The following is a 72,089-nucleotide window of genomic DNA, read 5'->3' as shown; positions in this document are numbered from 1 at the left end:
TACGTTCTAAGCAAACCTTCACGAGACTTCAACTCGTCCACTAGGGACACTTAGTGGTTTAAAAGGCTTAGTGCATACGCTAAATGCATTCGAGAGACCAGCGACAGTGGTATAGGTAGGATTTCCTTAGTTTTGTTTTACTTGAGGACAAGTAAAATTCAGGTTTGGGGGTATTTGATGAGTGCTAAAAAGTGCATATTTTTATATATTTTTCTTGGCATTTAACTCATCTTTTGTGCATTAATTCTACATTTTATCCCATATTCTGTATTTTCATTGTTTTCAAGAATAAATATTTTTCTTACTTAATCTTGCATTTTTAGGTAATAAATGAAGTTCGGATGAGTCGCGGAGCGAAAAGAGCAGAAAAGTAGTGAAAAGCCGGGAAGAATTACGCAAGGAAGCCGCAAAGAATGGAGCACACGTCCAAAAAGCTAGGAATGGGCTCAAGAAGGAAGAATTGTTCTTAAAGAAGATATGGGCTTGGCATACCCAAGGCCCAAAACCCTTACCCAAACTCATTTTCTATATCCATAACCGCCTCCATTCTCAGCCGTTAGATGAGACTACATCGAAATCCTACGGTCGCTCCTTCGTAGAGCATCAAAATCTGAAGTCTCTGCAAAACACCACAGCGCTTAAATTCCAAGCCTTCAGATTAGATTGTAGTTGAATCCAACGATCGCTTCTATGCATGTGCATCAAAATTAGATACTCCCGATCTACACTACAGTACCTAACTCCACCAAGTGCAGTCCGTTTCGTTGTATCCCTTCATCCGACGGTCGCTCATCGCTTGCCTCCGAATCGCCGTCAGATCTACCTACCATCTTCTCATCCTACGACGCAGATCGCATAACATCTTCCCTCGCTGAAACCGCTCAACACCATAACATCCGAGCCATATACCCCTAGACAAACGCCCCCTAACCCTAACTCTATCGACTTCTTCTTTCTTCTCCATCTCTTCTTCCTTCCCCCGTCTGCAGAACCCGTACCACCACCTTCTCCCTCATCACCACTACCCACTCCACTGCCACCGCCACCAACTCCTCTACCACCACCACACCTCCACCATCATCACCCCTACCTTCCTACATCTATTACCCATCTTTATAACCCCCTAATTCGTCAATTTCTCCCCTGCCGAAACCCTAGGTGAGTGGTTGACGAATTAGTGAAGCTAGAAAAGCAATTGAAGGCATGGGAATGGAGCTGGTGAACGAGGAGAGGAATGGGTTGAAGAGGGAAGCGTCAAATCGCAGGTTTGGTAAGAAAAATCCCTAACCCTAATTTTTCTGTCCATTTAGGGTTTGTTTGAGAAAACCCTAATTACTGCTAGGGAGAGCATGAGGAAGAACAGTGGCAACATGGGTATGATTAAATTAGTCGAATTAGGTGAGAAACCCTAATTTTGTCACTGTTCAATTTGGGGATTTGGGGGAATTTTTCTGTAAACCCTAATTTGGGTGTCTGGGTATAAAAAGGGGACTGTGGTGTGATGTAAAGGCTTATGCCTGGATTAGCCAGTGTGTCACCCAAGAGCACTGGAATAGCCAGTGTCTCAAGGGTTAGTGTTTATTTTGCAACTATCTTTATGTTTATTCCATTACTCTTATTTAGTTTCAATTCAGTTCATGTTTTTGTTTTATGTCTTCTGTGTTTGTTTATGATCAGTTCAATGCTCTGTTTAGTAATTGTTGTTGTTTTTTGTTGTTGTTATGTGAGCTCACATGTGTATGTGTATAGCTAGGCTGAGATGATGCCTTAAGTCATTGTTAGTGGTGGAATGCTAGGTTATAATTCATGTAAATTGAGTTGATTGAGTAATGGAGGAATTTAGTGCTCAACTGTGCTTGTGATTGATTGTGCTGTCAAAAGACAGTCAATGCTAGGAGTAAACAGTTGAGCAAGCTTCTTCTCCTTCCATTCCATTTATGTATGCCCTGGAACATAGGCAGGCTTGAACCTTCCCCTAGCTCCATTAGGGACAGGGATTTAACATAGAATTACACCATCTGGCTAGGTCACAAGGTGGATTCATAACCTAGTTGTGTTGTTTCTCTGTTGTGTATATGTAATTTGCTCCCCTGCCATTGCCCTTGGCTTAGGCCTTGGTTTATTACACTGTCATTTTATTGTCTTTGCTTCACTGTTTATCTTCATTGCTGTTTTCTCAATTGTTCACTGTTAAACTTTCACTGTCACCTTCTCACTTTCACTTTGTTCCATTTTGTTTTGCTTTTGTTCTCTGTTTAGTTTCATTGTTCTGTCACCTTCTCATAATACTTTTGTTCATTGTTTTGCTTTTGATGTGTTCACTGTCACCTTCTCACACACTTTTGTTACTTCAGTTTCAAGTTCTGTCACTTAAAAGCCCATTTGTTCTCTTGCTTGGCTAAAGCCTAGTCCATAGCTCAGAAGCCTAGCTCAAGCTAAGGCCCAGATTCATTACAAATCCCAGTTCAGTCTTGGGTTAATCTAGAAGCCCATTGACACTCAAAGCCCAGTGCACTTCAAAGGCCAAGGCTAGTGCACTTCAAGACCAACTGAGCCCAAGCTCAGTTCACTTCATTGTCAAACAAGCCTATAATCCAAAGGTACCCAAAGCCCAAAAGGCTTCATAGTTAACCAACAACAATTTAGGAGCCCAAAATAGCTAGAAAACTCCAAAACACTCCCAGTCTCTGTGGATCGACCCGTACTTGCACGAGCTACAACTGACGACCGTGCACTTGCGGTATTACTGTAGGCCCGCGTTTTCATTGCCCTTCAATTTTATACGCTTTCCCGGGCCCACCAATCATCTCTCCCCAATTGGCTATGCTTCCTGGTGCAATGTTGTTGTACCAAGTATATGCTCGACCCATCAGGGATTTTGAAAACTCTTTCAGACAGACAACATGGTTGTGTTCATGCTCTCCTAATGCTTCCAAGAATCGAGAAACGTGTTCTCGAGCATTTCCTGTTCCATTGTAGAGTGTGAACGTTGGAGAGGTGTAACCCTTTGGGAGAGAGACTCTATGTGTGGAAGCAGGGTATGGAGGATGATGACGGTACACGGTCGGTGTATGGCATTTTCCCTGATTCTCCATGAAACGTTCCAGGTCTTCACGAGTGATAAAACCGGCAGGTTTAGGTTCTGCAGCTTTGCGGGCTTCATCATCATCAGGTACTGGAATAACTTCGGGATCTATAGTTGGAGAAGTTTCCTTGCCTTTTCCCTTATCCTGAGTTTTGTATGACATTTTATCAGTGAGAGTTTTGAGGTAATTACGTAGCTCCTTCTGAGTATCAGCCATATCAGTTTGATTCTTGGCGAGAACTTCCTGAACCTTCATGAGATCAGCAATAGTAGGTGGATTTTCTCTGATTTCTTCAGGATGCCGGCCGAAGAGAGGATGATTTTAGACATCGGCGTGAGGAGGAGTGTTTTCACCACTATTGTTGGAAGCAAGAATGGTTTCCGGAATACCATCATTGTTGTTGTTGTTAGTGCTAGCATCGTTTGCATTTGTAACTAACCCAGACCTAAGACCAGCCATTTTGTGAGAATGTGAGATTGCAGCCGAGAGATTAATCTCCCACTGTGGTCGCCAATCTGTGGATGGGAAAAAACGGTTTGCTGGTTTTTTAGGAAAATGAAAAGACGGACGTGTTGCCGAGACTCCTCAACCGAGCAAACTGCTCAACCTCACACAGATGCACTGCAAAGGGAGTGCTTAGATGTGAGAGATCAATCTATAGGACTCCGTCCTAAACCAAGTCAATGGTCGTTCCAGAGTTAATTCGGTCGCAAGGAGGGAGATAGGTTGATCTGTAGGAGGGAAGCTGAGAATTGTGTGGGATCAATGATGATCAAGGATTGTGGATGTGTTGAAGGTTTCTGCAATAATTGGTGAACTGGTAAGTTCGAATAAGTTCTGGTAGATTGACGAATTCTTAAGAGAAGTTACTCGAGAAATTCTGTATGAACGATTACTGATGATGTAATTTTGTCCTTCAATCATGGATTCAGAGACTTATTTATATTGTCAGAGTTGTGAACACATTGATCCCTGTAAGTGTGACGGTTTCTTGAGGGAAAGAGTGGGAAAATGGGAGATCGTGTAAAGTCAGTTCCATGTCGTGTGGAGACTTAACTGATCGTGATCCCACTACTTTGATAACTCCTTCAACTGTTTTCACGACTTACGTACATTTATCGTCGTGGATGAATCCACGTGCCGTAGACCGCCAGACAAAAACCCTAAGTGATATCCCCCCATTTGTGACGTGATTGATGTCTCACGAATCATGGAGTCTGTATGACAAAAGTGTCTTAGTTAGTCAGTTGTTGACTGATCAGACAATGAGTCTAGGTTTTGTTGAATCGAGCACTTTTGACAAATGCTCAGTGATTCATGAATATATGTTAATGTTGCTCGTCTGAGCAAATATTGTAAATTCGACGAGTTGTTGAATATTGATGAGTTACTGAATATATGTGGGTTATTCGAGCAATTGAGCAAGTATTGCTCGATTCGATGAATTGCTGATAAATTACTGAATATTGATAATGGGATCAATATTCAAGCAACAGAGCAAGTATTGCTCAATATGACGAATTACTGATATAAATTACTGAATATTGATAGTGGGATCAATATTCGAGCAACTAAGCAAGTATTGCTCAATTCGACGAATTATTTACTGGTACCGTGACCCAATAAAATATTAATTAAAATATTGGTAGATTACATGTAATTAATTCAGATGTTGATCGCTGGATCAATATAATTTAGTGTTTGAACTTGCTCAGAATGGTAATTCGTGTAGCGTTTGTTCGAAACCCTAATTTTTGATTTATCCTTCATCAATTGACGAATTGCTGAAAATTGGTCATGAGTAAGGGAGAGACCGACCACATGAGATTATGGACATCCATGTGATGCCCAAGTTCTCAAGTAAGCACGCACCATGGTCCTCAGTTGGACTGTTGGTGAAGGAATGATGACAAAATGTCGGTTTCATCATTTATTGAAAAATAGTTGCTCGATTGAGCGTTAGGTGATAAAACCTAATTCATGGAGAAGTGAGGGACCGGCCAAGAAGGCATGAAACCGGCCCTTAGGGGTGTGGGACCAGCTGGTGCTCGATTGAGGAAATCCCCAGGTTAGTTGGAGAGAATTTGGGCTCAGTATGAGCAATTGAGCAAATTAGGTCAGAATTATGAAATCTTGTGGGACCAGCTTTGTGCAATCCCTAGGGATGACTCTGGTCGGTCACTAAGGCATGCACGTGTTTCCATGGTGTCCATGTCTCGGAACTGAGAATTTCAGTATTTCCTGACGTGCATTCGAGCAACATTGTGAATTTTCAGAAGAGCTTCATCTTGGCTGAAATTCTTGATATTTATTGGAATGAGCATGTATGCTCAATTAATCAATATTTTTAAATATTAAAAATAAGAGTATTTTAACATTTAAAATTGCCGTGAGAGGCTAGCCAGTCATGTGACCATGTTGGCTTTTGGTTTTTCATGATTCAAGCAAAATTTGAGAAAATATGAAGGAATCATGAATTTTGCTCAAACCAAGGAGTTTCATGAATTGAGGAAAATAATAATTATAAAATACTAGGGATTTCAGGGTGTGGGACCGGCTACAGCTAGGGCGGCCGTCCGGCAATGTTTCCCGGTCCCGCACACCTTTCCCTAATTTTGTATTATTATTTTTCATGAAAACGTGATATTATGGAGAATCCATGAGTTTTCGTTGAAATGGAGAAGTTTTATGAGTTTAGGGAATAATAATTATAAAAATCTAGGGATCGTGAGGTATGGGACCGGCCACGGCTTGAGCATGGCCGGCCGGCTAGGTTGCCCGGTCCCGCACACCTTTCGCTATTTTATAATATTATTTCTCATGAACCCATGAAGTTATGGAGAACTCATGAGTTTTGCACAAACAAGGAAAGTTGCTAAATTGAAGGAGTTTTTCATGAGTTCATGAAAATAACAAAATAGTGCAAAATAATAGAAGAGGCATGGGACCGGCCACGGCTAGGGCATGGTCGGTCGGCCGGTAGGCCTGGCCCCTAGGCGCCTCTTATTTTTTTTAATATTATTTGTTGTTTTCTCCATTTTTGCGTAGGATTCCTCATCTGTCCACATTTTTGGATGCTCGTTTGTGCATCCGGGTGCTCAGTCGTGCATCATTGTCGAGTACACTTGCACCATTTCTGTGGGGCTTACTCAGTGATGGTCCAGATGCCCGGTTGTTGAGTATTTATTACTATTTCATAAAATTCAGTGGAGAATAATTCATGAAATGGAGTAATTTAATAAGTAGTTATTTATTATCAATTCATAGGATCATCTATGGATTTGACCATGAACTCGGCATAATAAAACGGGCATTATCATTCCATGGGATCGTGGATTCGACCATAGAGTCGGAGTAATAAAATTACCTATTACCATTCCATGAGATTCGTGGAATCGGTGTAATGATATAATACAATTGTTTATTGTCATTCTATGAGATCAAGTCGTGGATTCGATCACAGAATCAAAACAGTTGTTATTTCCATTCCATGGGATCAGGTCGTGGACTCGACCATGGAATCGGAGCAATGGTTATTGCCATTCCATGGGATCAGCCGTGGATTCGACCATGGAATAGGAGCAATAATAGATTATTCTGGGAATTCAGTGGTAAATGTCACGACAGAATTAATCTATCGTAGGAAAGATTTTAGCCAGTTAAGGCGTCATATCCATCAAAAGGGTGCATAGTCAGGGAGTCACAAGTGTTGCTTACGACCTGAAGGCGTTAGTGCTCTCAATCTACGGAGAACCGTTTGAATCTATACACGGTCTCTCCACATAGTTAGGGAACGGTGAGTGTCACCGACGTCCTGAAGGCGTTAAGCTCTCAATCTACGAAGAACCGCCCAATTATGTTATTCTGCATAGAGGTTACGATGAAATGTCAGGGATCGAACGCTCAGCTAGTGGAGGCTTCTCGAAAGACATACTCGTCGTGGCTTCGTCAAATATGAATGGTTGCATGCCTGAAAGCCGTGTCAGAAACATGTATCATAATTTCATGATTTTGCCCTTTGTTGAAAATCCACCATCAACAATGTGTAGTGCATCTGTTTCCAAAAGGTTTAAGCAATTTTCTCGTTCGAGGAATCGTTCGTCTCTCCACTTTTCCTCAAAAACCAGTGAACCGTTTTCACCCATCAACAACCACCTAAACAATCTATCAATCAATCATAAACATTCGTCATAGTATTAACAAGCAATGATCATGTGAAGAACTTCAAAATAGATTTCAATATAATAACTGAAATTATGTTTAGAACTCAGAATTCATCCTCAATCAATTGGGTTTTTAATTACTCATGGATGTAGTAGTATCCATGTTATACATATGATAAGTTAGAGAAGAAATCGTTATGATTGATGAGAACCGCTTTGAAACCCTAGCTTTTGCTCTGTTATGATGTTCCTCTCCATCAAGAATTGTGAAGCTGTGTAAAAGATCCCTTCTTAATGTTGTAGAAGTCTTCTTATATAGCACTCATGAGATCTAGGTCTTAGAGTCCTTTTGGAACCATGTTAACTTGATTTAGAAGTCAAAAATGTGTCATAGAGTTGGCCCCCGTCGAGCTATAATCGGTAGTCTCATTACTCCTCTTTCTACCGATTTTTGGGGTCCAAAAACATCAGTTTCCTGATGCCAAAAACATCCATAATCTGTAGGCACGACACCCTCCTTATCTCTCGATTATGAGAGCTCAAAGTATGACTTTTTGAAAAAGCGGGGGTCTAACAACCACACCCAATATTTCGATTAGCAATTTGTATGGACTAACTCCAATATACTTTTAAGAGAATCAACTAGACAGTCAGACTCAATCTTAATAAAAAGTATATCAAGGAGTTATATCTCAATTTCTCGATTCAATACTTACTCAATCAAATAGAAATCTGCGAGTCTAATAGAATACAAGAGAAATCACTTGAACGGTACCAAAGACCAATGTTCAAGTATCAATCAATTTCAATCAACAACCAAAGGTTGGATTTACCAATTGATCGATTCAACGCATAACCTGTGATATTTCAATTATATAACAAAATATAATGCGGAAAAGAAATAACACAGACACCAGAAGTTTTGTTAAGAGAAAAGCGCAAATGCAGAAAAACCCAGAGACCTAGTCTAGATTGAACACACATTGTATTAAGCCGCTACAGACACTAGCCTACTACAAGCTAACTTCGGTCTGGACTGTAGTTGAACCCCAATCAATCTCACACTGATCCAAGGTACAGTTGCGCTCCTTACTTCTCTGATCCCAGCAGGATACTACGCACTTGATTCCCTTAGCTGATATCACCCACAACTAAGAGTTGCTACGACCCAAAGTCGAAGACTTTAATAAACAAATCTGTATCACACAGAAAAGTCTACAGGAATAGATAAATCTGTCTCCTACAGAAATACCTACAAGTTTTGTTCCGTCTTTTGATAAATCAAGGTGAACAAGAACCAATTGATAACCCGGACTTATATTCCCGAAGAACAGCCTAGAATTATCAATCACCTCACAATAGTCTAAATCGTATGAAGGCGAAACTAGATATTGTGGAATCACAAACGATGAGACGAAGATGTTTGTGACTACTTTTATATCTTTCCTATCGGAGAAGTTAATCTCAAGCCAATTTTTCAATTGTACTCAAATACGATACAAACAACAAGATTAGATCACGCAACTACAGAGAAAATAGTTGGGTCTGGCTTCACAATCCCAATGAAGTCTTCAAGTCATTAACCTACATGGTCTCGACAGAAACCTAAGGTTAAAGGAGATTCGACTCTAGCTTATACAACTAGTATCATACAGGAGGTGTGGGGATTAGGTTTCCCAGTTGTTAGAGTTCTCCTTTATATAGTCTTCAAATCAGGGTCTGCAATCAATGCTACCTTGGTAACAAAGCATTCAATATTCACCGTTAGATGAAAACCTGATTAGATTCAAGCTAATATCTTTCAACCGTTAGATCGAATCTTAGCTTGTTATACACACATGAAATGTAACTTCATTTAGGTTTGAGTAACCGTACCTAAACGTGTACAAGTCGTTGGTTCAACGGTAGTTAACCATAGGTTAGCCATATGAGCACTTTCATATCAACCTTATTCTTCTTTACCACAACTAGTTCAAATGACTCAGATGAACTAGTTAGAGAGTTGTTCAATTGCTTATATCTCATAGAAGTATACAAGACACAATCGAAACAAAAACACTTTTGAGTCACTCGAATCGATTCATGAACATTATAGCCACGGTTTGCAAAGATTGCATTCCTTAAAATATAAATGTCTTAGTTCACGTATTAAACTGTTTTTAGAAAATAACCTACTTAAGTACGCATACTGGTACGCGGACTTAAGTACCCGGAATAAGTTTGTTTTCAGTTCACAAACTCCGGCAGAAATTCACGGGATGTGAACTTCCGATAGTACGCATACTGGTACGTATACTTTAGTTCCGGTTATCCTGAGCAGCAAAGTACGCATACTTTGGTTCAAGGATATTGACTTACACACATATGAGTTGTCTTACAATGTTTGTATCCAACCATGGTTATGTATTCTAAACTCTCATTTCAATCATTGAAACATTCTTAGAAAACGTTATATAGTTGTTGTTCACAAACTATTTTTCGTCAAAGCGATTTTCAAGTGATTGAAACTAATATGACTTTCGTCACTAGTAAAGATGAACTTGGCCAAAGCGAAAGCTTACCTACACATATTTCGAGAAATAAATAAGCGAGATAAACTCAACTCGAAATAGTACATGTGTATAATCATATTCTGTATAGCAATACGACTTTTGCCTCAAGGTAGGAGACAAAGTAGACTTTTGAGTGATAGATAAATTCAAGTCTCCACATAACTTTTTGTCGATGAAGTTCCACCAGTTCCTTGAGTAGTTCTTCGTCTTTACATGATGAACACTTTGGAGTATAGAGCTCAACTACACTTTTTATCCTAGTTCGAGACTTAGCTATTAGTAGACTAGAAATCAAGACTTATAGTTTTGGCAACTAAACTTGAAAAACAAGCTTGAGATAGCAACGGTTGCGAGTTCGACCGAGAAGTGCTCTAACAATCTCCCCCTTTGTCAATTTTAGTGACAAAACTATCAATACATATGGAATACAAAATAAATAAACTTTGCAGCTTCTCTTCCACATGCATGATCTCCTTGGTTCTTCAACATTACTCGAAATCTTCGTCACTTCCAAGTAGTTCAATGATTCCAAAGGTTGTAAGTTCAACATCATCGTTGTTGAAAATCCATAGCCATAACAATGAGAAAACAAAATCTCTCAATCATTGTTATAGAGTGCCATGGTATTATTACACAACATTAAAGTTCAATTGTATCACAACTTCAACAACAATACTATGGTGATATGTATCACTCTCCCTTAGTCAATACTCCATCTCACATGGAAACCACTCCCCCTTACATAATGATCCAAAAACCATATGTATTTTTAGTGTGAACTACACATTAATTCTCCCGCTTTTTGTCAATAAAATTGGAAAAGGTACGAAAACTAGTGGGATCCTAATGAAATTTCCATAAAGACACTTCATGACCAAAAGAAAGTACATATCAACTTTTTAGATGCAATCATATAGCCGAAGCTAAATGCATTCATCAAGGAGTTTATAAAGATACAAGATAACTCCTATAATATTCCACATCCGCATTCCCCACAAAGATTTGGCAATTAAGCACAAGTTCAATTAAGAACTCTCCCTCATAAAATGTCATTCCCGAAAGAACAACAAGAGCGACCTTACTTTCACAAGAAAATAAGGACTTCTTTGGACAACACAAATCACATAAAAATATGAATTTGTATCCAAAATACTCAATTAAATTAACCACAAGAGAACCCATGATTAGTTTAATCGGAAATGCTCAACATAAGAAAACTTACGGAGTCGCACAGTACATACATAAGAAATATGGATTAGGGAAGATCAATATTGTGGAATAGACAAAGATTCATTCTATTTTCCATCACTATTTGCACAATGACATACAATAGACATAATCCTTGTAAACAAAAGTTTTATCCTTTCTTCCATCAAATAATGACATAAAGGCTTTAACTTTTGTAAGTCAAAAGTTCATTCAATCTTTTATCAATACTTGCATATTGACATATGAATGACTTAACTTTTGACCACGTATGGGACAATCATAGTTCACGGACGCAAACACACATATCCCATAACAAATTGCAATATATAAAATTATAAAGATTAATACTGCAAAAATCATCTTCCAAACAAACTTTAGAATTTAAACAAATAAATCTAAAAACATTGAAGATGAAAATCGTTGGACATAGCTATGTGTAATTACAATAATGGATATTCCAAACTCTAGTTATTCTTCCTAAAAACACAAGAATAACATTTTCATAAGAAGATTTCCTAGACAAAATATAAGAATCAAGTTTCTTTCATAACGTCATACCTTTGAAAAGGTCCATCATAAAAGGCATCACTGATATCCTTGATTCTTTTGACTGTAGAGATCCCATGTTCGTGAGTGAGAACATTAACTTTTCGATCAACAATGCGGGTAAGATGCCTAGCTTTGACACAGTCCGTGATGAGCTTCTTCTGATTCCTGATCAAGATGTTTTGATTATCAAGGACTTTGGCCTGACCATCAATGAAATGCTTTATTTGCAGTTGAAGATTTCCAAACTCGACCTTTGAGTCATTCTGAAAAAGAATTAAATCCTTGACAGATTCTCCAACCCAGGAGTTGTACTCTTTCCTTTCAATCATCCTTTTCAAGACAAGTTCTTGAACAAAATCGCATCCTTTAGTGTCTTCTTCCATCTCAAGATTCACAACTTCTTGAGAAGTTTTCCATACCCCTATTTATTTTTTTATTTTTTTAGGGAAGACAAAACAATATAAGATATATATATATATATATGTTTTCAAGCAAGAGAGATATACCTTTGTTTTGGAAACCCTAAACTTTCAAGAGAGACGCGGACGTTCGTGGACTGGTTGAAAATAACAAAGGAGAAGAGATTCGAAAAGAATAAAATACCTCTGTTTTCATATATCCCTCATCATCATGACTCAATAATTAAAAAATTCAATCAGAGCATAAGAGTGAGGTACATAGCACTAAGGAGTCAAGTGACTCTACTTATGCATCAAGAGAAAACAGAATAGTCAAACATAATACAAATGGAAAACTACAATAGACTTGAGTATCTCCCAAAAGTCATTATTGCATCCCTCAAGTTAGATACAAGAATGAAAATGCCTAAGATTAGGAAGTCAAGTGAGATGTAATCCCACTACGAGTATTGAGAGATGAGTTGTAAATTCAATCTGAAGGTTTGAACCTGGTATTCCTTACCTTCTTTCAGTTATTTTTTATTCCATAAGGATTCAACATAACCTTGTCAGGTGATCCATCAGAAATATTTTTCCGAGGATTAAGTCTGGGACCTCTAGGGATTGGTTCCATAGGATTGGAAGAGACAAGTTTCCACCATCTAGACTTGGATTTACCAGACTCATTCTCATAAATATTGGGAATGTGTATTTTTTGTGGTGTAAGAATTTGCACCATTCGAATGAACACGATTCCTATGGGGATTTCGAGATGAGTACCGACCATTGAAATCTATTTTATGAGAATCCTGTTTTTCTGCAGGGAAGAAATCTATTGTAGTGGTCATTAGAGAGTTTACTTTGTTGACAGTGAAAAGAAGTAGATTTTGAAGATCAGAAATCTGTTTCTTTCTAGCAAAACAATGATGAACATAATGATTCTTTTTTCCACAGAAGGAACGGGTTCGTGGAGGAGAAACATTAACAGGAACTTGTTTTAAATTCATAGTCCTTTAAGAAGATTGCAAGTCATGTACACACTTCTTAGCAGAAACTTCCTTTGGAGAACATCTCTTCATGTACTGTAATTCTGTCTGAGGATTGATCATCGGTACAAAAGAATTTCTCATTAAAACGGAGTTTTCATTTTTCAAAGATTTGCACTGTTCTTGGGCTAGAATAAGGGATGTACCTAGTTTCTCTTTTTCAACACGAAGTCTGTTAAGATCAGATGAATGCGTCTCGATCAAACGTTTTTCTCTAATTGAGTCTTCTTTAACAATATTCTTGAGAACACTAATCTTTTCACGCTGAAGGGTAGTTTCTTGAATAAGTTTTTTGATATTGTTGGAGAAGGATTCAACGATACCATAGAGTTCCCGTTCTCGACCAAGAGACTTTTTAAATTCATCAATGAGCTGAGCATGATTATGAAAATAAATAGCCACAATAGATTTTTTTAAAATTCTGGTGAGATCCATTTCAGCTTTTGGCAGAGTGTCAAATGTCTCATTTGAGTAAATGTTATCAAAATTTGACAAAACATCCTTTCTACCTCGGGATTCGGAAGAATCATCTAAGGAGTTATCCTTTGAGGCAATCCCAAGACATTTGGCATAATTGAAAGCTTTGGAAGACATTTTGGTGTGCGCAACAGCAAGAGATAATCTTCCGTCCACAGAGTCAGATTGCTACAAACACGGACTTATGAGGTCTTTAAACGTGTTTGCCTGCTCTGATACCAATTGAAAAAACGGGGGTCTAACAACCACACCCAATATTACGCTTAGCAATCTGTATGGACTAACTCCAATATACTTTTAAGAGAATCAACTAGACAATCCAGATTGAATATATCAAGGAGTTATAGATTTTTTTGTTAATATCTTAATTTCTCTTAGCAATCACTGCGGTCAATCTTAATAAAAAGTATATCAAGGAGTTATATCTCAATTTCTCGATTCAATACTTACTCAAGCAAATTGAAATCTGCGAGTCTAATTGAATACAAGAGAAATCACTTGAACGGTACCAAAAACCAATGTTCAAGTATCAATCAATTTCAATCAACAACCAAAGGTTGGATTTACCAATTGATCGATTCAACGCACAACCTGTGATATTTCAATTATATAACAAAATATAATGCGGAAAAGAAATAACACATACACCAGAAGTTTTGTTAACGAGGAAACCGCAAATGCAGAAAAATCCCGGGACCTAGTACAGATTGAACACACACTGTATTAAGCCGCTACAGACACTAGCCTACTACAAACTAACTTCGGTCTGGACTGTAGTTGAAACCCAATCAATCTCACACTGATCCAAGGTACAGTTGCGCTCCTTACGTCTCTGATCCCAGCAGGATACTACGCACTTGATTCCCTTAGCTGATCTCACCCACAACTAAGAATTTCTACGACCCAAAGTCGAAGACTTTAATAAACAAATCTGTGTCACACAGAAAAGTCTACAGGAATAGATAATTGTCTCCCATAGAAATACCTACGAGTTTTGTTCCGTCTTTTGATAAATCAAGGTGAACAGGAACCAATTGATAACCCGGACTTATATTCCCGAAGAACAGCCTAGAGTTATCAATCACCTCACAATAATCTAAATCGTATGATGGCGAAACTAGATATTGTGGAATCACAAACGATGAGACGAAGATGTTTGTGACTACTTTTATATCTTTCCTATCGGAGAAATAAATCTCAAGCCAATATTTCGATTATACTCAAATACGATAGAAACAACAAGATCAGATTACGCAACTACAGAGTGGCTTCACAATCCCAATGAAGTCTTCAAGTCGTTAACCTACAGGGTCTCGATAGAAACCTAAGGTTAAAGGAGAATCGACTCTAGCTTATACAACTAGCATCATACAGGAGGTGTGGGGATTTGGTTTCCCATTTGCTAGTGTTCTCCTTTATATAGTCTTCAAATCAGGGTTTGCAATCAATGCTACCTTGGTAACAAAGCATTCAATATTCACCGTTGAGATGAAAACTTGATTAGATTCAAGCTAATATCTTTCAACCGTTAGATAGAATCTTATCTTGTTATACACAGATGAAATGTAAATTCATTTAGGTTTGAGTAGCCGTACCTAAACGTGTACAAGTCGTTGGTTCAACGGTAGTTAACCATTGGTTAGCCATATGAGCACTTTCATATTAACCTTATTCTTCTTTACCACAACTATAATTTCTATAGTTGTTCGATTGCTTAGATGTCATAGAATTATACAAGACAAAACCGAAACAAAAATAGTTTTGATTCACTCGAATCGATTCATGAACATTATAGCCACGGTTTGCAAAGATTGCATTCCTTAAAATATAAATGTCTTAGTTCACGAATAACCTACTTAAGTACGCATACTGGTACGCGGACTTAAGGATGTAACCATCTTGGATATAAGCATATATAGTGTGTTCGCACATTAGTGTATAAATTCGTAAACCGAAAACCAAGGGGGAGTGGTTTTCATCTTTGGATATAAGCATATATAGTGTGTTCGGTTTTCCTAATTCTAATATAAATGCTTGTCCAAAATTTCTGAAATCTCTCAATAAAAAATCTCCAATTTGTAAATGCACATTACTAATTTTTACTCTCTAGATATATGCATTTAATTGCTGGTAATTAAAGCATATAAACCCAATTTATTAAAAGATTCTCAATTTATTTCGGTACAAGATCTCCTTGAGTACTAAGGAATATCTTTGAACAATAAATGATAAGAGTTACTGTACGTGTTAAGAGTATGTTGACATCTCTTCACTGTAAATCCTTATTCATATTTACATGGATTTTTTTTTTGATAGGCTAAAGCCGGACCCAGACCCCTACTAATCCAGCCAGTTGGACTAGCCCCACCGCTAGACCCAACCCCGCCAAACCCCTCTATACAACTAATTTAAATACAAACCTCTACTGCTGTGGGGATCGAACCCCTGACTTCCTCCTTACTGGAGTTGATGGGATACCACTGAGCTACGCTCTTGGACCCCATATTTACATGGATTTACATTCTTGGAATCAATTATACCACACTTCCAAACAAGTTTAGAATTGGTTCACCTGTATTCCAAGATTAATATGTGTTTGATCAAATATCAAATCACATACATGGGTTCAGTCGGTTCTACCAATCAATAGGATTGGTTATACCTTAATATGGAAATACTTGTGATCGGTCAAACAAGTTACCAGGACCAGTTACATCAGTTACCAGGATTGTTTACATCAATTACCAGGACCGGTTACCATATTCTCATGGTATTGCTTGTGATCGGTTACACCAATTACCAGGACCGGTAACCAATTTCAAGGATCGATTACAAAACACTCTGTGATCGGTCACACCAATTACAAATATCGATCATACCGTCTCATGGTGATTACTTAGGATCAGTTATACTAATTAATAAAAACTAGTCATACCAAATCATAAGTCAGGTACTTGTGATTAGTTATACCAAGATACATAACAAAGTTACGATCGGTTCCACCATCTCACATATATTGGTAATCCAAATATTTGCAATGAATAGTCGTTCCAACAAGCCTATATGATTTCCCTTTCGATTCACAGACCAAGTTCATGAATGTACTTCCTTTAAACAAATGTAAAACATTGTTTCCTAGGATGAAATCTTCACAATAACCCATTCACATAATCATAATAGTATATACAAGATTATGTCGATGTCATATCTACGAAGTTCAAAAGATAAGCGTTATACTTCGTAGTCTATTTCCCTAATACTATGATCATACAAATATGACCATGTCTCATCACTAGAGTATTACAATATGTACAGTATATACAGCTTCGCAGTTATGTTTTCAATATAGCACGACTTGAAAGATACGTTAGGAATGAAACAGTTCAAGTCAATATTACTAACCTCAATAGGAAGGGTGATGTTGTCGTTGTAGTTGGCTTCTTCTTCACATTCTTCAGGTCTTCGAAGTAATACTTGTATATCTCAATAATCCTAGACTTTCTAGTCTAACCTAAACGAAGTTGACTCTAGTTCATAATCAAGCGACTTTATATGAGTTTTGACACACTAAAATATGACAACCAAACTTGACATACCAACGCTTGGTTAGTTCAACCGAGCTATTCTCTAACAATCTCCCCCTTTGTCAATTTTAGTGACAAAACTCTTATTACATATGGATAAACAAATTACATAAGAATTCATTTTACATATGCTTGATTCCAAGTTTCAACAACACAATAACCTGCATATATTCAATCAATAAATGTCGTTGTTGACATTTGAATAACAAAGCTTTTACTCCCCCTTAAGGTAAGCTAGGTAGATATTCAATCCAAACATCTTTGTTATTCCCTTTTTTGTAGTCAGCATACTACAACAACAATATGATGTGTTTCTTCCCCTTAGTTAATGCTTTACTCTTTCGTTACATATAACGTTTAAGCACAATTGTCCTTTCATTAGTGATTGCAAATCACTTGTTTACTTCATATATTTCTCCCCTTTTTTGTCACAAAATGACAAAGGTTCGAGCAAATAAAGGACAAAACCGAAAGGATATTACAAATCTAAAAGACTTGTAAACAACCTATAAGAGTTAAGCACGAAGGTTTCACATACCACTTTAGATAATCAATATTAAAACCGAAACTACAAGTAATTTAGTTTTAATATGTTATCAAGGAAACAATTGCCCGAAGCAATTTTCCCTAATAGTTTAACACATAGACTAAGAAACTTAATTCCCTTGTTAAACCGATTGCAAACATACAATCTCTTATTTTGATAAGACCAAAATAAATATCAGAATTAAATTTATTTCTCTCATCAGGCTCTAATTATTCAGACAATAATTTAGGCCTTTCTCTTTAGACAAGACAAACACTAGGTTAGTTAACTAGTTTTTCTTGTCAAGGCATTCAGTTAGACTTGAATAACTGAATCCTCCAATTTGATAAGTCTAACTAAGATCATAATTAACTTAGTTTCTCTTATCCGGAATCGATTTGGACTAAACAAATGATCTCGTATTTCGTTAAGCCATAAAAAATAGATACAAACCAAAATAAATTGACTTGCACAATTATTTTCTTAACCGGAAGCAATTGAAACAAACATAGACATTATAGCACCACAATTTCACCGAATTTCGTTAAGCAAAAACACTTGATAGAAGATACCAAACAATAAGTCAAATAAATTGACACAGTTTTTCTTAACCGGAAACAATTGAATCATACACACACTCATCCATACACAATAATGGAACATATCAATTGTACCGAAATTCTGTTTAGCAAAAGCAAAATATATGCAATATAAACAGGCTTTTCTTAAACAAGAAAACGATTAACTCTCCCCCGGTATGTTGTCATCCTCTCGCAAGAACAAAAGAACAACAACAAAAACAACCTTTACCATAGAAAGGTTGAATTGGTTTTAACTAATGCGTGCCAATAGCAAAAGTTAAAAACCCAAAACACATATGTTATGCTAAACACAACTCATGTAAACATAAATTGATTCAACATATTGTGACTTTTCACATATGAGTTTCAATCGGAACACCTTATGATCCTTTGATAAATCCTACCAACATGGGCTAGAACTTAATCCGCTAAATCAAAAATCCACACAAACCCTAGGGTTACATCATAAGAGATCAAATATTAAGGTTAATGAAAACCGAAATCAGACATCCCATAAACCGAATACACATAGCAAAAATGTAAACATTTATTCACAGGCTTTGTAATCGATAACTATCACAAGAAAAATTATAAAGAAATAATTTTATTCATAAATAATGATAATTTTATTCAAAATAGGCCTTGTACAAAGGTTAATGCATTGAGTAGCCTACTTTTAAATAAGAATTTAATCTTATTTTCCCTTTGTATGCCTTTTCAGAGAGTTCCTTCAGAAGGTTCTCAGCTTCTGTTAGATTCCTTTTACAGTAATCTAACCCTCTTTTATATTCTCCATAATCTTTAGGCCACCTGTGATTAGCTATACGATGTTCATATCCAGAGATTCCCATCTTTACAGCATCAATATCATCTTTGAGTAAATCTCTTCTTCCAATGAGTTCAATTGTTCCTTCAAACAGGCTTGGAGAAACGACTTTTGAGAGAGTTGTCTTGATGGGAAAAGAACAATATTTGGAACATAATCCATATTTCCTTTTCTCAAAGAATGTGGAACTTTGTGACGTCCCAACCTAATCACCTACTTAACTAATAGGATTACAACCTAACTAGATTTCTGATTATAAGAATCATAAAGTTTTAAAGTGCCAATAACAAAAACCCAAACTCTCTGGTATCATTCTCTGATATCATATAAATAAAAGGATTTCGAGTGTTAAGAATATATTAATGTGTTGTTTACAGAATAAAGAAATAATGCAAATTTATAATAAAAGATACACAACAACACTAAATTTCGATAAAACTCTAAGCTAGGAACGGATATCTTCGAGCGCTCCATTTCTCCTGGTAACTGAAAACTGAAGTGGGAACAAGTGAGCACATCATCCCAAAAGGGTGCTCAACAATAACATGTAACTCTCAAGTAATCACTAACATGCTTCATAGTTCTAAACGAATATAATTGAAAGAAACAAAAAGAAACTAATCATTCAGCAATTAATGCAACACGAAGCAAGTGGCAATCTAACCTCGCCAAACTCATTGGAGAAGAGGACGCGAGAGCAACCCTAATCACTAATAATAACATCGTCCATACAGAGTGACCATACAAACCATGATTCAGAATATTACCATCAAGATCATAAAGTTAGTCAAACAAGTATAATATGCACACGAGTGATTTCTCTCAAATAAAATAGTATATATAATATCATAACGGATGAATTACCGCCCTACTAAGATACTATTCAAACGGATGAGTTACCGCCCTACTATATTAATAAGCAGTAATATTATAACGGATGAATTACCGCCCTACTAATGAAATATGTATAATAATATTTAAACCGATGAATTACCGCCCTACTAAATAATATTGTCGACGGATGAATTACCACCTTACTTAACTTAGCTAAGAGCCGTGGGGAAACACAAACACTCCTCGCAGGGAAATCTCACAATGCATATCAAACACAACACATCATAGCAACACCGTACATACAGATACAACATATACGTCATACTCAAGATACAAGAAATAGAACATCACAGTATACGCTATCATGCACTCAAATAGTAAAGACTCATCATGCTCGCAGATAAAAGAAAACTTAATGATTACAAGAACGTTACATAGTTCCCACCTGATTTGATGATAAGCCACGCCTACCTTGTATTTCTCAATCCACTGGTTCATCCTTTGAATCGTTCGTTATAGATAAAGAGTAACTGTTAATCACACAAAAAATCCAAGAAATTAGCCAAAAGGCTCATACAAGGCTCATAACATAATCTTATACAATTCTCTAGTAATAAGCTAAGTGAACTATCTAATGGTTCTAAGCCCATTTATGGTTCTACACCTTTTCATTATTTATCTTTAACACATCAAAGGTTTTATAATCTATTAGATATGTCTTACGAAGATCTAAAACTTTGTAGAAGGAACCAAAGGTCAATTCAGACCATAAGGGTCCAATTCATGTTCAATGGAAAATTGGTTCTAAATCCAAGCCCAACAAACCGGCACGTTAATCTAAGGCCTGGTCCATCTGAGTCAAGTAATGGTCAATGATAACGGTCAAGGAGTCAACTAACGGTAACGTCAGTCAAAGGTCAACAACGCAACTGAGTTAAACATGAACCGGTCAAGGTCAACTCGGTCAAGATAGGGAACTCGGTGAGTTAACTCAGTCCACAAGACTGATTCAGGTTAATCAGATTTACATTTAAGTCAGTCAGTTTGACCGAGTCAGAACTAAATCGAACTAAGCTGAACACACACTGGCCACGACACCTAATGCACAAACATGATGCAATACGCAACAAGCCATGACCAAAAAGATGCATTTCTAATTCTATTTCAATCATAACAACCCCAACTTCATGTCATCTGTAATTGCATACTCAGAGCACAACCCCAATTGCATCTGTAGTACCCCCTACAATCTGAACTCCATAATCTTTACTTGAGCCATACTGCCATAGCACCAACAACATCATCAATTACTTCGATACATTTCAGCTCCACCCACAACTGAACAACATAAACATCACCTACATCTCCATCTCAGCCCAATCAGCTAACCAACATCACCACCACCACTTGTAACACTTCTAGTTACACCCATCCTGTGACAACAATACCAATAACTCTAAGTCTGCAACTCAAACAACATTTCAAGTACTGTAGAACTAGCTTATGTATTATTTCACAAATCAACTTGTATCTCCATTACAAACCCCTGCATCACTGTTTCAGTCTTAGCCTTCTCCATCTGCAAACTCCCACTCTAAATTAATAACCTCTGCATCACTGACTGAATTCCATGTCTTCTCACTGAAAGTCCACCAACACACTCAAACCCCAACTGCAGTTCTTGATCTTTCATTCATAATCACAAACTGTATCTGCACCACCAATGTCAGTTAAGCACACCTGCAACTTCAATTCTATAATCTACATCATTGCAACGACTCCAATGCTCCAACTCTAAACCCATCTACATTTCAACTACAACCTGATCAATCACATACCACCAGAACTTCAACTCATTCTTCAGCTGCACCTAAAAAAACATCTGCGCTGCAATCAATACCATCTCCACACCATTTACATCTCCCACTTCATTCTCCCTACAATATCCTAAACATTCAGCTAAACCTCAGCTTAACATCCACCAATGCAATATTCTGATATGTTCAAGGCTCCACTCCTGCCCTGCAACAATCAACACAACTTCAATCTCATCATCCGCATTGATAAACAACCCAAAACTATCATTCACAACTGTAGACTAAGATCATCAGTTGCCATCAGTCATGTATTGCTTCAACTACAACTCCCACTGTAAACTCAATCTTAGTTTGTCAAATCCATGACCTAACCTTCTTTTGGAACCAATTTCCTTCTTCAATTCTTGAATTCAAAACCCCTAATTTCAGAAGAATCCAATCATTACTTCTCTCTTTACTTAGCGGCTTCAACTCAGTCAAATATTCTCAAATGTTAGCTTATTTACTTGAGCTTCTAAAACCCATCGAACAATCAGGAAACTACGTAAGTAGATCATCTCCATCACCAGTACAATACACAGACCACACCAATTGATTTCCAATTAGAACTCAAAACCCTAAATTCTCAATTTCCTAAAGAAACCTAAATTAAAACCCCATACAACCTTTCCTACCCTAATTAATAACAACCCATGAAATAAAACACCAAATCATACCCAATTCATAAAGAAACACCAATCAAATTAAACCTCAAATTAGCTTACCCTTTCTTGTTTCTTCCTGTGACTAAACAACTTCAGCGTCATCACCTTCCTCCTCGATTCCACCAGTTACTACTCTTTCTAAGGATCACCCACACGAAAACAAACTCAAATTCTACGAACCAGGCTCGATGGAGAGAAAGAAAGAAGAACAGAAGAGAAAAGACGAGAAGAAGAAGGAAGAAGAGAAAAAGAAAATGATTATCTCTTCGATGGTCTGGGATAAGACCAAGGTTAATTACTGAGACACCCAGTAGAAATTGATAAGGGCAGCCGGATCGGTTTGGTAGCAAAAAAAGGACTATTTTTCCCTTCATACGAAACTGATGATATCCTCTTCGTCCATTATCTGAATGACACGTTCGAGCAGTCCATTTCGCATAATTTTTCGAGATCTATCTAGTGGTACTATATTCATGCCTAGATTAAAATTGGATTAATTTCTATTAACTAAGCTTTATATCTAGCTAATCGAGTCATTAGCGTTTAAGTCGTCTCTTGACTGGTCTAATCGCGTTGACGAGCTTGAGGGTCCTTACAAACTTGACTCGAGAATTCTCTCAATCTTTTCCGTACAAAAATCACAGATAACATCACTACATTCCTTTTTCTTTACTAAGAAAGAAATAATATGTGGTATTTTCGAACGAGGTTCAAAACTGCAAGAGTTAATTACATCCGAAATTTCTTCTATTAGATCTTACTCGATCTTTTCATAAGGAGAGAGCATTGTACAGTAATATTGTAAGAAGGATGAACAGAACCGAACATATACTATATACTTCGAAAGAGGTTTAATGAAACCTTCAAATATCGGAAGTATTATACAAATAAGGAAAGTCTCTTTTTGATAACCAAATCAAAAAACCCATCTTATATGCGACCATGATTTTTTTTTATTAATAAGATTTGTATAATTAAAGATTCCTGATTGACTTCCTTTTTCCTTTTCGACTTTACAGTAGATTGTCGAAAGATAATGTGAATCAACATCACTGGATGTTTTTAAATCCTCTTTGAGTCTAATTAGTAGACCTTAATAATCATCTTTATCTAAGATTACAACATGATTGTTTTTGTTAGCATTTTCTTTAGATGATCTCTTTTTACCTCTCACCTCAGACCCAGGCATCCACTTGTAGGTGGATTTGGGATGAAGATCTTTCATCTCTTGCAACATTGCATTTTTCCAGGCTGAAACCTCATATCTCATATTCATGTTGGCAATTTTTTTTTTTTATCATTGTTCTTTTTAGAATACTCCTTGTAGGATAGGAATGCGAATTATTAGAATAATTCTTTTGTCTCAAAATAGGACAATGGTGAGAGAATTTTTTTGAGGTAAATTTACTCAATTCTTTTGAAACAAAGGATAGAGCATCCTGCATCTTTCGGATTTTACAACTCCTTTGCATATGACCTTTATTTCCACAATAGTAACAATGCTTACTGAGAGGAGTGTAGTTTTGGGATTACCTTTGTGAGACGCTTTTCCTTTATGTCGATCTTTGATCTGAGACTTAGCATGATTGCAGCTAGAACTATTTTCTTTTAAAGTCTCACTTGATCTCTTTGGAGGATCAGGAATATCAGTTGGTTTAGGTAGATCCTCTGGTGTGGAAGGGCATACAACCTTTACAAATTTTATTTTTTTGTTGGTTGAAGCAGTATTGATTCCCTGATATCCCAAACCACGCATATCACCATGACTTTGTCCTCTTTCCAACAAGGAAGACAAGTTGGTTGTGCTGTCATTGAGCCTTTTTAGTTTTACAACTTCTTCTTCCAATAGCTTAACTTTGTCAAGAGCATTGACAAGGTCGACCTTAAGAAGGCTCTCTTTGGAAGAAACAGACTCCTCCTTTTCTCCACACATTACCTGTTGAGAATTAATTCTTGCTTCAGTTTCAATAAGTTTCTTATTCAACAGGTAATGTTTTCTGTAGAGATTCTCATAATCGAGAGTCTTTGAGTTTAGGCTTTCTCTGCAGTCTTTCATAAGATATCGATCATTTTGATATCCAAAGTAGAATCTAGAGAAGATCTTCCTCAGTTTCCTATTTTCCTAGCAGAGAGGAGCAAGGAGTCCAACAACATTTGAGGTGCATAGCCGTTTTGTAGAAACATCACCTAATAGTGAAGAAAATACAGAGATATCTTCTTCTACATCTTGATCAATTTCTGAATCACCGTCTTCGAAAATTTCATCAAGTTGTTTTTCAAGGCAAGTTTGCCGGTCATCAGAATCTTCATTATACTGATCACTTTGTTCAATAGATTCACAGAGGATGACTTTATTAGGTGTCAATTCTTCATCATGTTTTTCGTTAACTGAACCATTTACAGGTTCAACTGTAATCATTTTGATTCAAATCTTATAGGTTGGAACGTACCGAACACAAATTATTAGATCTTTCGTGTTTGTCTGCTATGATACCAATTGAGAGGACGAGGGTACCCAAATACACCACAATTTTTTATTTATCCACCTATCAGTGCTCTTACCGAAAGTGATCGTCTATGGACAAAGGTGAGACAATACAACAAGTCGGTATTCAAACTTTGTGCGATTGTCTATGAATACGAGATCGAGATAATGCGACTACCAAAGTGTGATACTTGATAATATGTTCGGACTTAACCAAACTCTATAAGATCACTATCAAGTATATCGGAGTTAACGTTTGTGTAATTTACTTTAAATTATATAAACAAATATAATTGCGGAAAATAAAAGTAAATCACACAACAAGATTTTGTTAACGAGGAAAACTGCAAATGCAGAAAAACCCCGAGACCTAGTCTAGAATTGAATACTCTCAGAATTAAGCCGCTATACAATATCTACACCAACTTCGTATAGTTGAGACCAAACAACTACCCCTAGTTCACTTAGTTTCCTCAGTATCCCTGCACTTCCGACTTCGATGAGTGCACGCACTGGAACAATTCCTTTGGATCGTATTCCAAACAGTAAAAGAACAACAAATCTGTTTGGTAACAACTCTTTCGATTCTTTCAAGATAAAGATATCTCAAGTCATACGCAAAGGCTATTCCCTTTAATATAGTAAACTCCTTTGCCTGGTTAGATCAATATATCCAATAACTACCAAAGTAGTTAAGTTTAGATTCGCACTCAATCAAGATAAATTTCAAAGAAATATATTGAGAATGCCGATCTCACGCAACTAATTAATCAAATAAATATTCTCAAGATATGCAATAAATAACAAAATTCGGTTTTCCTAATTCCAATAAATGCTTGTCCAAAATTTCCGAAATCTATTAATAGAAAATCTCCAATTAGTAAATGCACATTACTAATTTTTATTCTCTAGAGATATGCATTTAATTGCTGGTAATAATGATAAGAATAAAATTTCGGGTTTATAAGATAGTAATAATGAAAATCTCCGAAATCTATCAATAGATCTCTTCATTTCATGACAAAACTTCGGGTTTATAAGATAAAGTTTTTATTCTTCTTTCTGATGATTCCATCAATTTGTATTTCTCGTAATAAACCCGAAATTTTGTCCATTCCTTAGAACTTTTCTTTACAAATAATGATAAGCTTTCGGGAGCTAAACATTTTTTTTGAAAATAATAAACGCGAGAGTATCTTTCATTCTTAGTGAAATAAATTCATAAAACTCTTAAAAATCAAAATCAAATCAAAATCAATGTATATTCTTAAATTTTCTCATATAATTTCTGAATTTGGAAAGGGAAAGTTGGGTTTTAAAATTGTCGACCTAAAAGTTAGAAGCTCCATTTTTATAACCATAATTTTTTGAATTTTGAATTTTCTGATGTCTACGGGGAGAGAAGTGTTGGAAATATTGTACTTCAATATCAGCCGAGAAGCCAATTCTAAATTTCTAATACATAGATGTAACTACATACTAACATGGAACTGCACCAAATGCCGCTCTAGCCGACTGGCCGAGGCGTGTTCCCCGCGTGAGACCAAATCCCTCAGCCGGGCGACTACTCGTATGACATACATCTCCCGCCAAATCGGGTTCACTTGACTCCCTCCCTCCCTTTCTTTCTTTATTTTTTTTTTTGTTTTTTTCAAGTTACATGGAGAAGATTAGGTACATCATCAAGTGAAAGAAACAACATACTAGAATTAGTACAAATCCTAGTGTTCCAACAAGAGAAAGAGTTGGTATATCGGACCAATTACAACCATGAAAAGAACCGATAAATCGGAGAAGAATGGTTTCGAGGATCGAAGTCCAACCATTTGTTATTACCAGTTGTTACCAGTTGACTCCCTCCTCAACTCATTGTTTATTACCAGTTGTTAAAGGTTGAAAAACCTATAACAGTTATAGAGGATAGAACGACGCTGAAATCGTCATGAAATGAAGAGATCTCATAGATTTAAACGATCAATTAAACCCAAAAAATCACTTGATATAAAACTCACAAACAGTAATAATGAACAAGATATCACAGCAACAACTTCAATGACTTTATCATCTTCAATCAAACCCTCTTCTTCACTAATTAGGGCAAATAGTAATTTAAAACCCCAAATTCCCATATCATCATCATCACTCATCTCTTTTGAAAAATCTTCAATCTTAAGTCAAGATTTCTTTCAGATTGATGCTCTTGATCTTGCCCCACGTTTATTAGGTAAGTTCCTCCGCCGAGATGATGTTGTTCTTCAGATTACAGAGGTAATGAATCCCAAAATCTTTAAGTTGTTTACTTGTTTTTGTTTTGGTCTTTTAGTTTCGTTTTTCAGTTATTTATGTTACCACAAAACCCTAATTTAGAATGGGTTAGTGTTAATTATAGGTAGAGGCTTATAGGCCAAATGATTCAGCTTGCCATGGTCGTTTCGGAGTTACACCAAGAACAGCCCCAGTTGTAAGATCTAATTTCTCAGCTTTTGATCAGTTTTTTTCAAATGGCATCATATACTGGCAAAACCCCTTTTTGTGTTACTTTTGACTACTGTAATATACTGCTTGATGCAAAAACATATTAATCAAAAATCTTAATGATGTATATAATATACTCTCTATGGTTATTGATTTGGTCGATTTCTTTTGCCATTAGTTTGGACCTGGAGGACACGCCTATGTGTATTTGTGCTATGGTCTCCATACAATGCTTAACATTGTTGCAGACAAAGAAGGAGTGGGTGCTGCTGTACTAATACGTTCTTGTGCTCCTGTTTGTGGTAATCTTTTTTTTTTGTGCTTTTCAGTTTCAACTAAGATATTTTCATAGCTTTACTAGGCTTTATGTTGTTTTTTCCCATTTTTGGTGATATGAAATGTACTAGCATTTTCACTTAATTTTGGATGCAGTCTGCAATTTCACTTATCAACCATAAGAATGTTGTGCAAAATACTTTGCTTGTGAAGTACCAATTTTTTCTATATAAATTGCATCACTGCTGTTTCGGTAAGTGGTATGACAGCAAGAATCTGAAGTACATATTGTCCGTACATAGGAAAGTCATTTACTTGGAAAACAGGGTTGTGGATCGTATGTTAATTTAATTCTTAAGCTAGTACTTGTTAACCCTGAAGCTGAAGCTGATATTACCATTATATGGTTATGTTTTCTCACATAGAAACTTTTCATTGAGAATGTGGTTATATATCATGTTCTAAAGAAGGTGAAGGATTCTGTTGCAACTAGAAGTAGATATAAAGGCATCAATAACAAAAGATAAGAACATAAAGGAGGCCAGCTTGGATACCATACCATGGTCTAGGTGTTGTAATTGGACACCTGGTGTACAACCAATACAGGATATGTTCTTTCCAAAAAAATGAAAAACCATGTGAACCAGGAACATGTATTTACGACGATACAGATCGGAGTGTGTAAACCTTCATTAGGTAGTATGTTATGTCCCAACATAAGATTGGTTTGTGGGACAAAAAAAAATAAATAAAAAAATAATTGTACTTGTATTCTAGAAATGTCTGGTGAGTCTAATTCTTTAGCAGTGTCCTTGATCATCCAAGAGGTTTCATCGTTGAGAAATGTTCACATCTATATACTTATATACTTTAATAACAGATGGATAATGGAGAATGTGACATTTCTTCTCTTCTCCTATTAAAGTTTGTTGTACAGAACTGTTTATCTAGAAAACGTTAAAGCTTTATTATATTAGAGTATAAGATAATGCGTCTATAACTATTGTTTTAAGCTATATCATCATATTAACTGGTCTCATTCGTATGCATCACTGGTAAAATGTGCAAGCATATTCTTACTGGAGTTTTTTTTAGCATTTAAACCTCACCGTACACAGGTATAACAGCTATATTGGTCATTAATTTCCATTTAATATACTAAAACTATTAACATTCACTATGTCCAGCCTTTTACGGTATACTTTGTTATCAGCACCTAACCTTTTCAATTATCACAAGGTTTGCTCATTTCTCATAAGTGTTACCTGGATCAGAGAATTTATCTTTGTCTACCATTGAAGTAAGAAACACCATGACTTGTGAAAGGTCACTCTTCTGATGTCAATATGTCAAAATTACAGGTTTAGAGACCATTCAGCTACGTCGTGGGCAGAAGACTGAAAAGCCTGTTCTCCTTGCAGGGCCTGGTAAGGTCAGTTTCTTCATCTTTCTTTCGTTTACCATCTATTCGTGTCCGAGTGTTGAATAATTTACTGTTGATTAGGTACAATCCGTATGTTGGCTATCGTTGATACTGTAATTTATGAAGCTGGTAATTCAGTTAAGTTAGTTTACCACATTTTAGCCTCATGGTTACATTAAAGACTAAAGATAGTTAAAATAAGGTTTAATGCTCTTACCCACATCTTCCATTTAAGTTCCGTCAGACAAAAATTTTCTATCAATACCATTTGAATAACACGAAGGAACTAATAATACTGGAAAAATTCCATATTTGTGGTGCATTTGGAAGCGCTTTGCAGTCGGCATTATTATTCTGGGGCGTTACTATTGATAAGATTGATCAGCTAGATGCAAACAGGATTAAGTAAATCATGACTGTTTTTCTAGTGTGATACCACAATTGTACTACGGCTTAAATATTTAGTTGAATGATCTTGCTTCGCATATTGATTAGTTGCAGATATTTCAGAAAATGTTATCTTAGATGATTGTCTACGTATTATGTACCTCACATTTGTTGGTTTGATAACAATTATGATCGCTTCCGCCTTCTCATCACGTGTCTGATCTCACTTATTAGATTGGTCAAGCGCTTGGAATTTCAACTGATTGGTCAAGCCATCCACTTTACACTCCTGGTGATATATTTTATCAGTCTTTAGCACTTCACGTTTTTTTTTAATCTGTCGAGGGAATTAAGGTGCTGTCGTGTTTCAAACTCTGGTTGTTGGTATGGACACCCAATGACTTTTACCAATATACTGGAGAGGCATCTGCTAGTCTCGACTCTTTTACTGAGTTTTGTCACTGGTTGTTGGTCAGATGAAGTTGACCAATGGAAAATGATTACACAATTCACAGTTGTACATGACAAGGAGACGGCAGCTATTTTAACAATTATGAAAAAACAGAATATAGCTTAGGTTTATCATTAAGGTAATAAAATTTAAGACTACAAGGGGGTATGTCTCTATCTATTTAAAAAATTGTCAGGACACACCATAAGACTACACTGCGTCTAGGATATATCATTCTTTTTATTTACTTCCACTGAGTTCACTATTAAAGATGGGATGGCCAAATTGGATAATCGGTACTGATGACGACTAATGGTGGTTGGTAGGTGGCTTAGAAGTTCTTGATGGTCCTGAGCCAGAAAATATACTAATTGGTCCACGTGTTGGCATCGCATATGCTTCACCAGAGCATGTGAATGCACTATGGAGGTTTGTGGTTGCTGATAGCCCATGGATAAGTGCACCTAAAAACACTCTTGGACCACCACCCTGAACTTGGTCACAGGATAGAAGACTGGTGAAGCAATTTTAAGTGACCTATATGTCAAGGTACTGCAAAATCTTGAATTGTATGTTGTATTGTTACTATGACTTTATGATGGCGAGATGTTTATATGGCTTTCTTCTGCTAATTATAGATTATTTTTTTTTGTCATTTGTATTCTGGAGTCATGGGCAACCTACGGGGCTGTTATGTTGATTTACCAACAGTGGTGTCAAATTCCTATACAAATAGGACTGACTATTCAAGCTTTGTACACAGTTGTGGACTGATTTATTTTCTCACTGGTACTCGGTTTTTATACTCCCTCCGTTACTTTTTAATATGCCAGTTTCTTTTTTTGAGAAAATTAAGGAAATTAAGAGAACTAATTATTGAAAGTGGTCCTCTAGACACTAGTCAATAAATCAGCGAAAGAAATAAGTGAAATGGTCCACATAACACTTGTCATCAAAAGAAGTTAAAAAAAAAAGTGGTCCCAGAAAATTAAAGTAACATTTGACTTTTCTAATTAGTAAAGTGACCTATTTTTTTTTGAAATATTTATTTATAAAAACTGGACTATTAAAAAGTAACCGAGGGAGTATTATTTTTTGGCAACATTATAATAGGGCTTATTTACAGCCTGGAAGTTGGATGGCCAAGCAGATTTGGTGGTGGTGTCACAAAATACATTATATGCTTCAACTTGTGGGGCTATATTCTCGAATCTATGGATGCCCAGATGGTCCAGATCTTAGTTCTGTTTTTGAAGCTTTAGTTTTGACTTGTGCTTTATCAACTATTTCACTTTCACTTGTTTTGCAAGTGCATCTGCTGCTGCTTTATCACACAAGACACAAACATATCAGTTTTAACCATCGTGACTCGTGATAGAGTAGTAGCTTTTGACTTTGGGGAAACTTAACACTAGTCGTTGGCCCAGTCTCCTCATATCATATCAGTGCCTGGCAGTTGCTTCCAATTTAATTTTGTTTGTTTCTTACTTTAACAATCGGCAGGAAGGGTATATTGGACTGGCACACTTCCTATAGAGACGAAGACAAAAGTGAAATGCCAATTGTAGGGAAAAGAAAATAGAATGAATGACGATGTTAATGATCAGGAAGTTTAGGTGTAGTGGCAGTACAGAAAGAACATCCTAAAATACCATACCATGATTCCTTCATTTTGGGTCGTTGTCACTCACATAGACCACCAAACTTTTTATAAACAGGCAAAAATGAAGAAAGTCATGTTATGACATTTAACTTGAAAGAGTTAAAATCAACGACCCCTTCCAAAGTCATTAGTTTTGTATGTTCAAAGCAGCCGATACACTCTCTCTATCTCTCAATTGTGATTTATTAGTATTATTATTAATATATATTTTCTTAAATTTTATAATTGTTTTCTCAATCTGGATTCTTCTTAGAATCACTGCTTCTTCTTCTTCGCCTTCTTCTTCTACGGTTTACGTCGTCTCTCCTCTAATTCTTTGGTCCAAATCTCTGTCACGCTGTATCTCCTGTTTTCTCATTTTGGATTCAGATTAAGGTTAGTGTTCTGCTTCTGACAATTTCTACATTTCATTCATGAATTTCTTTGATGTTAATATTATTATTATTATTATATATATATATATATATATATATATATATATACAAGTCCCTTTTAAATCTTCTTCGAAATCCTAACTGTTTTCATCTTCCTGGGTTAGGAATCTTTTTGTTTTCAATGAGAATTACATACCAACTTGTATATTTTATTTCACTGTCCTCTATAATTGATTGTCAAATCTCTAGAGTATTTATAAACTTCTAATTTACTGAAAAATTCTAGAGATAAATGTATTACTTTCTTATATATTGTATGAATGTAGGTATTTTGGCGCCACAGTCGTTCGGTTTTCAGAAGAGGCCTTATTTTGTATATCTTGATTGATGCTCTTAGTGGGTGGGTGATGAACAATTACACCCGAAGCTTCAGTGGGTTTCCTTGGATTATTCATCTAGTTTTGTCTAGGGGTTGATTTTAGGAGACAATGTTCCCTAAGACTCAGAAAGGTTCTTGGTCTTTGATAGCAACTATTGGGTCTCTCATAGCAATAGTATCATTTATTTATTTGTATTCATTTCCGCTATCACCGTCTTCGTTAGCTTTCTTTAGTGCTCGGCAAGTTCAAGACTCATGTAATCCGATTAATGGATCAACTGGAGGAACAAACCCACAACCAGTTCTTAATTTAGATACTAGGTTTCCAGATGATTCACACAAGGCTGTCGTTTATCGTGGTGCACCATGGAAGTCAGAAATTGGACGCTGGTTATCTGGTTGTGATTCAATCACGGAGCCGGTCAGCATTGTTGAGGTACTTATACAGATGTGCAGATTTTTGCACAAGACTTCGGAACATTGTTTATACTGTCATTACACGAAAATGTGATATGTCCTGGACACACTGTTGTTTTAAAAAAAATTTAACATGTAATAGTTGGATGCTATTTGACTCAGCATATCTGCATTGAGATCGAAAACATGAGATGTTTGCATTTTCACTGTTTTCAGTAGTGACGAGTCCTTATTTATGCAGAAAATCGGCGGGAAAGCGTGCAAGAGTGACTGTAGTGGTCAAGGTATTTGTAACCAGGAATTGGGTGAATGCAGGTGCTTTCATGGGTTTTCAGGCAAGTAGGCTTTTGTGTCTCTCCAACTTTTCTCTGCCCTAACACCTGAACGCTTCCTTTTGTGAGAATCCAAACCGACAGCTATGTTTTAATTCATGGCCATGTATTAAGAATATTGACCTTAAGCCACAGTCACGAGATCTGATACTTGAACCCGTTTGATTATCTGTTTTAAAACTGATTCCTGTGAAAAATCTCATTCTTTGCAATCCACGTTTTATGTAGTATTAAAGAGCAATTGAGTTCAGTAACACTGCTCTAAGAGCTATTCTGGGCAAGTTTTATATGCGAACTATCCCCAGTGAGTACATTGTATCTGTCAATACCTTTAACTTTGCAGAATAATCGGTTCAGATTTGGCTGTTTTTAATGCAGTGTCTAGAATTTATTCTCGTGAGTCGTGACTTTGAATCAAGGACTGCCATTTGTTTTTAGCTGAAATTCAGAGGAATCAAGACTACTAACCTTTTCTATCTTTTTTTAGTGTTTTAGTTGCTCCAATAGTGATTCGATGTGTTCCATTACGGAAGACACTTAGTTTGTAGGTTTGCTGATTATTGATATTTTCACAGGAGAAGGATGCACGGAGAAACTGGAGATGAAGTGCAACCGTACAGGAACACTAGAGTTTCCTTATGGATCATGGATTGTTTCAATATGCCCAACCTACTGTGATACTACGAGGGCAATGTGCTTCTGTGGAGAAGGAACAAAATATCCAAACCGTCCTGTAGCTGAAACGTGTGGATTTCAAGTAAAGTAAATACTCTCAGCTTTGTAATTCTTGAATACATTATACTATGCCCGTTCAAAAAAGTTAAGATCCTTGTCCTATCACCAAATTCTTAAACTTCCACTTTGGAGAAACAATTTGACGCATGATCAAATGTTCTTCAGCGAACCTTCTGAACCGGGTGGTGCCAAGTGGACTGACTGGGCTAAAGCTGATCTCGATAATATTCTTACAACAAACAGTAGCAAAGCTGGATGGTGTAATGTGGACCCAAAAGAGGCTTATGCTAACACTGTAAATTTTAAAGAGGAATGTGATTGTAAATATGATGGTATTTCGGGGCGGTTCTGTGAAATACCTGTCTTGTCTGTTTGCATCAACCAGTGCTCTGGCCGTGGGGGTTGTCGAGGTGGATTTTGTCAGGTATGCGACTGGAACTCCCATGCTTACTATTATACATACAAGATAAGACATTCAATCAGAATTGACAAAGTAAGACTATTTGATCAGAAAGGAGAAATTAGTATCGATAAATACTTTTGTTCAGACCAGTTGGATCTAGCAAGTGGAAGACTTTCCGGTTCAGGTTTCAAGAAACATGGTTCTTCAGTTGATGCCAATTCCTATAGAAAGTTAATACACTATCTCATAAGATGTAATGAGAATATATTTCAATTCCAGAGCCCACACTTGATAGTTGATACACATGCCATATACAAAATGTACAGTAATGTCAATAACAAATGATCTATATCAAACTGAAACCCACAGACAAGGTGATATTGAATACAACTTACAGAAATGCACATCAAAAATATCAAAACTTTTTAAGGCTTGGCAATAGTTTCTCTATAGATTTTAAAATTTGATGACATTTCTTTGTTGTACTTCTTTTTCTTATCCAAACTGATATAATTAAAACAAGTAATACATAATTTCAGTGCAAGGATGGCTGGTATGGACTAGACTGCAGTATCCCGTCAGTTTTTTCATCTGTACAAGAGTGGCCTCAATGGCTTCGACCTTCCACGGTTGATATACCTGATAATTCACATCTAACAAAAGCTCTTCTTGGCATTAAAGCTACGGTGAAAAAGAAAAGACCCCTAATATATGTTTACGATTTGCCGCCAGAGTTCAATAGTCACCTCATTGAGGTCAGTGTTCTAATTTATAGCCCCCTTTCTTTATTTTTTCAAGCACCGATGAACCTTGTTTTGATCTTCTTTTCAAAACCCAATTGTCTGTCTGCTTCAGGGACGGCATTTTAAATTTGAATGTGTAAATAGAATCTATGATGACTTGAACGCAACAGTGTGGACCGAACAATTGTATGGATCTCAGGTATCACATCCACTTAAGTTTGAAGCTCAAGCAGGATAATGTTATATAAGTCATTTACCAAGTCATTTATTATCCTGCAACACTACATTCTTTGCAGATGGCACTACTTGAGAGCATGCTCGCTAGCCCTTATCGTACATTAAATGGTGATGAAGCTGATTATTTCTTTGTTCCTGTTCTTGATTCTTGTATTATAACTCGTGCTGATGATGCACCTCACTTGAGTATGGAGGTACTGTTTCTGTCTGTTTACAACACCTGAATTGTGTTACTAAATATTGGATATCTAGATTGGTTGATCAAACAAGGAAAAAAAATATGTTTTAATGACCGGCCTTTAGTCACAACCAGCCGTTGGTGCTTTTTTTTTTACAAAAAAATCAATAATAAATAAATAAATAATGGGACCCAATGTTTTTCTTTACTATATCATGTTCATGTTAATATGCTTGTCTTTTGTGCTTTAGCAGCAGTACCATAGATTCTCAGTGGCTCTAATATGTATACTTCAGGAACACATGGGCTTAAGGAGTTCACTTACACTGGACTTCTACAAGAAGGCATATGATCATATTATTGAACAACATCCTTTCTGGAACCGTTCATCTGGAAGAGACCACATTTGGGTATGACGTAGGTAGAGGAGCTTTATAGGATTGTTGGTTCTGATAATATTTGAAATCAGAACTAATTTTTTGAGTTTCATAGTCGATGTTCTGATGCTGTTCATTTTAATGGCAGTCTTTTTCATGGGACGAAGGTGCCTGTTATGCCCCTAAGGAGATATGGAACAGCATGATGCTAGCTCACTGGGGAAACACAAACTCTAAGCATAATCACTCAACAAGTGCATATTGGCTAGACAACTGGGACGCTATTCCTTCTTCTAGTAGAGGCAACCATCCATGCTATGATCCGGAGAAAGATTTTGTGCTTCCTGCATGGAAACGGCCTGATCCAGATTCCTTACGATTAAAATTTTGGACCAGGTAGGGGTGTCGATGTTGAGTTTGGATTGGTTGTTCAACTACTGCCCACTGGTTCTAGTTTAATCGAATTCCAGTTACTCTTGGCTCGTTGCATGTCTTCATGTTATTTACCTTTTAATTCTTGTAAGGATTATGAAAGGATAGGAATCAGAGGGTCCAAGTGAAATACCAAAATCTATAAACTGGTTCTTGGCTGTGTTACAACGATACTGATACAGTATCGGATACAACATACCAATGCGCTACTATGATACACCAACTTGAAAAACTAAAATACGGCGATACGGCATATCAGTAGTTTAACATGAATATATTATATATAAGATAGAAACTTAACAAAATACATACATGTATGATTAACCTTACTGGATAGAAAAAGTCTGGATAACAAGGAAGAAAGTCTAGAGCAAGATCAGTGGACAGATTTGGAACTAATATTTTGTCACTATAGTTAAAACTTCTCATAGAATCTAGTAAAATACCTAATTTTCTAATATTAAGGTATTGAGATCTAATATTTAGTCAGAGTTTTCTAACTGAGTTATATCTTGAAGTATTGGAAGTATTAGTACGCGTATCCGTGTAAATACGTATCGATACGGCTGAATTATTTTTTTTAGGTGTATCGGTGTAACACAGGTTCTTGGTCTTATCTGTTTGCTCCTAATTTCTCTGAATGTTATATCACCCAGAACAGGATTACTTTTTGATGATACAGCTACAGGTTTGTAGCAGTTCTTTTACTGACAATTGTGAAACTTGAAGCTGTGAAATTACATTGAAGTTTTTGTTTGTTTCCAGCAAATTAGTACTGATTGAATGTTCTATGTGCAGGTCTCTTAAGGATCGTAAGAAACTTTTCTATTTCAATGGAAATCTGGGACCTGCTTACGAAAAAGGCAGGCCTGAAACAACGTAAGTAAATTTGAAAAACATTCTTACATACCCATTTGAGACAACTTAATATAGTGGTTGGCGATTACTGTCTTTAGGTATAGCATGGGTATCAGGCAAAAACTAGCAGAAGAGTTTGGGTCAACCCCAGACACGAAAGGAAAACTTGGGAGACAACATGCAGACGATGTGATTGTTACTCCGGTACGTTCTGATCATTATTACAAGGACTTGTCCAGCTCCGTCTTCTGCGGCGTGTTACCTGGAGATGGTTGGAGTGGTCGTATGGAAGATAGCGTTTTGCATGGTTGCATTCCTGTGGTCATTCAGGTTTCTCCTCTCTCTTTCTCTCTCCCTCTCTGTCTCTGTGACTGTGTGTGTGTGAAAGGATCAATAAAAAAAACATAGTAGAGTTTTCATTACTTCATAAATCCGATTCTATTAGTACTGCAGGTGCTTGAGTGGCTAATATAAATGATTCTCGAAATTGGATGCTTTAGATTGTCACATTTAGTTGATCTCTTTTCTAGTCATCTTCCCGTTTCATTTTATACCAATATTTGTTTCAGGATGGTATCTTCTTGCCATACGAAAATGTGCTAAACTATCAAAGTTTTGCCGTACGAATAAGTGAAGATGATATTCCAAACCTGATAAAGATTCTTCGGGTAACTGTTCAGTTAAAACTAACTTAAGTTGGATCATGCGAAGTTGAAAATGCATAGGAATCACTTACACTATATCATTTTTGTTCCTCTTCGTCGTAGGGATTTAATGAGACAGAGTTGGAATTTATGTTAGAAAATGTTAAAAGGATCTGGCAAAGGTTCTTATACCGCGATTCAATTCTACTTGAGGCTGAGAGACAGAAAACTACTTTTGGTCACGTGGAAGATTGGGCTGTAGAGTTCTTAAGATTAACTGAAGATGATGTGTTCTCCACGTTCATTCAGGTACTCACTCTATTGGCCTGACCATTGCCCTTATAACTTAAAGATTCCTTGCTGTGAATAACTGTCTGATTTGAAAAATTAGTAGTAAATCTTTTTTTTCTTGATATTTTACATGTTTCTCAAATCTTAATACCAAATGCCTGATTTTGCTTTACTTCTTTTGATATAACAAGGTATTGCATTACAAGTTACACCACGATCCTTGGAGACAAAAAGTTAGCTATTTAAAGAAAGAGTATGGAGTACTGAAAGATTGTTTGAAGTAATATATTAAAACAGGGGAAAGATAGATTAATTATGAGAAATATATAGCATAATGCAGAGTGGCAGAATTCGTAGGAGAAGTGCTTGATCATGTACTGCAGATTGATTCCACAAACACACCATGCAAGTGATTATAGGTGTTACATGAACTCCAAGGGAAAGGCCCTTATTCTTGCAATTGTTTTGTTTCAGTTACAGGTTTACTTTGCCTTGTTTATAGAGAAGTAGAGTAATAATTGTCATTCTAGAGAAAAGGTAGTTGAAGATAGAAACCGAATTGTATTCCTTCGATTCCTTGTGAAGTTTGTAATTTTCAAGTATAAATACGGAAAAAGGTGATGCTTCATATGCAAAACGTGTGATTTACTGATATTTCATATGTTCTACATCCCTAAAGCTTTATCATAGTAAATAAGCCCATAATCTCAATATCCTACACTTCTCTTGTAATTTTACAAAACCGTAAGTTCACATTTCATCATTGCAATCATGTCGTACCATTAACAAGAGGATGGGCTCAGAGAGATTTTCACAAGGCTTACACAGAGATTTTCATGAAGTTGGCAGTGATCCAGCTAAAGCTTAAAAGATGTTGATGGTACGTATTTATAGCTCCAAGCCTGTCTTATACAGGTACTGGTGGGAGAAAAAACAGAGGGAAACAAAAAAGCAGTTAAAAGAAGGCATAAAAAACCGAGGAAAAAAATAACATTTTCATAATTCCACCTACATTGGCCGTACAGTTGAGTATGTTCTGAGTTAAGATATTACAAAACATCTGGAAAGTTTTAAGAACATCAGGTCAGTAAGTCTCAGTTGACGAAACTAAAAATATCAGTTTGTAATTCCATTTTCTAAGCATGTAAGCATTCGGTATATTGACAGTTCATCAGATTTGGCAAACTAATCCAACACTAAAACCTGCAGGAGTAGTAGTGCTCTTCTCTCCCTGGAACCACAAGGCTGTGGCAATTAGAGAGTCCAAATCTGATATACTTATCTCCACAGATTGCAGCAGTGTAAAGCATGTCATTGCGAATCAAGAACCACAAGGCTGTGGCAATTAGAGAGTCCAAATCTGATATACTTATCTCCACAGATTGCAGCAGTGTAAAACATGGATCACACCTATACTTGAATGGTGGCTGGTTACCTCCCTTTATACCTGCATCGAGAAATAAACACATTATAGGGACATACATTAAGGTACCAAAATTAAATCGGTTTCAATATCTTCTATACATACTAATATTGTAGTTTTCCTTAATCACATAATATCTTCTATACTGCAATTAAGAAGTCGGATGTGTTTTATTCATCGTCATTTAAGAACTTAGAGTTACATAATTGTAGTTTTCCTTTTCTTTAATATTACTATTTAGTATTTACCCCTTAATCACAGCTTACCAAGAATTTCTCGGACAGTTAGCCAGAATTGTGCTGTCCACTCAAGAGAAGCTAAAGCATGAGATAACTTGGTAGGATTTCCACTGAGATCCTTATTCTCTTAAACATGAACAGTAAACGAGGGGTAAGGAAACTACAGTACACGAGGTAGATAAACAAAGCACCATGCGCAGTTTAAAGAGACAATCACAATTTCAAATCTCTTTTTTTTTTAAACATATGAGCTCAAACATATTGCAACCAGCTATCCAGAAAGAAGGGAAGTTGAGACGAGAAAAATACAGCTCGAGATGATAAGCCAGAATCAAGTTCTATATACCTCTTTTACTTTCATGGCATCCTTGTTGGCCCTAGTTTTCGGAAAAACGTCTTCTAATGCTTACTTGTATTATAGAGTGCCAAGGACAAACATAAAATATGTCGCTAACTGATTACAAAATGCCCTGTTAATAATCAGATATTGCCGACTTAGTGACTTAAAGATTTGTTAGAGGCGATTTTTTTTTTTTTTTTTTGCCAAACCCTTTAAGAGATTTTATTAAGAAGGAAAAGAAAGCAAGAATAGGAGGGGAGAGGAGAAAAAGAAAGAAAAAAGAGAGTTACATTAACAAAATCTACAAGTCACTAAGTCAGCAATATGCCCCTATCACCTCTCATTACTGTGTGAATAAAAGGTGTCAAGGTTGGTTCTGCAGTTCGAGGTGAATGAATGCACCAACTTAACCGTGTTTCTGTTTTACACTTTATAATATCCCCATTAGTGGTTTCAACTTCATATTCTCTGAGTTGTACCTAAATCAAGACATACAGTGAAGTAAAACCAAGCTCATGAACTTATTATCCTAGGTCGGAATAAGTTGATAGGATCCCCTTTTTTTACGTCCCCATGTTCCTCCCGTGTGGCTACATGGGGGTGCAAAAAGGAAAGAGAGAGATGGGGTTTCTCTCGGCAAGGTTTCATCAATAAAACAAGAGCTTCAGAGTTGAAATTTCCATTAAATGTACAGTATCCATACTACAGATAGTGTAGTTTTCACAACGCCTTGTGTCTATCAGATATAAGTGTAACCTTGTCATGGAGAACTAATGGATATAGGTACTAGGAGGTCACCTTCCTACTATGCTTAAAAATGTTTATGTTCATCGTGTTACCAGCATTTAGTGATTGCATCAAATGCACATATACCGGCAGAGACAGGGACATGTTATCTGAGTAGAGAAATGATTTACTGTTTAATTCCAAGGTACCTTGGTTTTGCAACAAGATATCTACTTCTTAACTGCCATCACTCATCAGTATCCCTTGTGTTGATTTTAATGAAAATGTAGTAGTCCTGTGAATAAAAACAAGCTTAGATGCTTCCCGAGGAATCATTGACTAGAAGAATTACTATGTATGAACCAAAGTAGTCCGCTCTTGAAAGAGTTGCGAAATAAGAAGTATCAATCATCAATCAAAAATGGATTTAGCAAGTGGGACTTGCTTGCTGCCCCGGAATATATTTCATCATGTTATGCATCCTTTAGGATTCTTACACATTGCATAAAAAGACACTCTTCTGGTACTGGATTCATTTATTTGTATAGGTTAAGTTAATTTCTAAAAGACAACCCTAATAAATTGAAAATCGTATTTCAGAAAATAATGGTACAAATCAATCCAACAAGAAGTATTAATTGAACTCACTTGAGAAATCCCTGATAAAATCCTCAACACGAACGCTGATGATCTTATTAAACCAGTGAAACAGCCGCTTCTTCTCCTGGCTTTTTGACGGAAGAAGTAAAAAAGGAACTGTAGAAAAGCATAGATAAATAAGCAAGTAATATTCCAAAGAGATCGGCAATGGCATCTTTAGTAGAAGCACCGGCAGATTTCCATAGTCCAATCTCATCTCCAAATTCTTTAGCTGCTCCAGCAGACATGGACACGAGAGATCCAATCCAAATACTCCATCTTCTGAGGAAAGGATATCGAGTTGTGGTTGTAATAGCAACTGTTGTTGAAACGAGTATCGAGATGAAGAAACAGAATAAGACATGATAGAGTTTGTCTAGGGCTAACCAATCGTCCCCGCTCTCCATTTCGGTCACAGACAGACAGCCCATCCAGAACAACTACTACTGGTAAATCAAAAAGAACAGCGATAAGGGGTGCCCGCGGGTTTTGGTGCACCCTGCGTTCCCGTGGACCGTGTCTAAGAGGGCTGCCCATGGATCGGTTTTCTACCCGCACCGAAATGGTCCAAACCGACGAAAGAAACCAGAAAATCAAAGACCGGAAAATCTAAAAACCAAAAAACCCAAAAACAGATTCTAGGTGGTTGGTTTTGGTTTGATGTCACACAAGAACCAAAAACCCAAAGAAGCCAAACAAAAAAAATCCCCGAGAATTAGAACCAAAAAAACCGATAAAAACCATAATACAATAAAAACTCCATATATTAATAGTCTTGGGACTTCACAAAATTATTAATATATGGAGTTTATTAATATAGGGAGGTATGCCAAAAGAAATGGTTTTTTTGCTAATTCAAAGTATGTAGATGACAATGGATATGGATGTCTTCCTTAATCATCCAAATGAGCAATAAGTCGTGTATGCTTTAACCAAAGAAGAAATCATTGATAGAATTAGACAAGAAGCAAAGGCAGATACTCCTGATGATGATAGTACGGAGATACCGAAAGTTTCATGTCAAGAAGATTTAAACATGTTCAACAAGTTGGAATGTTTTGGCTTCAACAAGAAGGTGGTCATAGTAATGAGATCTTACGCATAAATCAAAAAAATTACATCATTTTCTTAAAAAACTACACATAAGTATTTTGTTTCATCTTAAATTTGGATGTAACAAGATCTATAAGTTTCAAATAATGACGATTATATTAATATATGGAGGTAAATTCCTTATGGCAGGACTAGAAAAATCTATTAGTATTAAAATATGGAGATTATTACTATTTATAACTGTTCCAAGTTGGGACTATGATTTTTTATTAATATATATAGAATTTATTAATATATGGAGTTTTTACTGTAATATGTAGCGAACTTTCCATCATAGTATAATATATATACACTTCAATGAATATATCCATAAATAAAGAAACCATAATTAAAAATATATCTAATATTAAATTATATATGTATAATATATATGATTTTGCTATACCCATAAATAAAGAGATTATATAATTCAAAATATATTTAATTTTGAGATTTGCTTTATAATTTTGATTTAGAGTTAAAAATGAAAGTCCATTATAAAAACCCAGAAAAATCAAAAAAACTGGTGCAACGGTTCTGATTTCTAATATTCTAAACCGAACATGGTCTAGTTTGATTTTTAGTTTCTTATAAGAGATATTGGTTTGGTCCTTGGGTTTGGTAAAAAACCAAACCAAACCGAACCATGGGAACCCTATGGATAGTCTCATTTCTGCCCCCAAGTTCTTTTTTTTTTTTTTGCACTCTTTCGTATTGGAGGGGTGGTTGGTAGTCTTCACTACACGACATATTGTACATCGTATGAAAAGGAAAAATGAAGCTTGAACAGCTGTCATTAGCAAACTTGAGTTTTATGAACTTTTAAATATTAAGTTTCCATCCATTTCTTTTTTTAATTATAAAAATTTGAATTTGTTTGATGAACAGGTATGGTGCACTTTATCTAGTGTTTTGATTAACTTTCTCATAATGGGATCACTCCTTCAAAATGAAGGAGTTAGTCTCCAAGTGAAACTTACCATAGCTCTTGCTCTAATGATCATCAAATTTAACTTTCAACTTATCTATCCGCATTAGCTTGAATATAGTATGTCTAGTGATTTAAATTGGATTCAAGAAAGTTCGCATAATAGATTAACATATGGGTCAAAATGATTCAGTATAACATACCCGCTGATCTTCGACAATGGGTTATTTCATCGTTGATCTCAATGCCTATAAATGGTTTGTACAAAACCATTTATTAAAGAAAAAGTTTTTTGATTTAGTGTTCCAGACTTTATTAGCTAACATATATGATCATAACATGTATCTTCAAAAGAGTCTGACTACTCTTCAAGGCTTTAGTAATGCATGTTGGGATGGCTCTCTTAATGACAAGAGATCTACCGGTAGGTATTGCATTTTCTTTAGCTCAAACCTAATCTCTTAGTGAGCTAAAAAGCAACCTATTGTTATTAGATCATCTATGGAAGTGGAATACATATCGCCTGCTCATTCTGCGGCTAAGATTGATTTGACTTGCCAACTTTAAGACTTTTTCTAGCTTTTTTTCGGTAGCTTTAGTTACTTCTTGTGAGAAAATTAGTTCTTTATGCTTGGCTTCAAATATTATGTTCCACTGCAGGATGAAACATATGGCTATTGACTTTTATTTCATACGTGAACTGGTGAAGCAAGTTAATTCAAGTTTTATATATCTCCACTATGGATTACTTAGCTGACATATTTATTAATTCTCGTTATGGTCCAAGGTTTCAGTTTTTAAAGGTGTTGATGGTGGATTTTAGACGAAGGTTATATTCGTAAAATCACTTCGGAAATAATGTATTTATAATCAGTATCGGAATCGTAAGAAATTCATGTTTTCACCTTCCGCAATAGAAGTAAATTGCAATTTTGTAACTTCATCAAATGTAATAATATATGACGACAATATTAGGGCTTCTGAAGTAGAACCTTCAGTATTCCATATATTTTACAGTTAAGCTGAAAGACTCAGCACTTCTTATTTGAATTCAGAATTCATCACTGGTGTCTGAACTTTCCCAGAATTATAATCAGAATTAATATGATGACTGTCGACTCATATTTGAATCAATTAAATGCTCATACACAGATTGCCTGCTAGTATAAATTGACTAATTAATTGAATCTAGTGTTATATTCATCAGTTGAATTCTTAGAAAAATACACTAATTAAACCCTAATATTCACTTACTTAGATTCATGGCTTTTCTCATCTGAATTCCATAAAATAGTAATGGATATTCACCTTTCGGGCATAACGGGCACTCCCCGAATAAGCCCCGAGTAACAAAAATCGGTGTATTTAGTAATAATGCTCAAATGAGCATCCAAAACCATGGAGGAACTAGAATTTAAAATAATATTTAAAAAAAAAAGAAGAAAGAATAATAATAAAATAATATTTAAAAAAAAAATATTTTTGGTGGGACTAGCCGTCATGGCCCCCCACCTTTTTAATTTCTTATTATTGTTATTATTATTAGGGTTTCCTCTTTCAAGGATTTCCTCTTTTGATCAAAACTTCTTATTTCCATATCTTTTTAAATCTTGCTCCATGGACCATAGGGTTTGCAAAGCAAGCGGTCCTGCAACCATTATGACTTTCTACCATTATGTGTGTGTGTATATGTGTGTGTGTGTGTTTGTGTGTATATATGTATATATATTTTTAATAGTTGGTCTTTCAACCAAGATTAAGAGTTTCAGTCAAACTAAAATTCTTCATAAAATGATGAAATAATGCTCAATGGACCATCAGAAAATACCAAAATGCTCAGGATTAGTCCGTGAACAACATGGTGACGCGGGCATGCCACCATGGTCAGTCATGGTCGTACCCTTAGCTTGCAAAATCCGGTCACACCTCCTTCAATGATTAATGACCTAATTAATCATCTGCAATTCATATAATTGGTTCAAACTTTCTCTAGCAACTTGGACGATGATCCTTTCACCATCCGATGGTCCCACGACCACCAAGGGACGCTTTCTATACCTGTTGGTCGGTCCCTTGTTCTTTCATAATTAGGTTTTACTACTAAATGCTCAGCCAAGCATTATTTTAATAATGATTAGTCATCCTTTCACCAACCGCTCTGCAACTGACTTTGGTGAATGCTCGGTTGAGCATCTGGACGCCACATGGTCGGTCCCCAACCACCACCCAAGGCCGGTCCTTCTCCTTCTTCCATTGGCTCAATGATTGATGAATCATCCATCTTCCAAAATTAGGGTTTTAAACCCAACGCTCTGTCAAACATAATTCTCAATAGGTTCAAACACCAATAATTTCTATATTGATCCAGCAATCATTATTTTAATTAATTAATATTTGGTCCAACAACCAATATTTAATTAATATTTTAATTTATCGAACTATCAATTGCTCTGCAAAGCAATATTGATTCAACCATCAACATTCGAGAACTTCATACTGATCCAGATATCAATATTTTATTGGTCCATCGACCAACATTTGGTTTGTCAGTCGACCATTATTTTAATATTATAATCGCTCCTTATCATTCAACTAACTCATGACACATGGATCGAGATGAATCTTCTATGATCATTCAACAATGATTATTTTCGTACGCCTTCCTGTCAAGTGCTCGACACACCAACATAACGGTTTATGATCGATCCAGCAATCTCATTAACCTATGCTTGTCAATCCAAGTCACTTAACTATCATTACTGCTTCAACTAGCATAATGATATGTCACGCTCATCAGTGACCTAATTCAACATCCATGGTTCACAAAGCATGTTGTTGTTCCAGCAAACACCACATGCTTCATCATGACCTTGAACTATGAACAGTTCATTTCATCAGTTAAGACTCATAGTCTAACTAAATCAAAGACTGACCATATAAAATACGTCTTCCGCTTCCACATTCTTCAACTTCCTTCAACTGTCACCACTTACAGGAGATCGATATGCTGCAATAAATAGGTTCCTGAACCTATGATTTGATAAGACTAACGACATTCGAGTAAGACCCATTATTGCCAATTATCAAACACTGACAGAGAATTTCTCTCGTCTACACAGAGAATTCATCTCCAAAGTAGTTCAACACATCACATCATCAACTGATCGATCTCCATTTATCTCCACACATTCTCAGCTTCCCTCCCTACAAACCGACCTTTCTCTTCCTCATGTGACCGAATTAAACCTGGAACGGTTGTTGTCTTGGTTTAGGCCAGGGTCCTAAAAATTAGTCTCTCGAACTCAAAGTACCCTCGTGCAGTACATTTATTTAAAGGTTCAAACGATTTGCTTCATCGATCACTCGCCTCCTCCACCACTTTTCCCCAGAAAACCACGGAGTCGTTTTTGCCTGCAAAAAAGGGGATAAGGTGAAAGTCTTCTGTACATCCCAGTTAAACTTAAAGGGGAAATTTAACACTTTACCCCCGCCTGTATACACATGAGTAGTGAGATATTCTCTGTTTTCTATAGTCCCACAGCCTACATGTGTATTATCTTGATTGTTTGGTTTTATGGAAATTCAGTTGTAATGAAGCTATAAATAGTTATATTGTCAAGTAAATTGTAAGAGTTTGTTTTACATCATTTAAATAATGATTCACATGGTAATAAGTAACTTTCTTAATCTTATTTAAGTAGAAAGCAAAAAAAAAAAAAGATTTACTAGTGTGATCTATTGAAGTTATTGTCGTGTTAATCCACAAAATTAGAGTTGAATCTTCATCATCCCAGTTGGGATTTTCAGGATTCACAACATTCTAGCGATTTGTGGCAAACTGATTTCGACATACTCAAGTTCCATCAATCAAATCCATAACACGATGTTTGTGAAATATTGAAATAATTTGCAATTCCGTGCGACATAGTTATATTCTAAGCTTTATTAAAATCACAGTGACTATTTGATTTAGAGGAATTTTCGAAATGGATTTGACATTTTCCATGGTTAACAGTTGTACAAGAAATTCAGAGTCATAATAAAGAAAGAAAACATAGATTTCTTAATGATGATTCAAGAAAGTGAACATGGTTTTTTTGAGCATGACCCAAGAAGAAAAAAATTTGATCACTAAAAAAATAGATTTAAGAACTAGAACTTTGATTTCTTGAAGATTACTGAGTAACCTCTATGTTGGTACTGTCTATAAAATATATGGAAAGCCCGTTAATCAAACCCGCTTAGCCCGTGAAAAGAAGATTCCAGAAGTTTCCACATATCTTGTTTCCAAGTTGCTTGCACATGAAATTTATATCAGAATTAGGGTATACATAAACTATATAAATACATGTATCCTAAGGATTAGTCCTATGGGATAGATTGAACTGCTAAATTAGCAGAAAAGTGTTGTAGTTCAAAAAAAAAGTGTTGTCTATTTGTTAACACTAGTTCTCTCTCCTAGGATTTGCTCGCAGTTAAACTAGCAGCGAGACCATTCAGCGCTAGAAAAATGATCTTTTCGCGGAATGGTTCAGCGCTGGAAGAATATTCCAGGGTACCTGCGCTGAATCATTCAGCGCCAGCGTCTGGCGTCGTTCCATTCAACACTCTGCAGTAGCGCTCTACGGTTCATCGGTTGACCCTTTTTTTTTTCTTTCTTACACCTCCTTCACACCACCAACAACTATTTTATTCAAATTTTGAATTTTTAAATTTTCCCTTTTTTTCCTACACCTAGCTTACACCACCAACAACTATGTTTTCAAATTTTGAATTGTGAAATGTTTGACAATTTGTTCCAATGGTTGTTTGTTTCAAAATTTGAAAATTCACCAACTAAGGGAAATCTTTCGTTACATTGCAAATAATCATGGTTACAATGTTTTTTTGTAAAAATTAAAAAAGTGCATTGAAATTAAAATTCTACTTTAAAAAAATAAAAAAGTACATTTTGAAATCCTACTTCTAAATAACTTAAATTATTACTAATATATCACTTTAATTTAGGGGATAAGTGGTAATCCATTACGGACCAAAATCTCGTTCTTCCAAAGCTTGTAGAAGGGTTTCTCCCAATCCTCAACTTCATCCAAGTTTTGTCGTAAGATCTTCAAGTCAGCTTCTCTTTGTTGTGTTTGTGACAAGATTGTAGAGTTCTCCATGTGTTTCTTAAGGTATGCTTCCTCTGTTCATATTTTGAAACTCTTTGTGCTTGCGATTTTTTAAGAAGTTCGATGAGCTTGTCCATTTTGTCATCTGCTTTCTGCAATGCCTTAGCCTCACAAGCCCTTTTCTTTGAATTATCTCTCCCTGCACTTCTAACATCATCTGTTTGTTCGAAATAATGTCTTCTACGAGATATGTCTGAGGTTTCAGAATTATGAGTAGATGATGAGCTACCAAACATTGCCATATCCTCCAAATCTTCATCCATAATTACTGGAGCGGAAGTATCAGCTTCATTTTCTTGAGTAGGTTGAGTTTGTTGAGTAGGTTGAGCGGAAGTACTAGCTCCATCATCATTATTAACCTTTGGATTGTAGTCGGGTTGATAGGTCTTCAGGATCTGGAAAACCGATTCATGTTTCCAACCTCTCTTAAACTCTGCTTCATAATTCTTTTGTCCATGGTAATACTGGGGAAAAAAAATATTAGAGAAAGAATGAAGAAAAAAATTAGAAAAAGAAAGAAAGAGACCAAAATGGAAGAAAAAAACATCAAATTTTTTTTAGGTACTTACATAATCCTGGACTGTCAATCCCGTAGGTCGATTTCGGAAGTAGGGCCTAACGTGTGAAATATATCTTCTCACTTCGGAGCTCAACGTGTTACACCTTGATTGCAATGACTTTTTTTCCCTCTCTCCACATGTAGATGGGGCAAAACGATTTGCTGGTTTTTACGGAATTAAGGAGACGACCGTGCGGAGGAAGTTCCTTGAACCGAGCAAACTTCTCAGCCTCACACAGATGCACTGCAAAAAGGGAGTGCTTTGAATTCGAGAGATCAATCTGTAGGACTCCGGCCTAAACCAAGACAATGGTCGTTCCAGAGTCAATTCAGTCACAAGATTCGATGGGTCGATCTATAGGAGGGAAGCTTAGAAATGTGTGAGATCAATGGTGATCAAAGATTGTAGGTGTGTTGTGTATTCTGCGTGAAGAAATAAGATAAGTTCTGATTAATTGAATTTTGCTCTGTTGAGAGTAATTGCTCAGACGCTGAGTTTTTAATCTCCTGTTGTCTGTTTGAACGAAATATTGTCTTGTTTTTCAATCATGATTCAAATGGAGTCAAAGAGTGGGGAAGTGAAAATCGTGTTAAAACCAGTTGCTCATCGTGTGGAGACTTGGTTGATTTTCCACCCACTACTTTGATAACTCCTCTAACTGCTTGCACGACTTGCTCACATTCTCATCGTGTATGAACACATGTTGTAGACCGCCAGACCAAATCCCTAGTTGATATGCCCCACGTGACACGATTGATGTCTCGTGATTTTAGTTAGTCAGTTGCTGATTTGATGAGACGACGAGTCTTTGTATGCTGAGTTGAACAAATGTTCTGAGACTCATGAATTGAACGTGTCTGTTGAGACAGAGGTATAATTGTCGAATAAATGTTGATAGTTAAGGTGAAAATATTTCTCATTTGATGAATTGTTGAATATTGATAGTTGAACCAATATTCTTTAGTCTGAGCAAATATTGCTCATCTGAGCAAATATTGCTCATCTGAGCAAATGATGCTTGTTTGATGAATTATTGGTAAAAGAACTAAATAAAATATTAATTTAAAATACTGGCAACTGAACCGAGTATGATAATTAAAATGTTGATCACGGGATCAACGTAGAATTATTAACTGTTTGAATCTGCTCAGAATTATGTTTTGTAGAGCTTTGGATTCGAAACCCTAATTTTGATCAATTGCTGATTAATTGCTGATTTATTGAAAATCAACCACGGAGTGAAGGAGGGACCGACTACATGGGATGATGAATCGACCATGTAAGGCCCAGATGCTCGAGTGAGCAAATACCAAAGTCTCTTGAAGACCAGTTGGTGAAAAGATGATTAAATGCTGGTTTAATCATTCATTAAAATAATGTTCGTCTGAACCTTAGGTGATAAAACCTAATTAATTATGAAGAGATGAAGGACCGACCAAGGAGTCATAAAACCGGCCCTGGTTGGTCATGGGACCGACTGACGACCGTTTTATGAAATTCCAAATTGTTTGGAAGAGTTTGAGCCTAATGTGAACAAATTAGGTCAAATGATGAAAAGTGTGGGACCAGCCTCTTGCAAGCCAAAGAGACAACCTTGGTCGGTCAAGGTAATATGCTCATGTCACCAAAGTGTTCACGCCTCAGTCCTGAGAATTTTGATATTTTCTGGCGTGCATTTGAGCAATCATTTGAGAAAATATGAAGAAATCAAGGTTTTTGCTCGAACTGAGGAAACTTCATAAGATGAAGGATAATAATAATAAAATAAGTAATCATGAAGTGTGGGACCGGCTATGGCCAAGGCATGGCCAGCGGCCAATAAGCCCGGTCCCATGGCACTTTTCCTACTTTTATATTATTTTCATGATTTTAGGGAAATACCATGAAATCAAGGAGTTTGTTGAAATAAAGGAGTTTTCCTTAAAGTGAAGGAGTTTCCATGAGATGAGGAAAATAATGATAATAAAATAATAAAATAAAGGGCGTGTGGGACCGGCCACGGCTAGGGCATGGTCGGCCAGCTAGGGTCTGGTCCCGCGAGTCTTCCTTAATTTTATATCTTTTCCTTGATGTGAAGGAATTATCATGAAATCAAGGAATTTCATGGGGTGAAGGTAATAATAATAAAATAATAAGGAACCATGAGGTGTGAGACCGACCACAACTAGGGAATAGCCGTCCGGCTAGTAGATCCGGTCCCACGACATCTTTCTCAATTTTATATTATTTCCTTGGTGTGAAGGAAACACCATGAAACTGAGGAGTTTCCTTAAAACGAAGGAATTTTGTTCAAATGAAGGAATTTTCATGGGATCAAGGAAAAATAATAAAATATGATAAAATAAAGGATTAGGCGTGGGACTGGCCACGACATGACTGGTCGGCCGGTGGGCGCAGTCCCCTAGCGCCTTAGCTAATATTTTATTATTATTATTTTTCTTCCTATTTTGCATTGGTTCATTGTTCCTTCGTATTTTTGAATGCTCGTTCGTGCATTCAGGTGCTCGTTAGTGCATTATTGCTGAATACACTTGCACCATTTTGGTCGGGGCTTACTCGATAGCGGATCAGATGCTCGTACGTTGAATATTTATCACTAATCCATGGAATTCTGCTGGGAAGAACCACAAATTTAAGTAATGAAATATTATGAAGAACGTATAATATTTCTGAATATTCAGTTAATGAATTTAAGGATTATAAATAATTAATTGATGGCTATATACTAGCAGGCATGCTGTCTAGGAGCATTTATTATTTGAGAATCGAGTAATATGAGCTTGTTGAAGCGTCATATTTATTTTATATAGTCAGGGAAAATATTGTTACATCCTGAAGACGTTATTACTCTATACTAGCAGGAAAGCTGTCTAGGAGCCGTCCAATCGTTAAGATTCTACATGCATGTCTTTTATATAGTCAGGGAAAACATTGTTACATCCTGAAGACGTTATGCTCTCTACTAGCAGGCGAGCTGTCTAGGAGCCGTCCAATCGTTCGATTCTATATAAAAGTGATTACTGGAATTGCTCAGTATTCATGAGATATGCCGTTGCCTCAGTTGAGAGACTGCATATTCACGTATGCTCTGAGAGACAAAAAACTCAGTCAGAGACTCTTACGGCGTGAGTTTTTCATGCTTCAATGAGAGACATGAGCCTCAATACTCATCTTATTGCTGAATCAGGAATATGTACAATTATGGTTTTACGATTTTAGCCTTTGTAGAAAATCCACCATCTACACCACCATTAGGAAATCTTTTAAAGAACTCTTCAATAATTTTCTCCCAAAATTGTGAACCTTTTTTTATCTTTTTCTCTAATCGGATCGTTGCTTTCTATAACCCTACCTAAAATTAGTGCCTCATCCTCTTTTATACTAAAGTGTGCCATAATTTTGTATGAAAAAAATCATGTGAAGAAGAAGAAGAAGAAAATCATGAAGAAGAGAATCAATTGATTTTGGTGTGAGGGATGAAGGAGAAGTAGTTATCTATTTTCTTATGGCCTGAGAGCTTTTGCTGCATGTGGATACCGTGGTAGTTCCTTGCTATTTCCTGTGAGCAGTGATTTTGGCCAGAGCCTGGCAACATATGCCGGTACTGCTTCTTTTGAAGGTACCATCGAAGATGGTGCATGTGGACACTTTGGTTTCGTTTTGCTGCTTCTCGCCTCTGAGAGCAGTGAGCTTTGATTGCTGTTGGGATTATTTGACTATTACAATGGGGCTATTCGAATTGAAGTTGACGTAGTTTTATGCTACAGATTTTGTTCGTATTGATGATGGTGGCTGATAGCAATCTTGCTTTCCAGCCCGTATTGAAGATTATTACGCATATTTGAGTTCTTTGGAACTCATCTGAAGTTTGCAAGCGCGAGTAATGCTAGCTGGCCTCGTCTTTCAAGGTCTATTTTTGTTGCTTTTGAATAATTGAAGATTTTTTGAAGTTTTGGGAGCATTGAAATCGAAGTCTAAAGCAGATGGGTGTTTGGAAGCATTCTTGAGGCAAATGGAGCGTCTTGAAGCCCCTGTTGGAGACCTTTTTGTTTTATTTTTCCAGTTTTCTAGCTTTCTGGGCTTGTTGCCCTTTCTTTGAAGTTTTTTCTAGCACCCTTTTGGTCTATGGGGTCTTGGGATTTCAGGCCCCTTTTGTAATCTTGTTGGTTACGTTTTTTTCTCATAATAGACAGTTTATTGACCGAGTAAAAAAAATTATAGGGTAGCCTGAAAATATAGTTGTTGATATTTCAAACGTCCATTAAATCTAAACCATTGAGATTTAACAATTATTTTGATCTGACGACTTAAATTAGACATCGCTGAATGGTTCAGCGCTTCAACGCGGAATGGTACAAGGCAACCTTCCCTGCCATTGAAAATAACAGCTATTTTCTTATCTTGCGGCTGTTAGATAAAGCGTTGTTTGCTTCAGCGCTGGCGCTGTACCATTCATCGCTTATCTAGTGGCTACATTTCCAGCCCAAAATCAGATCATTTCTTCCCTCTATACAAACTCAACACATGAACTCAACATCCCCATCCAAACTTGTGAAGTTTCACTCTTTTCTTCTTCTTCTTCTTCTAAATTCTCAATTCAAGCATGGACGGATTGGTTGGTTCTCAATTTCCGAAGACAATGACTTGGTGAGAAGTTTTGCAAAATTAGCGACACAAATCCTTTAGAAACATCTCAAACACGCAACAATTTTTAGGAACAAGTTCTTGAAGAATTTGTGAGAATCAATGGTAATGCTAATGGAAGAAGCCGAGGAATCCTACAATGTCTGTTAGCAAGCATCAAGCATTATTGCAAGATTTTTTCCATTTCATTAAGGGCATAAAATGGTAATCGTGAAGATGCTATGGTTTTATACCAAACGGATCAAGGAATGTCGTTCATTAATATCACCGCTTTGGAGATATTTGGTGGAGCTTGACGTTGAGTATATGCATGAAGAATTATTATGAAGTTCTAGTTAAATATGTAATTTAAACATACTTAAATGAAAAAAAGAGTATTATGGAGTTATAAAAAAACTAATTAAAATGTCTACTTAATAAAAATGTGTTTGAATGAAAAAAAGAGTATTATGGTTAAATAAATTGGTGAATATGAAATTTACTCTTCATTCTCATAAAATGCTCCATCTCCTTCATTGTCATATTGGTCTTCATCGGTATCCATGTTGGTTGTACCCTCATGAACTTCCGGCAAGGAATCATCCATCACCATGTTTGGAATATCACCATCTCTCAAACCTTATCCATGTCGGTTCCAAATGTGTGTAGTGAGTTCAAATCGAAGTTCCTCCCAACACGCTGGGTTGTACAATACATGAGGAGCTAGCCTTATGTTTCCTTGAATTGGCGGTTGAGGTTCATCTCCCGTGATCCCCCCCCCCCCCCCCCCCCCCAATTCCTCATCACGATATTCCATCTCAACACACATATTGTGTATTATCAAGCACCCCCTCATAATTTCCTTCATGTCCAATTTTTTATAATAACGACAAGGTTTCAATATAATGCCAAACTTACCTTTTATACCACCAAATGCACGTTTTATGTCCTTCCTTTTGGCTTATTGATATTGATTGAAAAGAGATTCTCTATTGGTTGAGGCGGGTTTGTACGCTTGCATAGTGCAACCATACATAGGATATACACCACCTCCTAGGTAGTACCCCTTGTCGTAGTTCCTGCCGTTGATTTGATAATGACAAGGAGGTGCTACACCATTAAATTGTCTATCGAACAAACCCGAAGCATGCAATACATTAAGGTCATTGTTCTTCCCACCCAACCCAAAATAGGAATACCAGATCCATCTATGAAGCTACCGCCTGCAAAACAACCGAGGGATATGACTTATAGCCGCAATGGGACCTTGCTTGATCCACTGGACATTCTCTCCATGCCCAGGGAAAACAATTGACACTACCAAGCATCCCAGGGAATCATCGAGCTTCATTTTATGCCAAAATCTTTTATGTACCTTGAGCGGTAGGATGACGCATGTATCAACCATTATAAATACAAATAATTGCATCCATAAACTTCATAGCATAATAGTAGATAGTGGTTTCTCCCATTTGGGTTTACTCATCTAAGGAATCGGGCGCAACACCTTTGGCCTCCTCTATGTCCTCTCTTCCTTGATAGAATGTTAGTCTTCTTGAAGAGACAAATCTTTGGGAAAACATCGTAATGTTCTCCAGGTATCTGACAAAGCAAGGGTTGCATGTTGCGGAAGTAATAATAATACCAATACTCAACTACCATAACCATTCCAGATATATCCTTACCATTGGTTGACCAATCGTCATGAAATTTATAGGTATTACCTAACGAAGTTGTACCCCAATCATATTACCCAGCTCTATCTAAATCAACTAACAATAGAACCCAATGCTTATGTACACTTCCACTAGAATCTGCAAGAAGAAAATGACCAAAAAACCACATAAAGAATGCTCGTGTCAATGTCTCTGCACATGCTAGATTGTCCTGGTTTTCTCTACTTTTAATGTAGTTTTTCAAGATTGGCAAGGATATTGAATTTTTCTTAGATTCCCATGCACCATGATTTTTGACATCCAAAAAATATAAATTATCAAGAGCAGGATATGTTCGATCACTACCCAACTGCGGCATAACTACTGGTCGTTTACTAGGGTCGCCAGTGGGAATTCCCATTAACATGTACAAATCTACAGGAAGGAGGCCAATTTCAAACTCCTGAAAATGAAAGCTCTTTGTTTTTGTCCACCGTGTCTCAGCTATGGCTTTAACTAAGCCTATATCCCCATTGGCGAAATCAAACTCAAAAACAGAAGAAAAGCCACAATTGTCACAATATCGTTGTGCTTCCGTATTATTGTTCACTACAGTGTTATAAAACACTTCAACCTCTTTCAAACTACTTCTAAAGTTTACTTTGCGAGGATGTTTCATATCTTTACATACATATTTTTCAATAGCCTTTAACGATACTATATCAAAACGATCTAGCAATTCATCCATACTCATACTACAACCAATAACAAACATGAAAAAAATATCAATCATACAAACAAAATTTCATACAAATTTTCATCAGAAGTAATCATACAAGCTAAACATAATAAAAAATAATCAAATTATCATACAAATTATCATTATCATTCATTTTCATCATACAAATAATCAAAAATAATCAAATTATCATAAATTTTTTACCTACAAACTAATCATTCATTTTCATCACAAATAATCAAAATTTCATTTTTTTTCTCATCATAAATAATCAAATTAAATCCCCCCAAAACAATTCATCATAAATAATTAAATCATACACATATCATCTAAATCATCTAAATAACTAATATCAATCAACAATTTCATCAAAATACCATGATAATCAAAAATAATAAAACTTAAAACCTAAAACTTAAATTTCTTACGCCAATTGATTTCGTTGACGGAATCACACTAAACCACCCTCAAACGATCACAAATTTGTTGCTTAACAAACCCACAGAAGGAATTGGAATTTTTTTTTCTAGAATTGTTGAATTAGATCATGCATTTTCGGTTGAGTTTTGGAGTGAAATGAAAATGGGGGAAGAAAATGAGGAAGATTGATCTTCTGTTGAAGATATCGATTTTCTGAGCGCTGTTTGGTGCGGCGCAGTCCACCTAGTTGACTAAGTCAAGCGTTGTTATATTCAGCGTTCCCATTACGTTGTACTATTCAGCGTCCATCGCTGTTTTATTCAACGACTAACATGCTAGATTAACACTACCATAGGGCCTCAGAGGTTTCCCTAGCTGACGTGGACTGCTAATCTAGCTACCAGATTAACACACTATAGAATTAAGCCTAAACCCTAAGGAGATATGGAATTCTAGGTTAGCTAACCCTTAGAAGATTTATTGTAATCCTCACGTTGATACAATATATTTCCCTACGGGGATTCATCCGTGGACATAGGCATCACTCGCCGAACCACGTTAAATTCGTGTCTCTTTTATATATCTTCATACGCTTTCGAGCCATAATTTCGCATCATCATCATCAATCAATCGTGTTTAGTGCCTAAAATTAATTTTAGGTACAAACATTGGCGCCGATTAAGCGGATTCGTTTAAAACAATTTTTTTTGCCATTGAGAAAAATGTGGTAGAAATCATGCACGAGATTCCATGCAAAAATCAGTAAAAAAAAAGATTAAGGTTGAAGAAAAGCGTTGCAACAGTTGAAGAAAGTGTTCCGAGGTTGAAGAAACCATTGTGAAACAGTTGAAGGAACCATTGCGAACAGTTGACGAAACCGTTCCGAAAGCAGTAGTTAGAAGCGTTGAATCCCAGAGACATTAACAGAAATAAGTGTTTCATAAGGCGTTTCCAAAGCGTCTTCCTCATCCAACCTAACTAGTCGGTTTACTAGCTATTCCAACCCGGTTCAACCTATTTGGTTCAGTGAGGTCCAACCAGTTCAGTAACGGTTCAACCTGAACAAGAACGAAGCGGTACAACCAGTTAACTGGACCTTCCACGTCAACATCCAGTCAGCTGAGTCAGGCTCGAGTCACATGATTCGCCGATTTGACTCATCATCTTGTTTCTCCGATATGTTTATCATTTCAAGTCCGAATTGAGTGATTTTTGGCTCGTTCGAATCGTCTTTCAATTCCATACAACATGGAGGCAAAAATTTCTGTGTTTGAAAAAATTTTATGGACACTTGGAGCAGCAACATGATCGAGTTCGAGGTTTGTTGATAGTGACATGATCAAGTTCGAGATGAGGATTGTTTAGACCCTTCAATGTTTAGCCTTGCATCAATTCGCAAGCACCTAAAGCCTCACCTTGCACGTGAGCACTAAAGTCTTTCTTTTATGGCAAGCATAGAATCTAACCTTGCACGAGAATATAAAGACTTACACCGACGTAAGAACAAAGGCTCATCTCGACCACGAGCCCAACTCCCGATATTGGTCAAGAGACTCGTACTCAACACAAGAAACATCCAACCTTCCCGAGCAGCGAGCACTACACTTGTTACATTGCAAAAAGCCTTGCCGCAGCGGAAAGCACACTATATTCCACTCAAGACTCGACTATCTCCCGAGCATCACAAGTCCACCATGTGGCAAAAAGTATTGCCTAGCACGTGAGAAAATTTATTGCATGTACCACAGTTGGGGGCATCTTTGTCATATTTCTGCGAAAGATAGGGTGAGCTACGTTTTATTACAAGAATAACACTCAAGTTTGGGGGCGAGTTACATCATCAACAGTCGACGCATAAGGAAAAACAAACTTCTTAACCCCCAACAAGTTGGAGGTTAAAAGGGGGCCATGTTTGTACCGTCTATCAAGCCCGCTTACCCCGTGGAAAAAAGTTCCAGAAGTTTCCACATGTCTTGTTGCCCAAGTTTCTTGCACATGAAGTTTATATCAGAATTAGGATATACATAAACTATATAAATACATGTATCCTAAACCCTAAGCAGATATGTAATTCTAGGTTAGCTAACCCTTAGAAGATTTATTGTGAAAATGCGGGGGTACCAAAATACACCACTAACTTTTTCTTAGGCAACATGTATAGACTAAACTCAAATACAATTTCGAGAGGTAAAACTTAATGAATCTCAATCAGGAATCATATGAAGAGTTTATATCTCTTTCTCTCACAATCAGTATGTAAGCAGAAACAAGTTCGTGAACCCGATTATTCCGTGAGAGTACTTGGACGATCCCAAAGATCAATATCCAAGATCAATCAAGTCGTATTCACAATTGTGATGGAGTTATCTTCTTGAATGGATTTTACGTATAACCTATGATATTTCAATTATAAAGATAAACAATATAACGCGACAAAGAAATAACACAATTTGTTAACGAGGAAACCGAAAATGCAGAAAAACCTTGGGATCTAGTCCAGATTTGAACACTAAATTGTATTAAGCCTCTACAGACACTAGCCTAAGATTAATACTTCAAACTGGAATGTGTTTGAGACCGAATCTACCGTCACAACGATTCAGTTACAGTCGCGCTCCTTGCGCCTCTTGAATCCCGCAAGACTTCGCGCAATTGATCTCCTTAGCTGACGTCCTTTACAGCCTAAGAATTTCTTCAACTCCATTGAAGACTTTAAACCAACTTGCAACCCACAAATAAGCCTACATGTGATTTCCATTCTGATCAAAGATCAAGGTGAGGTAGGAAATGAATTATAATAGAAAAAGTCTAGCAAACCTCAAAATCCGGTCTTATGACTCCAGAAGAGCAGCCTAGATTATTATTCACCTCACAAGCAGATACTTGTGGAATCACAAACTCTGAGACGAAGAAACTTTGTGATTTTTATCTATCTTGTTTGTTGGAAATAAAGGCTCAACAATCAAAACAAGATCAGGATACACGAACTATCAAGATAAAGATAGTTGGACCTGGCTTCACGAATCCCTAAGTAAAGTATTTTTTAGTCGCTAAACCTAAAAAGGTTTAAAGGAGAGGACGACTCTAGTTTACGACTAGGACACACAAGAATAGTGTCAGGGTTTCAAAGATCCCAGTTGCTTGAGGTTCTCCTTATATAAAATTTCAAGATCAAGGTTACTTTAGATTTAAGCTAAGGTAGCTTTGGAATCAAGCAATCAATAATCACTGTTAGATAAAAAAATTGACTTGAGATTAACATAACAAAATATACACTATGGTTAGGATGAACCATAACCGAACCGTGTATAATGACTTGTTCATGAAAGGTTAGCCGAAACTAGCCAATCAAACGATAAGGTTAACCATTTTCATATAACACTGTAAGACTTTAATCTTGAGTCACAAATGTGATCAAACATGTCTAGATAGTGTTTTTAGAGAATTGTTCAAATGTCGATTATCTCATAGAAATAACTCTGATGCATCTGAAAATATTCGACAGGGTAAGTACGTGTACCTGGTACGTATACTGTATACCTGTTCGTGAGTATTTTTGTCATGGTATGTGTACCAGGTATTATACCCTTAAGACAAAAACGGGTTCTGAAATCCACAAATTTTTCCGGTTTGCATACTGTGTATGCATACCTTCCTGGTTCACGAGACAATATACTTTTTATGGTATGAATATCGGGTATGCGTACCAAAAAATCGCTGCCGAACTGTAGCTACGCCGGTACGTGAACTGGGTACATGTACTGCGGCTCCAAACTTATAACAGTTCTCCCAGTATATGAACTGGTATGCATATTGTCATGTATCCAGATTTACAGTAGTTCTGTATTTCTTTAATAATCGATTTGAAACATATCCCGAATAACATCAATGACAAACATCACAGTTCCAGGCTATTTTCAAATGATTAAATCTTGAATCATAATTTAGGTCATAAATAATAATTTTTTCTTAACCAAATTCATCAAGTACGAACAAATATTCCCAAGCTTAGCATATTTCGAGAACGATTAACAAGATAAACGTGGCTCGAAATTCTATTATGCATGTAATGTCTAATTTAGTCATGCGACATTGTGTCATATATAGAAAGGTGAAAACTTGAGTAATGGGTGGTTTAGTCTTCGCCTTCAAACGGTAGAACGCAGTGATGTCTGGTACTCAACTACACACTTTTATCCAAATCCGAGACTTGATTAAATGTAGACTAGAAATCAAGAATAGTTTTGATCAACTAATTTAATAACAAGCTTGAGATAGCAACACTTGTGAGTTCGACCGAGAAATGCTCTAACATATTGTAATCCTCATGTCAACACAATTTATATTAGTAACTTCAAACATTTTATAAATTTTAAGTTAATATTGATATAAGAAACTAATTAATATCATCAACAACAAGAGACGACTAAATAAAACTAGTTGGAATCTTAGTAACAAGCTGATCCCCAACCCCTTTCTGAATCACAATCCCTAATCTATCACATTTTATGTTAGTAATTGTTTTATGGGATATTTAATGTTTGGTACCCAGTAAATGACCAACACATTACTTTGGTACCCAACATTTAAAAAATTAAGAGTTGGTACCTGAACCCGTCAACGACCGTTAAGTCAAACCATTGACTTAACTAAATTAGAACTTCCGTAACAGAACTATAGAATTACAATATTAAAGTATGTGAATGATAACAATGACTCCTTTGTCCTAATCTCAGTTACGAAGGTGAGGGCATCCTATCTGCGATTCTCTCACTCTCCTTCCCCTTATCATCAGATTCACCCATCCTTACAGATCGATGAAAACAAGGAAACATAAAGTATTCTTTATGGGGGCGTGAAGATTCAAACATCAAAGCGGTATACAAACCCTAACATTAAATCGATACATTTGTTTTGATATGAAATTACTAGGGTTTTGATTTATGTTCCTATTTTCTGTTCGAAATTAGCATACAACTCTGTTTACATTTTGCAGATTGTATAATTGGTGTTCATATCCTTATCAATAAATAGGTTTGTTTTGAGAGAGACGAAAACTATTAATTGATGCCCTAATTTTTATTTTTATTTTTCCACCGACGGCAGAGAGTGGGGACAAATTTGATAATTAAAGTGATCTAGCTCATGGAAGAACAATAATTACTGTTAAATATTTCAAGAATCAGTGCATGTTAGGGTACCGACCCTAAACTCGTCATAAGTCCATGGGTAGAACTCAACTCGAAAACCGGTTGACTAGATGAGGGAACCCATTAACTTATAAACTACTAATTAATCCCATCTAACCAATGTGGGACTAGAATCCCAACATCCCACCACGCTTCCAGACCCAACGTCCTCGTTGGTCACTCTATCGACACTGACCCGAAGGTATCCCTTTCTCTTATGGCGGCTTCATTCCCCTATCAGTATTCAATGCGGGTGACAACTACGCCCATACATAGGTGCCCCAATACTTTAATCTAGCCTATAGGTCACCCCTTCCATGGAGCGGGCATGAGTCGTGGTGGTTGGCTCTGATACCAAATGTTAGGGTACCGACCCTAAACTCGTCATAAGCCCATGGGTAGAACTTAACTCGAAAACCGGTTGACTAGATGATGGAACCCATTGACTTATAAACTACTAATTAAGCCTCATCTAACCAATGTGGGACTAGAATCCCAACAGTGCCTTTGGTTGATTACGAATCATAATGGACATTTCAAATTCGTACTACCATATGTTGAGAATATCAGTCCCACATTGTCTGGGAAATCTAAGATCCTGCGGTTTATAATCCTTTGGGCCTCTCCACTCATTGCCAATTGGTTGTGAGTTGGATGCCCGTATTCTAATATGTTATCACAACCAACACATGTATGAGACGTGAGACCCAGTAAGACCCAAGAAGGCAGGGCAACCATACAACGATCCGTATAAGGTGTGGAGCTACTCCACTTGTTGCCAATTGGTTTTGAGTTGGATGCCCGTATTCTAACATGGTATCAGATCAGGCTATTTGTGTCAAGTCAGTTGACCGCACCTTTACTCCGCGTCACCCGATTTAATTGTCCACGTGTTTGTAAGACCCGCCGAGGCTACACGTGAAGGGACGTGTTAAGATTATTAGTCCCACATGGTTTGGTTATTTAAGATCCTGCGGTTTATAATCCTTTGGTCCTATCCACTCATAGCCAATTGGTTTTGAGTTGGATGCCCACAGACTTTAACATGGTATCAGAGCAGGCTATTTGCGACGTGTCATTTGAGCCCGCCTTTACTCCGCGTCACCCGATTTATTGTCCACGCGTTAGACCCAACGAGGCTACATGTGAGGGGGCGTGTTGAGAATATCAGTCCCACATTGTCTGGGCAATCTAAGATCCTGCAGTTTATAATCCTTTGGGCCTCTCCACTCATTTCCAATTGGTTGTGAGTTGGATGCCCGTATTCTAATATGTTATCACAGCCAAGCCATGTATGAGACGTGAGACCCATTAAGACCCAAGAAGGCAGGGCAACCATACAGCGGTCCGTATAAGGTGTGGAGCTACTCCACTTGTTGCCAATTGGTTTTGAGTTGGATGCCCGTATTCTAACAGGGCCCGCAGACTTTAACATGGTATCAGAGCTAGGTCCCATACGCGGGGTGTAGGCCGAATTAGTAGCCATCGTGACCCGAGTGGGCACATGTACACCCGTGACCGAATGACTGGTCACTCGTATGACCTGAACGTGGGGTGGACTGTGACCGATGTCACCTGCACACCCAAGACCCACACGTGCGTAGGTCCACGTGTTAGGCCGAGTGACTGGCCTTACACGTGAGGGAAGGTGTGAAAGGACAAATAGTCCCACATCCCTAGTTTCCGTATAATGAACTTAAAATATAATATGGAAGGGACGCTCCACTCATTGCCAATTGGTTTTGAGTAGGATGCCAGCGGTCTTTAACATGGTATCAGAGCAGGCTATTTGTGTCGAGTCAGTTGACCACACCTTTACTCTGCGTCACCCGAATTAATTGTCCACGTGTTTGTAAGACCCGCCGAGGCTACACGTGAATGGGCGTGTTGAGATTATTAGTCCCACATGATTGAGTAATTTAAGATCTTGCGGTTTATAATCTATTAGGGCTTCTCCACTCATTGCTAATTGGTTTTGAGTTGGATACCCACAGACTTTAACACCATATATTGATTGGTTAGGTTATTAAATGGTTTAATTAATTTGTAATCGTGATTCAGTGAGGTATTAAATGGTTCGCACCCCTAATGGTGATGATGGTGCTATTTTCGGAGTTTGATGTTAAAGTGAAAGCCGCAATCACTCGTGCAGAGAGGCAGGAAGAATAAGAATAATGGTCGGGAAGGTGTAAAAGAGATGTTTTTTTAATGAACTAATGTTAGCCATTGGATCAATTGAACACTGACCGCAAGATGAAACTGGTTGTGTCACATGTTTACTTCAATAATCACGTGGTAACGGCGAGTCAACTCCGTTAAGAATTAATTTTTATTACTAATTTTAATTTAAAAGATAATAGCTCGTTAGGTCAATTGTTTGACTTAACAGTCTTTAACGTGTCCAGATACCAACCCTTAATTTTTTAAATGTTGGATACCAAAATAACGTGTTGGTCATTTACTGGGTACCAAACATTAAATATCCCTTGTTTTATAAATCTTTAAATATGCTTGCACGATATAATTTTAAATATTATGCTATTTTTTTTTTCTTTTTGTGTGTGTACTCTACTTGGTTGGACTAATACAACTTTGATGCATATGCAAACAGTGACAATCGACGGTATTTTGGTTTCATTGCTAACCCTTTTTTTTGTACCAATTTTGTTAAGGTATTTCTGTAATATTTTTTAATTGATTATTGAATCAATTTAGTTAGACTTATTTGGCATGTTATTGTTTTGTCTTATTGACAATAACAAAAACCATGTCTATGAGATCATAAAATATGTTCTCATTGGAAAGATTTTTTTTTTCCCTGTGTTGGCTTTCGTATCTTCAATGCACCGAATTTTAATTTTTTGGGTGCAATTCAATTAAATTCATTGATTAATTCTAAAGAGATATGGTCCATATCTATATATGGGTTGTAGGTGGACAATATTAAAAAAGTTGATTTTTTTCTATTTTTTTAATAAATATAAATAAAAAAAAATCCATCGAAGGATGGTTTAGAGTTTTTGTTCGTTTGATAAAACTGTAATCACCAAATATTGGTGTTATCGCAATTTAATTACCTATCGGATAACTAATCATGTGCATGGTTGAAAAACATACAACCAATTTTTTTTGTATCTTCGTTCATTCGAGGAAGATCATGTGACTTTTATATTCGGTTTTTATTCACCTACAAGAAACTATCCGTCAAATCACAAAATGGATTTCCCCTTTGAGATAACTAAAACGACAATATTTTTCTTATTTTGTCGATATGAGAGCTTGATAAATCGTATAAACCAGTTGGTGATAATTTTCTCCATTGTTTCTATAAGATGAGAAAATAAATTGGCATATTTTATAAAAAAAATTCCAATAAGGAGTGATTTTATTCGACCACATAATGGTTTTTTTCCGAAGAATATAACGATAATGATTTCTTTATTTCGTAAAGAAACATTTTAAGCCAAATAAAATACTTTTCGATCCCAGAATGATATATTGTTATTATGGTAGATAAACGGTTTCAAATACCAATAAAATGAGGAATCGCTGTATTCTTGAGGGATATTTAGCAATTTTTGATTTTTCCTCGTGGTAATAATCTCCAATATTAAAACCATTCCACTTGTAGATGGAATATGGTTGGACATAAAAGATCAAAGGGTACGCACCCGGCTAGTTAGCTTATATTATTAGTCTTTTTAGAGACTTTATTGATCTTGGTATAATTTTCTTTTGATAAAGAATATGCCCATATATTCCTTCTAAATCGTTATTTCGTTGGTGGCTCTTGAAGTCAGAATCTACTGTCCAACCTAGTGTTGTTAAAATCCAGAATTATTATAAGTATATGTACTCGAATTAATCGGATAATACTTTACGAAACTTGTTTTCGTGTATGAGACGAAAATATTTCCGCCATATTTAGGGGGGAGACTACACACTAATAATTTATTGCTAATTAACTTTAGAAAGTTATATAAATTACTCTCCCATTATGAGCAAAATGAAAGAGGCTTCCATCAAACAGGCATGCAAATATCTCATTTAGCTTCCCCGTAAACTTATGCCTTTGAAAAGGAAAATACGATCACACTTAAAAAGCATGTAATATTTTAGTACATGCTACAAATAGTGCTCTTATAGAGTTTATCATATTACAGTTCACATTCTAAAAATTAATATCTCCTCGTTTGAAGATGAGGAGATTATAACGCCCCTGGACATTGGTACCAGTAAATTTTGAATTTTTCAAAATATGCATACACTTGAGAATTGTGTGGGCTCGTAGTAAATTAATGATTGTCGAATATTTATTTATAGTAGCTACTGAATAACAAATGATGGTGGTTGTGAATCCCTCTACAAATAGATATCGAAAAAATGTGATTGGTAGGCACAAACTCCAAATTATGTTGGATTAAAATCTCTTGAATAACGCAATTTTTGGATCCAAGACTTAACTCCTTAAACGTGCAAGCCTGAATTCTGAAAATTACATGTTGGTGTAGACTTCATGCGTCTTGTGAGACATATGATCGTTGTAAAAATGACTTGAGAGTTTGACTTTTTATTTCTCAAACCCTAGGATTGGTTAAATAATACTTTGTTCACCATATATGATGCATTTGGCATGGTAGTACTTAAGGACTCATATTGCATTCACACAAGAAATGTGGGGGAACATATTTGAATTCAGAAAGCCAACTGACTCAATTATGTTAGGTTTAACAATCGTTTTTGTGTTTTTAGAAATTTGGTACAAAACCAAAATCGGGATTAATTAGTTGATGATATCAACTTTATAGGTCTCATAAAGAGTTCCTAAAAACACAAAAATCCACGTTTTGGTTGCATAAATATTTTTTTTTTCTTAAAAGGAAGTTTAATATTATGCTTGCATAAAACTTTTCTATGATATAGATTAGAGTTATGATTTTGATGCTTGTGTTTTTTTATAAAATCCATATTGTTGAGTTGGCATCCATAAGTCATCAAAAGTTGCACTCTTTTTGCTTCGTTTCAGGTTTTGTCCCATGTGGTTTTTCCTCACAAGGTTTTAACGAGGCAACATCTTGTGGACGTTAAATTTTTATTAAAAATGTTGATATCGTGCTCTTTTCCTTTGTCCATATATCTTTCCCCGCTGGGTTTTTAATAGAAAGGTTTTTAGTGAGGAAATTTAATTCAACATGGTGATCATCAAAGGGGAAGTTGTATCAATTTTGGTTATTTAGTGAATTCCCACCATTAACGAGGTCTATCTCTTTGACCAAATCAACATAACCATCTCCTAGAATTTTGGATATCCTTCTGAACCATATTAGGTTCAATGACAAATACGTTTTTTTTTCACATATTTTAATGTATACATATCTTGGTACTTCGTTGAACAAACTACATCAACTACTTCTGCAAATCATCTCCGACAAGCTAGCAATTTAAGACACAAGTCCTCAATGCATTTAAAGAAGCATGAAAACTTGAGAACACTACTATCAGAAGACTAGTACAAAAGAAAACTTCATCAACTAGCAATTTCTTCGTGAACGAACAAATAATCTTTTGCATTCTAGAAATTTGTTCATTGAAATTGGGAAGTCTCGTCTCAAAGATTTGTAAGCCAAGATTTAATTAAAATACTTATCAGGGGGAACACCATCATCAAAGGTGCATTTACTAGACTTATCGTGTTGTATTTTTTTTCCTTCGTCAAGGTTTTGTCCCATTGTGTTTTCCTTGTCAAGGTTTTAATGAGGCATCATTTGCGCGTCAATCACTGCTCAATAAGTTTTTTACTATTTTTCCTTAGCCTAGGTTTTTCCCTTTGGGTTTTCCTAGAAAGGTTTTAATGAAGCAATGTCTAGCAGTATGGTGTCATCCAAGGGAGTTGAAAAAAGCGGGGGTATAAAAACCACACCCAATAATTCGTTCGGTAATCTATTTGGACTAATCTCCAATTTAATTACGGGAGCACCAACTTAAAAGTGAGACTCAATCAAGAATTATATCAAATAGTTTTTATCTCTTTCTCAGTACAATCAGTAAATCAAACAGATAGAAATCTGCGAGCCTGATTGATATGAGAAATAACTTGGACGGTACCAAAGACCAATGCCCAAGTGTCAATCAAGTTCTATCCAACAATAAAGGTAGGATTTATCAAATGATTGAAATACTTACAACCTGGGATATTTTAAATATATAAAAAAAATATAATGCGGAAAAGAAATAACACATACACCAGGAATTTTGTTAACGAGGAAACCGCAAATGCAGAAAAACCCCGGGACCTAGTCCAGATTTGAACACCACACTGTATTAAGCCGCTACAGACTCCAGCCTATTACAAGTTAACTTCGGACTGGAATGTAGTTGAGACCTAACCAAGTCTCACACCCATTAAGGTACAGTTCCTTGCACTTCTAGAACCACGCCGGATTCTGCGCACTTGATTCCCTTAGGTGATCTCACCCACAACTAAGAGTTGCTACGACCCAAAGTCGAAGACTTATAAAACAAATATGTCTCCCACAGATATGTCTATTCTTTATTTGGTTTTTGTTCCGTATTTTGATACAAAGATCAAGGTGAACAGGAACCAACTAATAATACGGTCTTATACTCCCGAAGAGAAGCCTAGAAATATTAGTCACCTCATAATAACCTAACTGATTAACAGGAAAAGTTATTGCGGAATCACAAGAGTCTGAGACGAAGAGCTGTTGTGATCACTTTTTATATCTTACCTATCAGAGATAAATCTCGAGTAAATCTTAGAGAAGATAACTCAATACGACAGAGCAAGTAAGATCAGAATACACAACTACAAAGAAAATAGTTGGATCTGGCTTCACAAATCCCAAATGAAGTCTTCAAGTCGTTAACTTAATAATTATTTTGGAAAAACCTAGGTTAAAGGAGAATCGACTCTAGTACGCAACTAGGACACATGAAAGTGCCGGGATTAGGTTTTCCAGTTGCTAGAGTTCTCTCTTATATATTCTTTCAAATCAGGGTTTCTTTCAATTAAAGCTAAGATAGCTTAGTAACAAAGCATTTAATATTCACCGTTAGATGAACTCCTGATTTAAGATTCAAGATAAGTCTGCTTAGAAATTAAACAATCAATATCCACCATTAGATGGTCTTAGCTTGTTACATACAAATGAAATATACTTATATTTAGACATGGGTTACCGTACCTAAACGTGTATATTAAGTTGGCTCAATCAAAGTTAACCGAAGTTAGCCATATGAACACTTTTGTCGTAGTCGCATTCATGTAACACTTGTAGATCAAATATAAAGATGAATCAATCATGAAATACAATCAAATGAATCTAATTGTGTTTCAATTAGAGTTATTCAATTATTCACTATCTCATAGAAATATATATGAACAAATTGAATCGAAATAGGTTTGATTCGTAATCGTACAAAATACTTATACAAGAATCAATTCATGAACATTAATCCACGGTCTGCAAAGATTGCATTCCTTAAATCATAAATATTTTAGTTAATTAGTATGAGAATCATACATGACTGATATTAGAACTTCACCATTGTGTTCACAAATTAGGTACGTGAACAACAGCTCCGGACCTTGGCCTAGTCAAGCCGTTCACAAACCCGGTTCGCGAACAACTGTTCTGGATCCAACTTAGGCAAACCCGTTCGCATACTAGATATGCAAACAAGAGTTTCGAACCTTCTCAAGTAAATCCGTTCGCATACTAGGTACGCCAACAAGAGTTCCGGACCTGAATCATCGCATACTAGGTATGCATACCGTGTTGTATCTAGACATGGGTAATTGTTGTAAACTCTCATTTCAATCATTGAAACATCCTTGGAAGACGACAATGGTAATCTCACACATAACATTAGATTCAAGCACTTTTCAAGTGACTGAATGATCAATACGAAACTTCCCGAGCTAACATCAAATGGCTGTCTCACACAAATCATATAAGATGTTTAAGGTAATTTTCACATGATCATCTTTTGACTTAATATTTATTTTCCAACAAATAGATTGTTTCCAACTAAACTCGTCAAGAAACGATGAACATAGCTAAAGCAAAAAGCTTCCAACACATATTTCGAGAAATAGATAAGCGAGATAAACTCGGCTCGAAATATCAAATGTGTATAATGTAAAAGTCTATATAGCTATACGATTTAGTCTCATTAGAAGATAGAATAGAATAGACTTCTGAGTGATAGATAAGTTTTAGTCTTCACATACCTTGATGAAGTTCCTTCAAGCTCCTCAGTAGATCTTGTTCTTCAATTGGTGAACACCGTGAAGTCTAAAGCTCAACCACGCATTTTATCCTAATCCGAGACATATCTATAAGTAGACTAGAAATCAAGTATATAGTTTTGATCAACTAAACTTCACAAACAAGTTTGAGATAGAAACGCTTGCGAGTTCGACCGTGCAGTGCTCTAACAATCTCCCCCTTTGTCAATTTTAGTGACAAAACTATAAATACATATGGATTACAAAATAAATAAACTTTGTAGCTTCTCATCCATCATGCTTTATTTCCTTGGATCTTCAACATTCCTTGAATTCTTCGTTACTCCAAGTACTCCAGTGATTCTGAACGTGTTCAACTCAGCATCATTGCTGTTGAAGATCCGTAGCCATAAAAACAAGAAACAAATGTTCTCGATCATTGTTACACAGTGTCATAGTATTATTAAAGATAATCAAAGTCCAATTGTATCACAACTTTGAAATAATACTATGGCGATATGTATCACTCCCCCTTAGTCAATACTTCCATCTTACAATGAAAACCACTCCCCCTTACATAATGATCCGTAAACCATATGTATGTAGTGTGAACTACCAAATAATTCTCCCCATTTTTGTCAATACAAATTGGAAAAGGTACGAAAACACGGGATCATAATGAAAATATGAAAAAGATACTTCATGACTAAAAGAGAACATATAAACTTTGTTTCGATGATTTCACATAGTCGAAACTTAGTGTATCCATCAAGGAGTTTATATAGATTAATGAAGTGAAGCAGATGCAGATGCAAGTGCGATGAAGTGAAATGCAAAATAGCCAAGAAAACTACAAGAAAAACACAGCACCAATCCCCGGCAGCGGCGCCAAAAACTTGGTGGGCCCGGGAAAGCGTATAAAATTGAAGCGAAATGAAACGGGCCTACAGTAATACCGCAAGTGCACGGTCGTCAGTTGTAGCTCGTGCAAGTACGGGTCGATCCACAGAGACTGGGTGTGTTTTGGAGTTCTCTAGCTATTTTGGGCTTCTAAGTTGCTATTGGGCTTTGGTAACTTCTAGGCACAGTGGGTTTTTGGTCTTTTGAATTGCACTGGGCCTTGGGATCAAACCTGGGCTTTTAGCCTTTGGTTTCAATGAACTGAACTTGGGCTCAGTGTTGAAGTGAGCTTTGGGCTCAGTTGGCTTGTATGAGGATCTGGGCTTGACAGTGACAGGCCTTAGCTTGGAAAGTGAACTGTGAGCTGGGCTTGATAGAGCTATCGGTTTGGTTTTTGAATGAGTCCACAGTGAATTGGACTGGGCTCTTAATGATCAATGCACTTAGGCCACAGTGAGCTTCAATGGACTAATGGGGAGCAAAACAGAGAAACTAGAAGAGCAAAAGATAGCAAAAGAAAGAGAATAAAAGAGAACACAGACAGAGATGAGGAACATGGAAGAATAGGGAACAATAACTAAGAGATTAACAATGGCAGTGCAACAAACTAACAATGATCATGGGAAAGAAGCAAACATCAGTGGCAAAAAGGATGCAAATTTACAATGGCAAAAGCAAACAGCACAAAGTATTATGAGAAGGTGACAGAACAATGAAACTAAACAAAGAACAATGGAACCAAGGCCTAAGCCAAGGGCAGGGGTGTGAAGAAGTAACAAAACAGTTAAGTTGCAAGTGACTGTGAAAACAGAATGTGGGTTAAGCTAAGGCTTTGAATCCACCCTTGTGTCCTAGCCAAACAATGTGATCCTAGGTTGAGTTGAAAATCCTATGCATACATCTAGAATGGGAGGAAAATCAGCTTGCTCACTGATATGCCCCTAGTATTGACTGTCTTTTGACAGCACAGTCAATCACAGGCATACCAGAGCACTAATTTCTTCCCATTGCACAAGCAAAACACTGCACTAAGGCTCTAACCTAGCATTCCACTACCTAACAGTCCACTAAAGCATCATCTGAGCCTCAGCAGTGAGAACATGAGAGAACAGATGGAACAACAAATAAATTGGAGAGACTGGCTAATCCAGTTCTCCCAAAACATCACATTAACAACAACAACAACAGGATATCAAAACAGGGAAAGGAATTAAACACATGAACATTACACAAAACAGAACATGAACATTACACAAAACAGAACATGAACAGAAATTAAAAC

The 72,089-nt window shown here is 36.5% G+C and overlaps 3 protein-coding genes and 1 long non-coding RNA gene across 12 annotated transcripts; 2 read left to right on the top strand and 2 right to left on the bottom strand.

Annotated features, from left to right (window-relative positions):
* Positions 1-19,281: 19,281 nt before the first annotated feature.
* LOC113309543 lies at positions 19,282-22,607 on the bottom strand. 2 transcript variants are annotated; one of them, XR_003340647.1, is made up of 3 exons: positions 22,413-22,607; positions 20,277-20,361; positions 19,282-19,490 (listed from the first exon to the last, which is right to left on the bottom strand). It is a non-coding gene; the product is annotated as an uncharacterized LOC113309543 (long non-coding RNA). The 2 variants fall into 2 exon arrangements; XR_003340648.1 differs by having other exon boundaries at positions 20,303-20,361; positions 22,413-22,598.
* A 3,981-nt stretch (positions 22,608-26,588) lies between these two features.
* Positions 26,589-30,658, top strand: LOC113309517 (DNA-3-methyladenine glycosylase-like). 4 transcript variants are annotated; one of them, XR_003340643.1, is made up of 7 exons: positions 26,612-27,105; positions 27,227-27,298; positions 27,491-27,614; positions 28,950-29,020; positions 29,633-29,690; positions 30,176-30,398; positions 30,519-30,658. XR_003340643.1 is itself a non-coding variant. In XM_026557950.1 (6 exons), exons 1-6 carry the CDS (start codon positions 26,785-26,787, stop codon positions 30,340-30,342), a joined length of 813 nt encoding a protein of 270 aa, XP_026413735.1. In that variant the 5' UTR covers positions 26,613-26,784; the 3' UTR covers positions 30,343-30,656. The 4 variants fall into 4 exon arrangements, 3 of the variants coding, with proteins under 3 accessions (XP_026413752.1, XP_026413745.1, XP_026413735.1); XM_026557950.1 differs by having other exon boundaries at positions 26,613-27,105; positions 30,176-30,656; XM_026557967.1 differs by lacking the exon at positions 27,227-27,298 and having other exon boundaries at positions 26,589-27,105; positions 30,176-30,656.
* A 770-nt stretch (positions 30,659-31,428) lies between these two features.
* LOC113309491 lies at positions 31,429-38,573 on the top strand. 2 transcript variants are annotated; one of them, XM_026557917.1, is made up of 15 exons: positions 31,430-31,887; positions 32,213-32,701; positions 32,924-33,017; positions 33,590-33,776; positions 33,915-34,173; positions 34,692-34,907; positions 35,008-35,094; positions 35,192-35,326; positions 35,607-35,720; positions 35,836-36,083; positions 36,918-36,998; positions 37,076-37,307; positions 37,547-37,645; positions 37,745-37,930; positions 38,104-38,573. In XM_026557917.1, the coding sequence occupies exons 2-15, from the start codon at positions 32,375-32,377 to the stop codon at positions 38,194-38,196; spliced, it is 2,358 nt and encodes a 785-aa protein (XP_026413702.1). In that variant the 5' UTR covers positions 31,430-31,887; positions 32,213-32,374; the 3' UTR covers positions 38,197-38,573. The 2 variants fall into 2 exon arrangements, with proteins under 2 accessions (XP_026413706.1, XP_026413702.1); XM_026557921.1 differs by lacking the exon at positions 33,915-34,173 and having other exon boundaries at positions 31,429-31,887; positions 33,590-33,771.
* A 307-nt stretch (positions 38,574-38,880) lies between these two features.
* Positions 38,881-41,709, bottom strand: LOC113309501. 4 transcript variants are annotated; one of them, XR_003340631.1, is made up of 4 exons: positions 41,289-41,709; positions 40,850-40,935; positions 39,602-39,700; positions 38,881-39,359 (listed from the first exon to the last, which is right to left on the bottom strand). XR_003340631.1 is itself a non-coding variant. In XM_026557937.1 (2 exons), the coding sequence occupies exon 1, from the start codon at positions 41,684-41,686 to the stop codon at positions 41,336-41,338; it is 351 nt and encodes a 116-aa protein (XP_026413722.1). In that variant the 5' UTR covers positions 41,687-41,709; the 3' UTR covers positions 38,881-39,359; positions 41,289-41,335. The 4 variants fall into 4 exon arrangements, 1 of the variants encoding a protein (XP_026413722.1); XR_003340640.1 differs by lacking the exon at positions 39,602-39,700; XR_003340634.1 differs by lacking the exon at positions 40,850-40,935.
* Positions 41,710-72,089: the final 30,380 nt, after the last annotated feature.

The sequence above is a fragment of the Papaver somniferum genome, chromosome 1 (assembly GCF_003573695.1).
Source record: "Papaver somniferum cultivar HN1 chromosome 1, ASM357369v1, whole genome shotgun sequence".
NCBI lineage: Eukaryota > Viridiplantae > Streptophyta > Magnoliopsida > Ranunculales > Papaveraceae > Papaver > Papaver somniferum.
This window is presented reverse-complemented; position numbering and strand designations above follow the sequence as displayed.

Coding starts and splice junctions, on each gene's coding strand:
- LOC113309517 (XM_026557950.1), top strand. CDS start 26,785: ATGAAGAGATCTCATAGATTTAAACGATCAATTAAACCCAAAAAATCA. Junction 27,106..27,226: donor TTGTTCTTCAGATTACAGAG/GTAATGAATCCC, acceptor TGTTAATTATAG/GTAGAGGCTTATAGGCCAAA. Junction 29,691..30,175: donor CCATCCACTTTACACTCCTG/GTGATATATTTT, acceptor GGTGGTTGGTAG/GTGGCTTAGAAGTTCTTGAT.
- LOC113309501 (XM_026557937.1), bottom strand. CDS start 41,686: ATGGAGAGCGGGGACGATTGGTTAGCCCTAGACAAACTCTATCATGTC.
- LOC113309491 (XM_026557917.1), top strand. CDS start 32,375: ATGTTCCCTAAGACTCAGAAAGGTTCTTGGTCTTTGATAGCAACTATT. Junction 34,174..34,691: donor GTCGAGGTGGATTTTGTCAG/GTATGCGACTGG, acceptor ACATAATTTCAG/TGCAAGGATGGCTGGTATGG. Junction 35,721..35,835: donor CTGGAAGAGACCACATTTGG/GTATGACGTAGG, acceptor TTTTAATGGCAG/TCTTTTTCATGGGACGAAGG.